A 72,089-nucleotide genomic window follows, 5' to 3' on the forward strand; every position below is an offset into this window, starting at 1 on the left:
TGGAAAAATTTTAAATTCCAGAATTTTTTCTGAACTGCTTCAATAGCTTTATCACAATCCCATATGTTCCCACTTCACCAGTTTCACTGCAGGCAATCCAACCTAGTCAAAATGTTGAGAGCAAGAGCATTAACCCTTTTTATGAGAAATATATGCTATTTCACTTTGAACATTACCACGGCAACTTTCTCAACTTCCTCATGCTTGCTTCTTTTTAAACAAAAAAAAAAGATAAATCACTAATTACCAACTTAATAGGTATACACCTACAATATGCCATTGTACAAAATAATGACACCTATTTTTTTTTTTTTAGCAAGCAGAAGAAACCAGAAATGACTTCAAATAATGAAAAACTAGGGCATTCTTCCTGTTGTACTATTGTTTCTGGAACAATTACTGGCAATCATCATCACTTTAGAAATCAAATAAAGCTAAATACCTATATTTTACAGAATACAGATAATGGGAAGAATCAGTTAACTAATGGGAACAAAACAAGGAAAAAAAGAATTGTACTTTTGCCATGTATCTGCAATGTAAACACACAGGTTCTCCTAATTTTGTACATTAGCATGTTTGGTAAACTATTTTATTTAAAACAAAAAAAAATTCAGAATATTTAGTATACTCTCATTTATGTCTACATAGACATAAAATGCTGATAAACAGAGCACACAAGATTTACCACTCTGCATCTCCAATAGCTTTGGCAAACACATAGTCTTTCCCTCCAAAGCACATGACACCATCTTTCAAGTAAAATTTCCATTTGTTTTTGCTTCGATGAATCTGAAAGTGAAAAAGAAACCGTGTTAAAATTACACAAAATTATCTATGAAACAGAAAAATTTTACAAGTTAAATAAATTTTTTAAAAGTGTTCCTTTGCTACATAAAGTGCTCATTACAAATAATCATTAATAAAAAGGAATGTGTGTCACACAGGAAGAATCTACCCCCACACCTTATATAATATTTCAACTCAAAATGAATTTATTTAGCATTTAACACATACTAGACACTGTGCCTAAAAAACAATACACCAGGAAAAACACACTAACCCCTACTGAAAAGGTTAGTAGCCTAGCCCCTTTAGCAAAGCAATAGTTAGGTCTCACTTTCAAAGACAAAGACTACACCCCAGAGGAGAGAGTCAGCAAAGAAGACTGGGAAGGAGCAGTCAGACAGATATGAGAACCAGGACAGAGTGATATCACGAAAATCTAAAGAGAAGAGGATATCAAGAAGAAGGTAATCGGTAGTGTCAAAGGTTGCAGAGAGGTCAAGGATGAGGACTGAGACAAGGCCACTGAATTTGGCAGTAAAGAGATCACTGATAACTCTAGAGAGAGCAACTTCAGTGGAATGATGAGGCCAGAAGCCAAAATGCAGAGTTTAAAAGAACAAGTGAAAGAAGAGGAAGTAGAAACACCAATTGTAGATGGCCTTCTGAAGGAGTTTAGCCACCAAAAGAGAGATGAGATATAGGGTAATCGCTAGCAGAGATGGATGGATAAAAGTTTTTGCGAACGGAGGAAACATGGGCATGTTTCTAGACAGTAAGGAAATAGCCAGGAGACAGGAAGAGACTGAAAATAAAAGAATGGGGATAATAGAGGGGGCAATCTGTTGGGAAAGACAGGATTGAAGGGAATCATTTGTGCATATAGAAACGCTGACCTTGGCAAGAAGGGCCACCTCTTCATGAGAGACAAGAGTGAAGGAAAAGAGTGGCAGGAGGCATCTGGGCAATGTGAAATGAGGAGGGGAGCCAAGGGAGCTCTTGGTGAATGGCCTCGATCTTTCTTGTAATATGAGGCAAAGTTCTCATTTGAGGGAGAACAGGAAGAGGAAGCCATGGAAGGTTTGGGGTGAGATGAAAAGGTATGGAAGATCTGCTGTGATGAGTGGAAGAATGAGTTCAATAGGGAGGTATAAAAGGCTCACCTGGCAGCAGTGAGGCCCCAGGTGAAGTTATAGAACATAAAACTACAGCAGACCCAGTCAGCACAGTTTCATGATTTTCCCCAGCTTCATTTAGCAGTATACGTATAGGAGCAAAGGCAGCTGATGGTGAGACTGAATCAAGTCCAAGTCTTGGCAGGGCAAGATTGGAGATATAATAAATGGGCAAGGGACTCGAGAAGGGGACAGTGTTGAGTTGGAGTCCCAACCATAATACAGACAAAGTACAAAAAGTACAAAAGTCCTGTGGTATGAAAGCACAACAGGTATTTAAAAAAAAAAACACTTCCCTATTTACCAATACAATACAATACAATACCAATACAATAACCATTCTCCCAAGTTGCCAAGTGTGAACTCTAGTAGTAATCTATAGACTTCTTTCTCTACTCCAGGACCTCACCACCTCATGCCTGGATTATCCATCTTTCTCCTTACTTCAAGGCTATTCCTTGAAATTTAACCTACATACCACTATTCTTTCTGAAACATACCTTCATAATATCACTTTGCTGCTCAAGAACATAGATATTAATTCCCTACTGCCTATTAGATCAAGTTCATTAGCCTGATGTTCCAGGTCCTAACCATTCAAGTATTTCCTAGTATATTCAGAAGCATACTCTTTCAGAAAGGTCTGTCCTAACCATCCTGGAATACGTTCTCACCTCGATACCTCTGTTTATGCCATTACTGTGCCCTAACTCTCCTTCCCCAATCCCATAACCTCCTTTTCTTTCTCTTTTTCTTTTTGGGAGGAGGGATAATCGGGGTTAAGTGACTTACCAAGGTTCACACAGCTAGTGAGTATCTGAGGACAGATTTGAACTAAGGTCCTCCTGACTTCAGGGCTGGTGCTCTAACCACTGCACCACCTAACTGCCCTTCCATAACCTCCCTTTTTATTCAGATTCTTTTAAGTCCAACTCAAGTTCCATTTGCTCCATTAAGGACTCCCTAGTAAGTACAGGCAATGAAGATCTAAGACAATGTGAAAGTCTATAGTGAAATACACAATCAGTTCTGCTATAAGGAGATGTGTTCCCAAAAATTACCCTGCTATACAAAACCATTCAATAAAAACCACAGAGTTTATGGGGAAAGTTAGGGGCATAAGGCTCAAAAACTTCATTGGTAATACATTTTTTAAAAATAGGAACTTCATTTTAAAAAATAGCAATTTCACACATTAAGAAATACTTAAACACTACAATAAATAGTGGTCCCATGAGCAGCCTCGGGTTGCTGCTGAGCCTGAGGCCATGGAGGCAGGGGATGGGGTGGGGTTGGTGCGCACCAGTCCTCTTCTGCCCACATCTCCTACTACACCAAAAGATATACAATTAATATGCCACTTTACCTTGAAAATGATCTAAAGTTTGCTTGTGGAAATGGGTGTCAGAAGGTTGCAGCCTGTGAGTGATTGTGAAGGGGCGCAGTTTTCTGCATTCTTGCTGTTTCTCACAGAAGAAATTGGAAAGAAGCAAACTGGAGAATCATTTATGCTCAGATGTTCCCTAATATATCAATCAATTTGAACAAAACTGAATTTTCCAAACATGCATTATAGTAGAACTGCCTGGACTAGATTCCTGTCACAATACTACATATGACTGAGTAAAACCCGGTATGACCTAAGTTCCCCTATTCTAGGGGATTTATTAGGACAGACCAGAAGGATCTCATACTACCATTCTACTTATCACATTGTCCTGGGGCCTGGACTCAGGACCATTTATGAATGAAAGAAAATGCTGATCAGATTAGGTCCAACTGTGGGTGAAGAACAGTCTCTTCCTTTGTGGAAGATTTCTTAAAGAAACATTTTCCTCCTTGAGTCAGCTCAAGAGGGCTCCAGAGGGACAAGGGTAAGCCCAGATGCAGCAGAGAGAGATAGAAGATAGCCCATTAACAAGAAGAGAGCACCTTCTCCCAGGCACGGGTTTGCTGACCATTACTCTGACCTTCTTCTGCATCTTGGATACAATCCTTTGGTTTTCATGGGCCCTAGCATCTTAAAATTAACTAAACCCAAACAAGAATGTAAATATCATTTTAATACAAATTTCAGAAGATTTACAGTCTTATTTTATAAGAGACTTCAAGTCAGTGATTCTCTCCTCCCTCCAAACCCTGCCACTACTAGTCAAGAGCTAATGACAGTGAGCATCAACTATCCAGTACTAAATTTTCTGATATTGCTAAGTGTTAGTTATCTTGGCTGTCAAGAGGGAAGACAGCACTCTGACGTGGATGGGAGGGGAGATCTCCCATCTAAACACTCTGTTTTAAATGAATATATCACTTTGTTTATTTAAGGGGCTACTGTGATGGCAATGTATGCTAATAGTTCACACAACATGTGAGGCCCTCAAGGCCTGAGATTACATCTATTCCTCTCCATGAAGTCTACCAAGCCACTCTAGAATCTTTGCCACCTGCATCTAGCCTGCCCTTTCCCACACCTGTTCTCCAGACCTAAGATGTCCTCCCTCTGCTCTCTTCACCCAATGAGTTCTTATCCAGCATCCTTTAAACTCTGACTCAAATGACAATTCTCCTCATGAAACTTTCCTGAGCTCTCTTCCCTCTTCTGGTCCTCCAGGCTCAGCGGAGCACATTGCTTCGCGACCCTTCTTCAGTCAGGTAACAGGGAGTCTCACAATTAACGTTTTGTTCCCCTACAGCATCACAAGCACCATGAAAGGAGGGACAAGAACCCTTTGGAACCTACAGTCAAGATCAATGTTTTATGTATCTCACAACATTAAGGCATAGTTTGTTCATGAAGGACCTTTACGCTTTCAAATGCTTGTTGAATTGAATTTTATGGCTCTCAGTTAACTTCAGAGAAATGAGGGACAATCACACGTCCTGAGATTCTGAAAAGGAAGGCAATTCAAAAGGGACAGGAAACTCTCAAAAAAGAACCTAGGAGTTGTTTTTAACTATAATGAGGAAAAGAAGAGAACTGACAAAAGAAGATTTCTATTCTAATTAGCTCAGACAATGATGACTGACAGCAGAGAGGAAGCTGAGCTGTTCAATTATAATTGTCTTATCCAAGCTTTTTATCTCCCCCTGTGCCACACATTCCACTGTATACAGTGTAGATGCTTAATAAACATCTGCTCCATTGAATTGTTCTTCCTGACCACCCACAGCATTGGTCTGTATGAGGCATTTTTAGCACTTAATTCTTTTTAAATTGAGTAATTTGTCACGTACTGTTTGGGATTTTTCTCTAATTGCTGTATGTCTTTCAGTCTCAACTCTTTTATCTCCCAAAACTTAAAGGCTCAGAGGAAGCCTTCAACATATACTTATTCTAATAGCCTCTTTCAAGGATAACCTAAGTTAAATGCTAAGCAGACACAAATACTAGTTTTTCCATCACAGAGAGCATGACTTTTGCATACATCAAATTTCATTAATAAACCCAAGGGTGGAGAGATGCATACCGTACCTTGTCATACTGACAGACTATTACATTATCCGTGTCAAACAGGTCTGGCACATCCTGCTCACTAACATCATCCCCAGAATTTAAAGGGTCCTAAAGATTAAAAGTGACCATAGTAAATAATTTCTACTACATACAACATTTTGTTAAGAGAGAGAGAAACCTACTTGCTGCTTTAAAATGCTTGCCAACTTTACAATCCCCATCCCTGTCTTCCTTAACCTACTCCTGACACCCTCTATATCTAAGCAAGAAGATAAGTATTTTTTTAATGTTGTTGTAACATTGTTTTCAATTGTACTTTAGAAATTTTAAAAAAAAATCGACCACTCCACCATGTAAAACAAAAAAAAAATATTCTCTTCCCCACTCCTCACCTCAAAAAAAGAGAAAGAGAGAGAGGTTACTCTTCCTAATAACTTATTAACCATAGGGGATTAAATGGCTAAGGCACTACTGTTTTACATGTAATAAAACTAGTCATATCACTGAAGGAATCATCACCTCCTCTACAACGTCTATTTGAGGCTCTTCATTATCACTGCTATTGGTAGTTGAATCTTCATTTGAGATACTATCACCTTCTTCTTCAAGAACTTTCAGGTCTTCTGCATCAATAATACCTAGAAATTCATTCTCATCCACATCTCTCGTACTCCCTATTTCTTCATTTGAAGATGTATCTCCAGTTCCATCTATTTGGATAATTTTTTTAATGTCATCAATTGTTTGTATACTCAAATCCATTTGTGCACTGGATTCCTATAAACAAAACCATATGCAGGATGTGAAATACAGTTATTTGTCCAAAAGATTAATGGTCAGAAGATATGAACAAAAAGCTTTCAAGGCCAACTATAATAAACTCAATAATCACATGAAAAAATCTTCTAATAGTAAGAGAAATTAATGTTGAAACTGACGTTTCACCTCACATCCAGCAAAATGACATAGGTGATGTAACAAAAGATGAGATCAGGGTTGGAAGAACTGTGGTAAGGCAGGCATACTAACAAAGTTGGTGAGCAATAAATTGGCTCAACGATCCTGGAAAACAACTTGAAATTATTTGAGAAACATAACAAAACGACTCATACCCCTTAACCCAAAGCAGAAGGGGTAAAAGACAGCAAGAATGGTTTTGTATACGCCAAAACATTCATAGCAATATTTTTTGTGTAAGCACAGAATTGAAAAAAAGAATATCTATTTTGGGGGGAAGCACGAACCAAGATGGATACATCAATGTGATGAAATATCACTGTCCCATATGAAATAACAAATATGAAGAATTCAAAGTTCATATGAACTAAAGCCATAAGGAATAAACAGAAAGAAAAAATATATATACAGACAACAGCTACATCAAATTTAATGGAAAAGGACTCTAGAAGAAGGTGGAGTGAGTAGTAAGTTGCTCTCACCCTCCCTTATTTACCTCTAAGAGCCCAGAAAATATCACCCCAGGAAAAACCCTGGAACAGCTGAGCCTGCAGAAAGATGGGGTACAGCAGTCCTGTTAACCCAGGATGCTTGGTGATTAATGGGAAAGGCCCCTCTTGCTTTGGGGGAAGGGGAGCAGTACAGGAAAAGAGATGTCCCAGCAAGCCAGGGGCAAGCCCCATCTCAGCATACCAGGGGGGGATCCTGAGCCCCAGGGTGGTGGAGCATGCAAGCGCCGACACCAGGACCCCTCAAGTACCTCAGTACAGGCAGGGGAAGCAGTAGACACCAGCTTGGAAAACCGTTACATACACTGGCATTCTCTAGTGGCCAAATCTCTTGGTGCCTCAGCACAACTTTGTGAAACACAACTCCAGGAGGCAAAGCTCAGGCTGATAGACATTCTCTAGCAGCCAAACATTTGAGTGCAAGGCCTGGGTGAGTAGGTGTTCCCCCAGGGACCAGACTCCCTACCACTACCCTGAGAGCTCCAGTGTTGCTGATCCTAACCCAGTACCAGCCTCAGACTGCCAGCACTTGAAGCCCCAGCACACAAAGTCAGTGACCAGGTCCCAGGCTCCCAGCACAAGAAGCTTGGATCAGTGGCCCCTGTGCTCCAGCAGGAGAGCTCAACTTTTTTTCTTTAAGTCAGGAAATAGGTAAACACCATAGGCAAAAAGCAGAAACTGGCAATGATCATAGATTCTTATCAGGGGGACAGGGAAGATCAAGGCACAAATTCAGAAGAGGACAACATTGTCAATATACCCACATCTGAAACCTCAAAGGGAATATAAACTGGTCTCAAGCCCAAAAAGCCTTCTTGGAAGAGCTCAAGAAGAATTTTAAAAGTCAAATAAGAGAGGCAGAAGAAAAGTTGGGGAAAAAAATGAGGTGCATATAACATCACTAGCTGTGTGACTCTGGGCAAGTCACTTAACCCCAACTGCCTCACCAAAAAATTTTTTTAAAAAATGAGGTATGCAAGAGAGTCAATAGCTTGGAAAAGGAAGCACAAAAATTGACTGTAGAAAACAAGTCCTTAAAAAATACAATTGGTCAAATGGAAAAAGTACCCTGAAGAAAACAAGTCCTTAAAAAGTAAAATTGGCCAAATGTAAAAGGAGGTACAAAATCTAACAGAAGAAAACAATTCATTAAAAATTAGACTTGGGCAAGTGGAAGCTAATGACTCTATGAAAGATCAAGAATCAGTCAAACAGAAACAAAAGAATGAAAAAATAGAAGAAAACATAAAATACCTCACTGGTAAAACAATTATACTGGGAGAAGAGGAAAGGAGGAGGCAGATAAGGGTAAACTGCATCACATGAAAAGGCACAAAAATCTATTACAGTAGAGGGAAAGAAGGGAGGGAGATGAGTATTGTTTAAACCTTACTCTCATCAGATTTGGTTCAAAGAGGGAATAACATAATCAGGTATAGAAATTTAACTTACCCTATAGGAAGTAGGAGGGGAAAAGGAAAAGAAGAAGGAGGGGTGAATAGAAAAAAGAGAAGAAGCAGTAAGGGTAAAGGGGAAGAAAAGAGAGTGGGCTAATAGAAGGGAGGGCAGACTGAGGGAGACAGTGGTCTGAAGCAAAACTCTAGTGAGGTGGAAAAGTGAGAAAGGAGAGAGAAAAGTATAAATGGGGAGAAATAGGATGGAGAGAAAGACACGGATAATAATCATAATTGTGAATGTGAATGGGATCAACTCTCCCATAAAATAGAAGCAGATAGCAGTGGATTAAGAACCCATAATCCTACAATATGTTGTTTACAAGAAACACATTTGAAGCAGAGGGACACACATAGAGTAAAGGTAAAAGACTAGAGCAGAATATATTATGCTTCAGCTGAAGTTAAAAAAAGAAAAAAGCAAGGGTAGCAATCCTAATCTCAGACAAAGCAAAAGCAAAAATATATCTAATTAAAAGAGATAAAGAAGGAAACTACATCCTGCTTAAAGGTGCCATAGACAATGAAGTAATATCATTACTAAACATATGTGCACCAAGTGGTATGGCATCCAAATTCTTAGAGGAGAAGTTAAGGGAGTTAAGGGAAAAATAGATAACAAAACTATACTAGTGGGGGACCTCAATAGATGCAGAAAAAGCTTTTGACAAAATACAACACCCATTCCTATTAAAAACACTAGAGAGCATAGGAATAAATAGAGCCTTCCTTAAAATGATAGGTAGCATCTATCTAAAACCATCAGCAAGCATTATGTATAATGGGGATAAGCTAGAAGCCTTTTCAATAAGATCGGGAGTGAAACAAGAAGGTCCATTATCACCACTCTTATGTGGTGATAACTTAGTTAACTACAAATGTTAGCTTTAGCAATAAGAGAAAATAAAGAAATGGAAGGAATTAGAATAGGCAAAGAAGAAACAAGGCTATCATCCTTTGTAGATGATATAATGATATACTTAGACAATCAAGTAAAAAATTACTTGAGATAAATTTAGCAAAGTTGCAGGATATAAAATAAACCCACATAAATCATCGGGATTTCTATATATTACTAACAAAACTTAACAAGAGATAGAAAGAGAAATTTCATTTAAAGTTACTGTAGACATTATAAAATATTTGGAGTCTATCTGCTGAAATGAACTCAAGAACTGCATGAACATAATTATAAAACACCTCTTATGCAAATAAAGTCAGATCTAAATAAATGGAAAAATATCAGTTGCTCACGGGTAGGCTGAGCTAATATAATAAAAATTACAATTCTACCTAAATTAATTTACTTATTCAGTGCCATACCAATCAAACTACCAAAAAAATTATCTTATAGAGCTAGGAAAAACAATAACAAAATTCATCTGGAATAACAAAAGGTCCAGAATACCAAGGGAACTAATGAAAAGAAATGCAAAGGAAGGTAGACTAGCTGTACCAGGTCTTAAATTGTATTATAGAGCAGCAATCATCAAAACTATTTGGTACTGGCTAAGAAACAGAGTGGTAGATCAGTGGAACAGGTTAGGTATGCAAGACACAACAATCATTGACTATACTAAATCTACTATTTGATAAATCCAAAGCTTCTGGGATAAGAACTCACTATTTAACAAAAATTGCTGGGAAAACTATGGCAGAAACTAGGCATAGACCAACATCTTACACCCTTTACCAAGATAAAGTCAAAATGGGTACGTGATTTAGATATAAAGGCTGAGACTACAAACAAACTAGAAGAGCAAGGAATAGTTTACCTATCAGATCTATGGGGAAGGGAAGAATTTATACCCAAAGAAGAGATAGAGAATATTATTAAATGCAAAATGGATGACTGATTACATTAAATTGAAAAATTTTTGCACAAACAAAGCCAATGCAACCAATGTCTCTGATAAAGGTCTCATTTCTAGAATATATAGAAAACTGAGTCGAACTTATAAGAATACAAGTCATTCCCCAATTGGTAAATGGTCAAAGGATATGAATGGTCAGTTTTCAAAGGAAGACATTAAAGCTATCTAGTCATATGAAAAAATGCTCTAAATCACTATTGATTAGAGAAATGCAAATTAAAACGACTCTGAGGTACCACATCACACTATCAGATTGGCTAATAGAACAAAACAGGAGAAGATATGGGAAAACTGGAACACTAATGCATTGTTGGTGGAGTTGTGAACTCATCCAACCATTCTGGAGAGCAATTTGGACCTATGCCCAAAGATCTATAAAAATGTGCATACCCTATGACCCAGCAATACCACGTCTGGGTCTATATACCACAGAGAGCATACAAATGGGAAAAGGACCCACATGCACAAAAATATTTATAGCAGCTCTTTTCTGGTGGCAAAGAATTAGAAATTGAGAGGATACCCATCAATTGGGGAATGGCTGAACAAGTTATGGTATGTGAATGTAATGGAATACTATTGTGACATAAGAAACGACGAGCAGGTGGACTTCAGAAAAGCCTGGAAAGACTTTTATGAATTGATGCTGAGTGAAATGGACAGAACCAGGAGAACATTGTACAGTAACAGCCACATTGTGCAATGACTGACTTTGAGAGACTTAGCTCTTCTCAGCAATGCAAGGATCTAAGATAACTCCAAAAGACTCAAGATGGAAAATGCTATCCATATCCAGAGAAAGAACTATGGTGTCTGAATGAAGATGGAAGCATACTGTTTGTTCTTTTCTTTTATTGTTTTGTTTCTTCTCATGGTTCCTCCCATTAGTTCTATTTCTTCTTTGTAGCATGACTAATGTGAAAATATGCTTAATATGAATGTGTATGTAGAGCCTATATCAGATTGTATGCCATCTTGGGGAGAGGGGAATAGAGAGAAGGAGAGAAAATTTAAAACTCAAAATCTTATGGAAGTGAATGTTGAAAACTAAAAATAAATTAATTAATTAAAAGAACTCTAAAATGAAACTGTTCATCTCAGAACTGTAATTACAAATCTATCCTTCTCCACAAGAAGAGGAAAGGTAACTGCCTCATTTCATAAAAGGCATTGGTCTAAGATTGTACAATAAAGCATATATGTTCTCAGGTGTGGTCCGTGAATTATTTGGTTTCTTATTGTTTCTCATGTGGAAAGGCTGGGGAGAATATATCCATAAATGGCTGACCTAAAAACAAAAAGACATCTTATAAAACAAACACATCCACATACATCTATGTTTTATTGGTATTGTATATAATGCTTTCCCTCTCAAATTACCTTATATTTATTCTTCTACTTAGATCAACCCACCCCATTCCAATACAGTAAGTGCCAGTGGTTCCCTACTGCCTCCAGGATCAAAGATATGCTTTGTTTGGATTTTAAAGTCTCTCATAACTGGGTCCCTTCCTACCCTTCCAGTCTTCTTAAGCCCCACTCCCTTCCACATACTCTCTCATCTAGTGACACTGGTCTCCTTGACATACCACAAACACAACATTCTACCTTCTGACTCCAAGTATCTATTTGTAGTTCCTTCAAAGTCTCAGTTGAAGTCTCACCTTCTGCAAGAAGCCCTTCCTAGTCCTCCTTAATTTGTGTATTCCTTCTGAGACCACCCCCCAATTCATCCAGTAAGTATCTTATTTGAACATGGTTGGCTGTATGTTGTTTCCCCCATTAGACTGTGAGCTCCATGAGAGCAGAGATTATCTTTTATGTTTCTTTGCATCCCCAGCATTAGGACAGTACCTGGCACATGGCAGGTACTCAATAAATGCTAGCTGACTCCTTGATATATGCTTTTATATGTACTTGGGATGTAGGGGAATATACAGTGTTCAGGGAGGACTAGTGCCTTTGGTAAGAGGGCTGCTTTGGTGTTCACTTTCACCTGTGGCTCCAAGAAGTGCTTCAAGCAGCTCTAAGCATGCACAATGGCCATACTCTAGTAAAACCATCTTGGCAGACAGGCTAAACCAGATAGACATAACCAGTGGGCCTCAAGCCTGTCTACCTCAAGCAGGTGATGACCTTCCCCAGTGGAATGGGAAGATAAAGACAATCTGTTCCAATGGCCTTCATATCTGAAGCAGGTACTATGAAGAGCTTAGAGTTTGGTCAGACATTGAAGATGCCATGGTCATCCACTGCCCCCAGAGCCATGGCCAGTCATCTTGACTTTCTGTCTTGCCACTGGACTCCGATGACTCTGGAAGAGAGAGTGAGGCCAACAACTTCGCCTCACTTAAATCCAATTTATGCATGAGTCAAAAGGTATCATCAATACCATTTTACTATTTTACTACTGCATTATTTTATCATTTTACTATTCAATTATTTTACTATTTTATTAGTTTACTATTTTATTATTTTACTATCTTACTATTTTACCTACCTTGAAATGACAGGCTAGTAATAAAGCAGCAGGTACGAATACACTGGGACCTGTAGTCACAACACAGCACCCAGGTGGCCCATGGCATAGAGTCATCTTCTGACTGGACTGAAGTGGCAGTAAGATTCGGCAGCCCCTCGAGTGTCTCAGCAGCCTTCTTAAGACCACATTGTTCACCTCCTGGCACGAGGAAGGGGCTAGAAAAGGTACCCTAAAAACTGTCTGCTTCACCTAACCCTGGCCTGCTTAACACAGCAGGTGGGGGATCCCACCCTGCAGTCAAAATACAAAAACATACAAAAACTTTTACAAAGATGATTTTACTCATCATTGGTACATGGAATGTGAACACACTTATTGAAAACACGAAAGCCAGCAGACAAAAGAACTCCACAGGTATCACATCCAAAGAGAAGCCCTGAGTGAAACAAGGCTAGCAAATGAAGGCCAGCTTACCAAAGTTGGAATTGGATACTTATTTTTCTGGAGTAGCCACAGTGATAGGGAGCACTGTGAAGCTAGCATAGGTTTCACAATCAAATGTAATCTAGTCAACAAGTTGGTATGCCTCCCAAAAGGAGTGAATAATAGGTTAATGACAATGTGATTGCCACTTGCAGGAACATGCCATGCCAATATCATCAGTAAATATACTCCCAACCATGATGAACCCTGATGGAGGTCAAAGAAAAATTTTATGAAGATTTTATGAAGACCTGGAGACTCTCATCATCAATGTGCTGAAAGACAAGCTTGTAATTCTGTGTGACTATAACGCCAGAATAGGCACAAACTATCAGAAATGGCAGGGAGTCCTTAGGAGGAATGGAGTCAGGAAAAGCAACAATAATGGTCACTTACTACTGAACACTTGTGCATCTCATAATCTTATCACCAACACTGTATTCCATTTACCTAAATACAATAACTCTTCATGGATGCACCCTCGCAGCAAACATTGGCATTTAATAGACTATGTCATTGTAAGAAGAGACAGACAAGATGTGGGTAGTGCAGAGTGCTAGAAAAATCATCAACTTCTCTCCAAGGTAAACACTGAAATTCAACAAAAGCTGTGGCCCTAATGCAAGACAACTACCAGAAGACTTAATGTCAACAGATTAGATTCACCCTACATGGGAGAACAGTTTGTTACTAACTTGGAGGGAAAGCTGAGCCTGGTGCTAATTTCATTCCAGCAGAGATCTACAAGATAGGGGGTTCACTGCTCATACAAAAGCTGACTAAAATTTTCCAGGTTATATGGCAAGAGGAGGTTATCCCCCAGGAGATCAAGGATGCCTCACTATCCAACTATATAAAGGAAATAGGTTGTCCTGGGACAACCACAGGGTGTCTCTGTTAGTCACTGGCAATAAGATCCTTGCCTGAGTTCTCCTTAATCAGCTGATCCTTCACCTGGAAGATGGCCATCTACCTGAGCCAGCGTGGCTTCAGAAAGGGCTGAGTAACAGTCGAGTTGGTGTTTACTACCCAACAACTCCAGGAGAGATGCCAGGAGAAGAACACAGGTCTATATACAATGTTCATTAATCTAACCAAGTTATGAGGGCCTATGGAAAATCATGGCAAAATTTGGTTGCCCAGAGAAGTTCATCAGTACTGTATGCCAGTTTCATAATGGCATGTTTGCACAGGTTCTGGATAATGGACGACAGTCTCATACTTTCCCAGTCACCAATGCAGTGAAGCAGGGCTGTGTGCTTGCTCCTATACCTTTTAGCATGATGGTTTTAGTTATGTTGTCAGATGACTTCAAGGACAAAAATGGCATCAAGGTCAACTACCATACTGATGATAAATCATTTAACTTGAAAAGGCTACAAGCCACAACTAAAATAGAGGGAGAGTTGGTGCATGACCTTTTGTTCACAGATGATTGTTCACTCAATGCAACCCTAGAGGTTAAGATGCAACAAAGCATGGATTGATTCTCTGCTGCTAATTTTGGTCTAACAATTAACACCAAGAAAATAAAAAAAAAAAAGATTCTCCATCAGCCAGCACCACATCATCAATACCTGGAAACATTGCTTATAGCAAATGGAGAAATTTTGAATGCTGTGGATAAGTTCACTTACCTTGGCAATGTACTTTCCAGGGATGTCCACATAGATAATGAGGTTGATATGCATTGCCAGAGCTAGCACACCACTCAGGAGGCTCCACAAGAAAGTGTGGGAGAAAAGAGATGTTAGGCAGCCTACCAAATGGAAAGTCTACAGAACCATTGTTACTGACCTCATTATTCTATGCTTGTGAAACCTGGACAGGCTATTAGCACCATGCCAGAACACTGAACCACTTTCATCTGAACTGTCTTGGGATGACTCTGAGGATCACCTGGCAAGATAAGGTACCTGACACTGAGGTCCTTTCTCAAGCTGAACTACTAAACATTCAAACTCTACTGTAGAGAGTACAACTCCAGTGCACTTCCCACACTGTTCGAATGCCAAACGTACATTTGCCTAAAAGACTATTTTACAGAGAACTCACACAAGGCAAGCACTCACATAGTGGTCAGAAGAAGTCTTACAAGGACACTCTCAAGGTTTCTCTGAAGAACGTTGGTATCAATTGTGAGATTCGGGAGACACTGGCACAGGACTGTCCAGCATGGCATGGCCACAACAAAGTAGGCACTATGCTCTATGAGCAAAGCAGAATTGTGGTAGCTCAAAAGAAACACGAGACGCACAAATTCAGAGACAACTTCCTCTCAAATAGTCACACAGACTATTCATGCCCAATCTGTGGCAGAGCCTTCAAAGCTCACATTGGTATGAACAGCCACAACCAGACACATTGTGCATTGACCCTGATATCATGAGGTCAATTTGGTCCTCTTCAAGCACAAAGGACAAACAACAACTTGGGATGTAAACTCTTTGCAAATAAGGATTGTGTCATCATATTTTATATTTGTATTCCCAGTGGCTGGCACATAATAAGTGTTTAAAATGTGCATCTTAAATGATTAAATACATATATTTATGTGTGTGTATGTAATGTTCAAGTTACTTGAAAGAGATCACAGAATTTATGAGTAGCAACCAAAAGTGGTTAAAGCCTTCCTGCCCTAAAAGAAGATACTATCTCCTAGTTAATTCAAACCACTCCTAGTGTTATAAGGAACACACAAAAAGCACATACTTTGATAACTTGAGAGACAGGGAGGTGTAAGGACAAAAGTACTGGACTTAATTAGTAGAGATGTAACACTTACATCTCTTTGACCCTGGACAAGTGAACTGATTTCTTTGAGCCTCAGTTTCCTCATTTATAAAACAGAGAAAAAAAATCATTATCTCCCAATTTTCTCTGTTATGAAGAAAAAGCTTTATCAACCTTCATGGCACTATATAAATGAATTATTTTTATTATTAATTCTATATTCAATAAGATCATCGCTTTAATGCAATGACCGTCAGCTTTATATACTTATCCTACATAATGCATTAATATAGAAATCAGTCATTTTCAAATTCAAATATATCATCTTATTTCATCTTCATAACAATGATGTGAGGTCGGTAGGGAAGAAATCATTATATATCACCATTTTACAAATGAAGACATAGTGACTACAGGGTGACACAAATAGTGATAAATCAAAGATGAGAGCCCATTGAGACTCCAAGGCAAAGCCAATTTCTTATGTTTTACATACGCCATAGCATAACACATAATGCATAACATATAGGTGCTCAAATACTTGTTTAATTGATTAAGGAAAGATAACAGAAAGCTCCCAAAGGGGGAAAAAACCCAGGACCAGATGATTTACAACAAAATGATATCGGACATTCAAAGAACAATTAATACCAATATTACATAAGCCATTTGGGGGAAAAAAATAGGGGAAGTGTCCTACAAAATTCTTTCTATGATACAAATGTGATCATGCTACCTAAAACATGAAAGTCAAAACAGAGAAAGAAAACTATGGACTAATATCCTTAATAAACACTGATGTGAAATTTTTAAATAAAATATTAGCAAGAGTATAACAACATATCACAAAGATTATATACCATGACCAGGTTAGAATTATAACAAGAATGCAGGGTTAGTTTTCTATATTAGAAAAATTATCAACATCACAGACTATATTAATAACAACAATTATATGGTTATATCAATGGATTCAGAAAAAGTTTTTAAAAGATACAGCAACCCTTCCTATTAAAAAAAATCAAGAAAGCATAGAAATGAATGGATCTAATCTGATTAAGTAGTATCTCCCTAAAACCAAAATACAGCATTATACGTAATGGGGATGTAATACGGATGGAAAAAAAAGGATGTCCATTTTCACCACTACTATTGAACATGGTCTTACAAATGTTAGCTATAGCAATAAGACAGGAAAAAGAAACAAAGCATAGAAAAAGAAAAATGTATTGTTTTTTGCAGAGAACATGATAATTTGCTTGGAGAACACTAGAGTATTAGCTAAAAAGATTGATTTAAACAATGACCAGCAAAGTTGCAAGGCATCAAGTAAAACCACAAAAATCAATCATCGCTCTCGTGTGTTGCCAACAAAATCTGCCAGAAAGATATAGAAAAACATCTGATTCAAAATAATTACAGAATGTATAAACTACTTGGAAGTTGACCTGCTAAGACCAACACAGGAACTATATGAATACAAGCAAAAAAATTCTATTTTAAAATAAAGATAGACCTAAATAAACTAGAGAAATGTTAATTGATCAAGACCTGACCTGTGGCAATATAACAAAAATTATGCTACCTAAATTAATTTCTTTATTAAATGCTATACCAATCTAATTAAACAAAGAACTGCATTATAGTTCAGTGAAACAGATTAGGTACACAACATACAGAAGTAAAGTAGCATAGTACCTGATAAGCCTGAAGACCTTTGCTACTGAAGTAAGGACTCACCAATGAAAACTTCTGGGGAAACTGGAAAGTAGTCTGGCAGAAAGTAATACAGATCAGCATCTCATACCATACAATAAAATAAGCTCCAAATGGTCATATGACTTAGATATGAAGAGGGACATTGTGGAACAAATTAGAAAAGCACGGAAGAATTATCTTTCAGAATGATAGGGGAGATTGATGACCAGCTAAAGCATGAACAAAGATAAAATGAACAATTTTGATTATATAAAATTAAAAAGGTTTTGCTCAAATAAAACCAATTCCCTTAAAATTAGAAAGGAAACAGGCAAGTGGGGAGAAAAATCTTTGCCACAAATTTATCTAATAAAGGTCTCTAAGATACATAAGGAAATTATTCAAATTTTAAAAAACAAGAGCCATTCCCTAATAGTTAAATGGTCAAAGTGTATAAATAGGCAGTTTTCCAAGAAAATAAAACCAAGCTATCAATTAAAAAAATGCTCCAAATTACTAATAATTAGAGGAATAAAAACTAAAGCAACTCTGAGATTCCACCTCATACTCTTCAGATTTGACAGAATCGGTTAAAAAAAAAAAAGGAAAATTATAAATGTTGGAGGGGCTATGGGAAAATAGGTATGTTAATGTACTACTGGTGAAGCTGTGTTGGTCCTGTCATTCTGGAAAGTAATTTGTAATTCTGTCCCAAAAAAATTACTAATCTGAGCATACCTTTTGTCCCAGTAATATTCCTACTAGGTCTATACCTCAAAGAGGTCAAAGGAAGAGGAAAAGGACTTATATATACAAAAATATTTATAGCGGCAAAGAACTGGAAACTAAGGAGGGGCCCATCAATTGGGGAATAGTTGAACAAATTATGTTACATAAATGTAATGGAATATTATTGTACATTAAGAAATGATGAAGAGGATGGTTTCAAAGAAACCTAGACAGACTTTTACATAGTGACACAGAATTAAATGAGCACGAGTAGAACAATTTATATGATACACTGTAAACAAAAACAAGTTAGAAAGACATAAGGACTCTGATCGATGCAATAATCAATCACAATTCCAGAGGACTCTTGAAACAGGCTACCCATCTCCCAGAGGTAATGACATTTTGACATACATTTGTTAGACATGGCCAATACAGGAATCTGTTTTGCTTAAACATGTAAGGAGTTTTGTTTAGTTTCCAATGGGGTAGAAGGAAGAAAAAAATTTTACTGAAAATAAATTCTTTTTTTTTTTAAAGAAAAATAATGAAGAATAGGAAATGTCCCCCCAGGGGAATTCCTGGCACAGAAATATTGGTGCTTGAGCTACAATTCAAACGAAGTGAGAGATTTTGAGGCAGAGGGAAGGAGGGAGTTGATTTCAAGCACAAAGGAGAGCCAGGGTGATGGCACAGAACTAGGAATTACTACTCACCTCCCTCTCCTGGATATTCTAACTTCTAGGTTTCTGTGACACTGAAGAGTAGCCAGAAAGGCAGGGAGAACATCAGTAGTAGTCTTCCACTATTAGATCATTATCCACACCCTGTACTTTGTGGATGTTCTCCAGTCTTTGTTCCAGGCCCCCTTTTTCCTCTCTACTGTCTGTGTGATCTTATCAGTTCCCATGAGTTCAATTATCTCTGTGCAAATGACTCCCAGATCTACATATCCAGCCTGTATCTCTCTCCTGAGTTCCAGTCCAACATCAGTAACTACCTATTAGATATTTCCCACTAAATACCCCACAGGCATTTCAAGCACATCTAAAACAAAACTCATTTTTCTCTCTCAAATCAACCCAACTCTCATCCTCCCTATTTCTGTTGAAGGCATCATCATTCTTTCTATTATTAAGGTATGCAACCTCAGCATTATGCTTAACCTTGTGCTCTCCCTCAGGTCCACATGGAATCAGTTACCAAGTCTTCTTGATTCTACTTCCACATCTTTTACATCTGTCCCCTCTCCAACTTGCAAGGCCACTATTCCAGGCCTTCATCAGCTATCACCAGGACTGCAGTAATAGCCTTCTAATTCGTTGTTCCTCAAATCTTTCTCTTCTCCATCCTCCACATAGTTTCAAAAGTGTTTTGCTTCAGGTCATGGAGCTGCCAAAATGATTTTCCTAAGGCACAAGTCTGACCAGATCATTCCCCTACTTATTTAACTCCAATGGCTCCCTATTGTCCCTATGACAGGGGTTCTTAAAGTTGTTGTTGTTTTTTTTTAATATGAACCCACTTGGCAATCTGGTGAAGCCCTTCTCTCAGAATATATGAACCCCTTCTCAGAATGTTTGAAGTATATAAAATAAAATACAATACAAAAATCACAAAGGAAACATAACATAAACCAATAAAATACAAAGGAAACCAATTACCCTAAAAGTTATCATAGTATTTTTAAAACACGTTAATGGGCCAGATTGAGAACTCTTGCTCCAGGATAAAATATAAACTTCTGCTGGATTTAAAGCCCTTGGCAACCTGGCTCCAATCCATTTTTCTAATCTACATTTTTCTACATTATTCCCCCTCCCACATGCTTCAACCCAGTCAACCTGGCTTTGTCGCTGTTCCTCACAAATGAAATTGCCATCTTCTGTCTCTATGCCTTTGCACTGGCCATGCTCCATTCCTGAATATATTCCTTCCTTGCCTGTACCCCTCAGAATCCATTTCTTCCTTCAAAAAGCAGTTCAAGCCCCACATTGTCCATGAAACGCTTTCCAAATCCCCAATGCTACTGCTTTTCCTCCCCAAATACTTCCTATAACTACTTTGTATTCGTTTATAATTATTCCCTATAAATTGTGTGAGACCGTCATAAGACCACAGGACCAAAAATCTGGAGCCAAAAGGGACCTAAGACGCCATCTAGTCCAATCCCATGACTTCACATCTGAGGAAACTGAGGCCCAAGGGTCTGGGCAAGTTTGAATCCAGATCCTGTCTTTCACTGTCCCTCCCCTTCTCTCCCCTACTAAAACGTAAACTCCTTGACATAAGATTGTTTCATACTAAGTGCTTAATAAATGTTTGTTAATTGAACGAATCTGAATTTTCCCCACCACTGGGAACTGGTTGCTCAGATATAAAAAAGATGAAAACCTTGGAAGAAAATGACTACTCCACCTTAAAGTTTATTATTGAAAAGGCCAACTGAGCACACTCTAATATGGATCCTAAATCAAGGGAGAAGAGATTTCAAAGGGTACAGAGGTGAAGAGGAAGGACCCCATGGACTAAAGCTCTATAGGAAAAGTCAGCCCAGGAGGGATGGGAAGCTCTCAGGAACAAAATTCTGAGGGCACAGGGGACAACAACTCTGATGAGAAGGAAAAAGAAGAGTCATCCAAAAAGACAGATGTGGATGTACAGAGAACTCCATAACCAACTCAGATGTTTAAAAGGTATGTACAGGAGGTAGAATCAGGGGCAATAAACAGGAGATGAATACAAGAGCAACACCCTGTCACATAAGAAAGTGTCAGGAGAGAGAAATTTCAGAATGTATTGATACTGGCAAGCAAAGCTACAAACAATAAATATGAATTTTTAGCTAAGAGGAAGAGGGAAAGAAGAAGAACAAAAAACAAGATAAATCCATAGCTCAGACGGGAAGGAACAATGGTAAATATTAACAAAGGCAATGAAAAGCTGCTCAATTCTTATCTTGCTTCTGTTTCCTTGACCAACAAGAATGATTTTCAGACTAGAATGGACAAACTAAAAAGGGTTACTATGGAGCTGAGGCCCATGATAAGTAGTAGGGAATGAGAGCGCCTGTCTGATGAGTTCAAATAATCTGTCCCAGATGAATTACATCCCTGGGTACAAAGAGAATTGATAAATAAGCCACTGTCAGTGATATAGGAAAGATCATGAAGAGGTACCACAGGATGGAGAAGGAAGAATATCTTCCTGCTTTTCAAAATAAAAAGGGAAAAAATAGAATCTGCAGACTAGAGAACACCAAGCTCAACTTTAATCCCTGGGAAAATTCTAGCATATATTATTGAAGGGATAACTAATAAATATCTAGAAAAAGAAACAGTAATCACAGAAAAACAGCATGACTTCACTTCATCAAGGAGAGGTCATGCCAGACTAAACCTTGTTTCCTTTTCTGAAAGGGTTACTAGTCTGTTACATCAAGAGAATATCATCAAACAGTTTACCATGATTGAGTAAAACATTTAAGAAAGACCTTAAGATTTCTTCTTGTGAAAGATGGAGAGAAGTGAGCCAGATAAGATGATTAGATAGATTTGGAACTGGTAGAACCCATAGCATCATTAATGATTTGCTATGAGTTTAGAAAGAACAATGTGATGGAGTATCTCAGGGATCTGTTCTTGGCCTCTATGGGTTGAGATTTTCATCAGTGGCATGAAAAATGGCATAAATGGTGTGTTCATCAAATCTATATACATCACAAAGCTGGAAAGCATAGCCAACACACAAAATGGCAGAGTCTGCATTCAAAAGATTTTAACAGACTAGAATATATTGTGCCAAATGTAATAGGATTAAATTTAAAGTCTTACACTGGTATGAAAAACAAAAAATCACCTTCAAAAGTATAAGATTTTAAGATTGGGGGCAAGGCTAGTTAGACAGTGGCTGCTGTGAAAAAGATCTATAGTGGTATATAAGAACCACAGAAATCAGCACTGTGACACGGCAGCCAGAAAAGTTAATGGGCTACATTAAAATAAGACCTAGGGAGACACACTGCTCACTCTGCCTTGGGCACACCACATCTGTAGTATTCAATCCAGTTCTAGAAACACTTTAAAAAAGGCATTAAGTTAGAAAGTCTGTAGAAGAGGGCAACCAAGCTCACAAGACCACAGACGCAGAGCTGGGAGGGACCATAGAAGCCTTCAAGAGGTGGTGATTTGTCCAGAGTCCATCATCAGAGGCAGGTGCTCTGACACTAAAGCCAAGGCTTTTTTTCCCACAATTCTCTGAGAAGCCATGTGAATACTGGTTGAAAGGCCTGGTGATGTTTTGCCTGCAGAAGAAGGAATTAGTGAAGCTGTCTTCAAGCACGTGAAGTGCTGTCACTTGAAAGAAGGATGAGACTTGTTCCATAGAGTCCCAGAGGGATAGAAGGGTCAAATTTCATTTTAATGTGAAGGAAAATTTCATAAACAATTAAAGCTGCCCCAAAGTGAAGCGGGCTGCCCCAAAGTGAAGCGGGCTGCCCTAGGAAGCAGTGGGCTCTCCCTTGCTTGAGGGAGCAAAGGCTGGATGACTACTCGTCAAATATACTGTAAGGAAACTGTTTTTCAGATCTAGGCTAAACTGGATGGCCTCTGAGATCCCTTTCAGATCTGAAAATCTATGATTCTAAAGACATACTTCAAATTTAAAGAACGATTTTAAATTTTGCCAATACTAGGGAATCAAAGTCATCTGATTGCAAGTGCCCTTTCCAATGCATTATACTTTCTCAATATAAATTCAAAGGATATTTATTTTATAAGGAAAACCACATGTATTCATTTAAAAGTACTATTCTAAATTACACCATTCTCTATTCCCATTTCTACCACTATATACGATCTCCAGTTCCTATTTCTCCTTCTACTCCTAATTAATTTCTTTCCTATCAAGAACAGAGCTTCAAATTTCTCACAGAATTATATGAATTCCAAGTGTAAAAAAAATTATTTTTTCCAAGTCAGAAGTTCGCTTTACATAGAGATAGGGCCTTTAAAATTTGGAGATGTCATATTAGGGGAGAAAAATAATCTTAATTTTACAAAAATATACATTTGCTATCTCAGTACTAAATTTACAATGCCACACCAAAAAGACACATAAATTAATCTATGTTGGGCACACATAAAGTAACACTGCAATAAAAATAGCTAGCATTTATATAGCACTTTAAAGTTTACAAAATGCTGTACATTTCTCATTTGATCCTTATAACAATCCTGGGAAGTAGGTGCTCTTTACCTATTTTACAGATGAGGAAATTGAGGGTAACAGGTTAAGTGACTTGCCCACAGTCACACTAAGTATCTGAGACAGTATTTGAACTCGTCTTCCTGAGTCCAAGTCCAGCATTCTATCCAATGACCACTTCTTTAAGCAACAGAAGCACTCTTAAAGCTATATTTAAACTTATTTTTCTGCAAATCAAATTATAAGTCATTCTGAAGAGCTGATGATTTAGTGGAAGGTTACAGTGAAATCTCTGCCAGGGATCCTTCACTCTACAAAGTGATCATATTTCCCCATAATGCAAGTTCAGATTTATTGATATCAGGTTTTCTTAAAGTGAAGGAAAGAGATTTTTTTTTAATCTTTGCAACTCCAGCACCTTGCACAGTGCTTTGCACATAGTAGGTACTTAAGTGCTTACTGGATTGGACCTATATTTTTTAAAAAGTCCTGAACCTTCAGAAACAAGCTTTAATAGAATTTTTTTAATTACCTGGTATAGCTTTTCTAGATAGCTTTGCATGTGCTATGTAGAAAATGCACTAACACATTGAATACAGTGAAGTTATTAAATAAAGATTTCTTCCAACAGCAATAAAAGTGATTAAAAGAATACAAAATAAATATACAACACCTTTTTTTTTCTTTTGCCCAAATGTTTTCTAAGGAGTTCTCATTTAATTTTTAAAAGCATATATGCACATAAGAAATCCAGTTATTCTCAAAAATACTCGAGAGCGATGGCAGATAGACCACAGATGTGGAATGAAGCCTATGTTGAGAGACATGGCCAATGTGTTAGATTGTTTTGCTTAACTCTACAGTCTGGCAAGTTGGAGTTCCATTGAGACAAGAGTGAAATCCATGTTAAGAAAAAAAAAAGGCACTCAAACAATGAAAAGTGGAAACATCAGAAACAGAAACATTCTCATGTTTAAGACTTAGTACGTTTCAAACACTAAAAGCTGAGTTACCAAAAGATCCAGGAAAAAATCTAAAGCATTTTAGAAATGATCAAAGTTTTTTGGTCCCTGATAGCCTGCTATTTATTTTCTTTGCTCAGTGTCCTTCATCTTTCCCCATTCTATATAGGGGATTCAAAGGGTCCTATAAATAAAATATTAGATTGTCACCTACTACTGGTGACCATAATTTCACTCAAGTGTTCCATAGATATAATAAACTGTGAAACCAAAGTTATGGAGTCAAATCTTCCATAGCTAATCAAGTGTGGAATCTCTGAAATGGAATTAAACTACATCATATAAAAAGAGAATATACGACTATTTTTCAAAATAATTTGAATCCTTCACATATCTCTATGGTGCTTTTCCTTTGTTAGACAACTCAATTATTTCTGGGGGGAAATAATTCAAAAGCTATTTCTTAAACCGAGCTAATAATCATCTGGTTTGAATTCTGGTAAATTAAACCAAGTTAGAAAGGTGGTAATACAGATTTGGATGTGTTTTTATTTTTAATCCTTCTTTTAAATTGAGTAATTCTCCAGACAATAGAGCACTTTCACCTGGGATCTGGGAAAGAATAGTTACAGTGAGAAGGAAAAGAATTATGGATTTATTCCACAAAATCTTGATATGTTCATCATCATGATCTAAAATACCAGTTTGGAATAGTAGTTTCATTACCTTTTGTGACCTTGCCAATTTCTAAAGCAGAAAATCATGGAAGGAAGGGTAATAGATTCAAGCCTCATTCAAGACACAGTCATGAGGCTTAAATCTATCTCCCTAGCAAAAATACATTTTCTTCAACCAAGGTTGTATCATAATCAGTCAAGTTTTTAGCGTGACATAAGGTATCAGGCAATGTGGTATCATGGATAGATAAGACTTTACATCAGATAGACCTGGATTCATCTCCTACCTTGGAGAGACAAACTTTTTTTTAAGCACCTACTATGTGCCGGGCACTACGCAAAGCACTTCTATCACTCACCAGCTATGGGACCATTAATAAGTCACTTAACTTCTCTAAATCTATCAAACAAGGATAATACCAGTGGTATCTACTTCACTCAATGTGAGGTTCAAATTAGATAGTCTATATAAAGCATATAGCAAACCCTGAAGTACTGTAATAAATGTTAGTTATTACACAGATAGGAAATTCTGAATATCAAACATAAAAAATGAAAGTGATCCTAAGTACAACTTCAAGGAAGTGATCTCACCTAAACACTCAATTTGAGTTGACCTTGTGACTTCAAAAACATAAGAATCTCAACTTCTAGGATCACAGATTTAGGGCCAGAAGAACCTTAGAAATTATCAAGTCCCACCCCTTCATTTGCTAGATGAGGAAATGAAGCCCAGAACATCAAAGGTATTATTACCTCTTCTAAGGCAGGAAGGCTGCAAGGCTCTTCTAGGCTTCGAGGCTGCTTTAGGGCACCATTTTCACCCATCCTGTTCTTGAGAACAAGCGCCTCCACATCAGACTGCTGGTGAAAAGAGTCCTGAGGGCCCGAGGAAAGTTGTTCGCTGTACCGAGTCTGAATCATACTACCTGAAACACTGACCACTGGCTCCCCATTAGAACCTGTTTGAGAGGCCTGTGGAGTAAATACAGCACCTGGGAGATTCATATACTGGGGGCATTCCAAGGAATTAGGCTGCTGACTTAACAGAAGCTCAGGTGTGGTTTTGTGTTCATTTCCCACAGGTGGCTGTGCAAGAGTCTCATTGGTGGCGAAGTTCTCTAAATGCTTTCTTTCCACTGGCCCAAGATGAAGGGCTGTGGGCTGTGGGAGCACAGTTTCCAGTCTCTGTGATTTTTCGGTAGCTGACTGAACAGAGGATGGGTTCAGCTGTGTAAGACTGGCCTGTATTAGGGAAGGTTGCCCGAGCTGCTGAAATATCTGCTGAATTGGATGCTGAAGGATACTTGCTCCTCCAGGGCTCTGTGTTACCATAACAGGCACATTCACTTTATAAAGATGTCCTGACAAACAAAATAAAAAGATATAATTAAACCCTAATACTCTTTTTTAAAATTCAATTTTATTTCAGATCTGTATTTTCTATCTCTTCCTCTCCACTGAAAAAACAAAAACAAGACCCATCACAAATAGGTATTAATCGAGCAAAACAAATCCCTACATTGGCATAGTAGATACAGTCGGTCTTAGAGTAAATACAACCTGAGTTCAAGTCCGACTTGTGTGACCCTGGTGGAAAAGTCACTTAACCTCTCAATGCCCCAGGCAATTCTCAAACTATAACATTACAGAACAATTGCTGGTGTGCATTGGTAGAATAAGTTGGGGGGGTGGAGCTCCTATCAAAGGAATCTCATCTCTAGACCAAAAGAAAAAAAAATGTTCTTAGCTTATGAAGCATATTTTATATTGTGATATTTGAAAGCTGACAATGCTACATCCTTCCCAATCAGTACTTAAGGCAGGTGGACACAATGTTACAACGTACCTGTACAAATCTGGGTTTCAATTAACCTAATTGTATAAAATAACTGCTTTTTTCACATTTTCCATTATTCAAGATACCATGTAGATCTTAGTTCTAAGGTAATTAAAAGGACAGGTCATATAGTCAATAAGAGTTTTAAAACTTTTGGAGCATATCAAATTCTCTGTCTCCCCCAAAGATTATCAATAGAATCACAGGCTTTTAGAGGTAGAAAAGGGCAGTAGGAGATGTCGTCCAACCTTGAACTTTGGAGATGAGGAAAATAAGGCCAAGAAAGGTTAAACAATTTGCCCAAGGTCACACAACAAGTAAGTGTGATAGCCAGGACTCAAATGCAGGTCCCCTGATTCCATTTCAATGTTTCCTCTACCACACTATTTACCATTTATTAAGCATCTATATTCATGGCACTGGGGTAAAGATTGGAGATTAAAAGAAAAAGTGACAGTACCTACCCTCTGGGAGCTCGAATTCTACTACATTCTAGCTTATACCATGCTGTATTCTTCCTTGAATCACCAAGAATGGTAGAATTCAAAACATCTGCTCCAGTAGAGCTAGTCTCATGCAATGGAAGGAATCCTGGATTTGGAGTCAAGAGACCAAGGTTCTAATCATGGCCCTTAGACTTAGACTTGCTGGACAATTAAGCAAAATGAGCTCACCTCTCTTGACCTGTTTCCATATCTGTTAAGTGGGAAAATTGGACTAGATAACCTCAAAGACAACTTGCAGCTTTAAATCTATGATAATCATAATAATCTCTTATTGAGGAAAGGAACTAATACATACTTTTTAGGCTAATTTCTTTTTCATGTATATAGTTAGCTACAGGAAAATAATTTCACTTTGGCAATGAGGAGTTACAACCTCCATCAGCAAAAGAAACACCTATCCTTAAAATCAGGGATCTTTTGAAACACAGATGCCCAAACCCGTGGAACACTGTAATTATACTGTAAAAAGGTATCTAGCTTTTGTTTTAAGGTTAATTTAAGATGCAATAGATGGTAGAGTTCCTATATACCAAAATAAATAAACTCACATAGAAGCACAACCAATCTTTAAGTCAATAGTTTAAGCCCATAAACAAAAGTGGGTTATATGGATAAGACAAAAGTGAGCTAGCACCTCACTTTCTGGAGGTCCCAAGACTGAAAGCAAAGACTATGCTGTGCTATATGAGAATTTCACTAAAATTCTAGCAATCCTGATGTGTGGGCTGAAATACCTTGATGACTGGTCCCAGCACCAGGAAAGATGCCTTTTTTTTTTTAATAAGCCAAACCTAGGGAAGCATATTGGTAGAACTGAAGAGAAGTTGAGGGGTCAACCATATTTTCTTTCTGTCTTGCTGAAAGCCTTTTCTAGAAAACCAAATTGTGTTAATGAGTGAGGATACATCCACTTCATATAGGGAATAAAACTAGAGGGACACCAAGTTGTTTGTTTGTTTTTTTTAATAGTTTATAACTTTTGTTACACATTTTATAGATGTATTTGACCTAATTACCTAACAGCTACATGGATACAGTGTTTGACTTATGAGTCAGACACATAATAGTTGTGGGACTCTGAACAAATCACTTAACCTCTATCTGCTTCAGTTTTCTCATCTGTAAAATGGAGATAATAATGGTACCCACAACACAGGGTTTGTGTAAGGACCAAATACCATGGCTTATGTAAAGCACTTTGCAAACCTTAAAGCACTTACACTAGTTGCTATTATTATACATAATTGATCAGCTAAAACCACTGTTCCAAACAAAAACATTCTTAAAAGTTTGCTCTCACCAGATGCTGTTTGCAGAGTCACTCCTGCTGGTACATGAATGGGATAACCAATACCAGAAGGAAGGCTATAATTTGCACTGGAATTTGAGGTGCCCTAGATGTGAAAATTTCATCACATGAAGTTAAGCAAAAGTACATTTTATCCCCACCTTTGTCCCTCTCCCCTGATAAAAGTTCAGATACCATGGAACTTCATTAGGAATGAGTCCTCTGAATGAAGCTGCTTTCAAATAGGAGACCATAAAGCTAACCTAGGTACAGATCTTGCCGCTTTGATCTACTCATGTTACTGGTATCCTGGCAAAGTCAAAAAATGCCAAGCCTTATTTTTAAAACTCAGTCTTTTTTGCCCGATAATTCTTAAAGCAAATCCTAGGACCACCAAGGGTTATAAGCAAGCTCTACAGGTCCATCTTTGGGTAGTACTGAAATAAGTGGGAATTAAGTGGCTACTCTATAGAGCTTTTGCCCTTCAAAAGCTAGCCCACAAATCAAAAGAGTATGAAAACACAAATTTGTGTTATGCAAGGTAGACCTATAAAAATAAGCCCAAGAAGAACTGGTTCTAGTATCTCCAACCTCATGACAAAGCATTCGATTTTCTTCATGGACTGTGATTTTCTTATAATCTGTTTCAAATTCTTATTTTATAAGGAAAAAATGGAGGTGTTTTAAGCTGTTTGATTAAGCTACAAAAGTATAGCCAGGATATTCCATTTAAATGCAAGAGAAAAGGAAATTGTTATATATAAGCATAGTTGTAAAAAAAAAAAACCCACAGGAAGTCTCAGCTTCAAAATTTTTATTTAGGCCTTATCAATTGCAATCTCAACAGAACCAGACATTTATGCTATTATAATTCCAGTTTTTCAACTAACATATAATAGCTCTAAGACATCCTAACCCTGTGCCCTGGTAGTTTCAAGCTTGGCAGATGCTAAGTACCTTGGGGGGGAACATTGGAAAAGTCAGCAAAAATGCCAACAAAAGTTACCAAATATTCCCAGTGTAGTTTAGCACCTACATCATGGCACTCACATTCCTTTCTACCCAATCTCAGTATTACCATATCCCTAACTTGAAAAAAGAGAGAATAAACAAAATAAAAACTATTTTAAATGCTGACAGGAACACAGAAATAGTCAAAGACATGGATAAATTCTTCACCAATATTCAAGAAGTGTTCAGGGAATATACACTTACATACCAGTTCTGTAGTAGTGAAATTTGGAATAGTTCTCCCAGCAGGAATAACTAAAGATGCTGCATGAAAACAAAATAAATGTTACAAAATGTTAGCATTAACTGAAATATTTAACAAAATTACTAATTATAGTTTCCTATTATGGGATTACTACATCATTATTCACCTCCTCAAGCAACATAAACAAAAAACTGCCTGCCACCAAAAGGAATTTTGATCTTAAGCTATATTTCCTTTTTCAAAACAACTTCAGATAAAAGCTTTGCAATGAAACTTTTTTGTAACATCCAGAAAGAAAAGAATTGTTCCAATTTTTCAGAAAATGCTGTCCTTTAGAAATACACAAGCTGTGCGTATGCCTGTAGTCCCTGCTCCTGGGGAGGTTGAGGTTGGTTGGACTGCTTGAGTTCAGGAGTTCTGAGCAGCAATAGAGAGGGTCCAATTAAACAAGCTCTGGAACCCATTCTTGATGATCTTAAGAAAACAATGGAAAGAGAGGGGAATAAGAATACCCTGGGGGTGGGGAAGGCAAGTCATCTCAAATCAGGGTGCTAACGTAGACATCTATACAAGCAAGGAGGGAGAGAGAACATATCCCATCTCTGCTTTCATATCCTATGTGAGTCCTCCATGATCTCGCCAAATGCTTCTCAGAGGATCTACCCAAATGCCTTCAGGCCTACTTCTAGCTTTTGTAATATTTCAATAACAGTATGGACAACACTTGCACTGTTCTGTTGTCCCTTGTTCTCATTATATGTAACCCATCTCTCTTTCTAGTGATTAACAATAACCACAACAGCAGCTAACATTTATATAGGTCCTACTATGTGCCAGGCTCTGTGCTAAGCACTTGACATATATTATCTCACTTGATTCTCACAACAACCCGGGGGGGGGGGGGAGGTGCTATTATTATCCTCACTTTACAGATGAAGAAACTGAAGTAAACAGTGGTAAAGTGACTTGCCCAGGGTCACACAGCTATTACATTTCTAAGGCCAAATTTGAACTCAAGACTTCCTGAGGAAGAGGCCCAGTGCTCTATTTATTGCACCTCCTAGCTATCTGTATGTATATACATCAGAGCTATAGTTAGAAGAAATGTTTAACCAAACAAGGAATTGAGGTAATGAGAGAAAATAAAGATAAAACAGGTAACTTTAATTACATGAAACAGAAAAACTTCTGCAAAAACAAAATTAATGCACGGAGAATTAAAAGGGAAGCAGTCTAATGGGAATAAATTTTTGTATCAAATTTCTCTGATAAGGGTTTGGTATCTATAAATAATTAACACATTCATAACCAAAAACCATTTCCTAATAGATAAGTTGTCAAAGAACATGAACAAACAGTTCTCAAAAGAATTGCAACCTATTAACAATCATACAAAAAGAAGCACCAAATCACAAATAAAAGAAATGAGAAACAACCCTGACATTTCTCCTCACACCCAACAAATTGGCAAATATGACAAAATACAGGACTAGTCAATGTCGGAAGGGTTTGTGGGAAGATAGGTACACTAATGCCTTATTAAGTGAGCTATGGAACTGGACAAACCATTTCGGAAAGCTAACTTGAATTATGCAAACAGAGTGACTAAAATGTCCTTACCCTTTGACCCAGAGATTCGATTTCTTAGACTTATTCCCCAAGGAGGCCATTAATAAGAAAATCCCCACGTACACCAAAATATTTATGGTAGCACTTTTTGTGATAGCAAAGAAATGGAAACAAAGTCAACGTTCAACAACTAGTAAATAACTAAATTAGTGTTTATAAATGTAATGTAATATTACTGTGTTGTAAAAAATGACAAATGTGATGAATACAGAGTATGGAAAAGTCTACATATTGAAGTAAGTGAAGCCAAGAAAAAAAATGTGTGTGTGTGTGTGTGTGTGTGTGTGTATACAGAATGATAACAATGTAAATGGTTAAAATGCCAAAAAAAAAAGGGAAATGTAAAATTATAAAGTACAACGAAAGAAGAGATAAGATGGGAGGTCAACAAGTGTTGTACATTGCACATTAAGACTTTGATAAATTCATCACACTGATTTTTTTCTCCTTTTTTGTCTTTAAAATAGGATTTTTAGTACGGGATGACAGTTTTCTGATAGGGAGAAGAAAGTTAGAGGAAACTATGATGATTTTTTTTAAAGGCATCAATATAAACTTTTTTTTTTTTAAAAAAGACCTGGATTTTAATTTTACCTCCAAAACTTAGTACCAATATGACCATAAGGAGCAAGTCACCTAATCTCAGTTTCTCATCTACAAAATGGAGGTAATATCTACAGTACCTACCTCACAAGGTTCAGTGAAAATATACCTAAAGCACTTTGCACATGTTACACTCTTGAAAGCGCTCTACATACGTGGATTTGTCTTTCATCTCAAACAACTATTCAAAGAAAACACCTGAAAGACCCGTTTTTGAATAAATTATCTACAAAAGACATTACTTAACACATGAAATCTCTCTCAAGAGATTAACAGACTCCGTTGCCATTATTTAAAAAAAAAAAAAAACCACAGAAGTGAAACAGCAAAGACTGGTGGTTAATGAAGCACAAAATTATTTTTACTCTCAGTTCATCTCCAGTTTCGCCATTAACACTCCATTAGAAACATTCAAGTGTCAGAACTGGAGTGAAGGATCACAATGACATCATATTAATTACTTGAAGTGGCCCCAACTTGAGCAGTATAGCTAAAGTCGTTGCTTGACAGGAAAGCAAAATCTGATTATACCAGTTCCAATAACTGATATAGTCAAGTTTCCTCAGGGAAAAAAATCTTTCCATCTTAGATATCATCCAAGGAATCCTGAAGGACATGTATTTAAAGGAGCCAAGATAACTATGTTAATAAAAGTTTACATCCCACGAAATAAGACCATTTAATTAATTGTTTGATTTTACAATGCAATTTCTCAAAGCCTAGAGAACTAGCTATTTAATTCTGACACCAAATTTATCCCAGAAGTTAGTGAAATGAGTTCTGTGGAACATATTAAAGATAAGTGTTAGAACACAATAGGCCTGACCTCCACTTATAATTATGTGTGCTTCTACAGAAATTTTTTTTTTAATTTTACTTAAAATTTGGATCAATTTCATATTGTAGAAGTATAGCTTCTTTATTTTGTAAAATAACATAAGGGTCATAGCACGTTTTCTTTCAGAACACAGTGTGTTAGAAAGCATATTACACTTGAAGTCTGAAAATCTGAGTCCCCCGGACTCCTTAGGTGACGTGGGAGGAGTCACGTAGCCTTCTCTGGGCCTCCACTTTCTTACCTGTAACATACAGGGGTTACATCAGATGAGCTAACATGCTGTGACCCTGTGGGTCACTGGGTTTTGAACATCTCATGCTAATAAGAAACCACTTATCAAAAGAAGCTATTCCCAAAAGGTCAAAAACTAGAGGAGCAATCACATATGGAGGTCAAGAAGAAATGGGATGTCCAATAATCTGGGGGGCTAGTTGTTCTTGGTAGTATTTTTATCATTTGTGCTATTTTCACATTTTTCAATTTTCCCTTTTCTCACATAAAGGCACATTTGGGCATGTTGGCAGAAGAAAAGAGGGACAAAGAATTGAACAGGTGTTTGGAGCTACAGGTATCTCAGGATGGCAGTAAAGATCTGGGATTCAAGACCACTGAATCAGAAAATGACAGAACCCACTAAGTGGTTCTGATGGTCTAATCAGGGTCATCTATCTTGTCAAGACGTTCAGCCAAAATTCAAAAACTTTTGAAAGAAGGAGAAAAGGTAGCTCCATGATAGCTCCACCAATCTAATCATTAATCTGTGTTAGAAGAATGGTGAACTATTTTTTAAGGGAGGGGTTGGAAGAGGACCCACACCTCTCATACAAAAGCGATTTTTTTTTTCTTCTGTAAATTCCATTTGAGCTTGACACCCAAGGTAGTGAGGAGCCACTGGGAGAACATGATTTCATCTGAAGGAATTCTATACAAATCCTAATTAATCAAGGCTTTGAAAAGAAGACCAAAAAAAAAAAAATCAGACCCCTCAGAAAGATGGGGTACTGTAATTAAGAGGCATCTCAAATTTATAAGACTATTTATTTAGGAGTCTCACTTGTAAGAGGGCTGAAGATAAAAAGGTATAAAAACAAGACTAAATTTGCACTCTACAAATACAGTCTAAATTGTTTCTTTGCCTTGAACTACTTCATTAAAAATGGAGAAGAGGAAGAAAATCTCCTTGTCTTATATGTAATTATTTCTATTATTCTAACATCTGGAGTTTAGAATCCAAATAGAGAATTGAATGAGGACTAGTAATACTTGTGCTAGTTGCAGGACTCTTTTTTTTTCCCCAGATCTTAATCACTGGTAATATTACCATCTTGTGGCAAAATTGGAGTACTGCAATCTCTACTCACAAGAACAGAGAATTGTAGAATTGTTCCAGAATGTGACTTTGAGATAAAATAGGGTTACGGTAATGATAAATGTACTTTCCCTTTCCTTCGGGGTCAAAAATCTTCAAAAGGTAAATAAAAACTAAAATCTGTTTCACAAGCTAATGCTTTAAATTAAAAAGGGAAATAGGGTAGGATGATAAAACAGATAAAGTTCAAATAGAAATACCGTCAGTTTACAAGAGAACAAAAATGACTCCATTTCACAAACCTAGTGACTTGGATAGTAAAAGACACAACTAGTTAATAAGAATGGTACCGGCTTCTAAGCTCCAAGTTTATACAGACTAAGTCTGGCTCACTTTGTTCCCATCTAAACCTGCCCAAGGATGCTCAGAATATAGTTCGTTTCTCAGTGACTACAAATGTAGGGGAAAGTGCCCTCAGTCAGCTCCTATACATAGCACCCAGCTAATAACATTTCAGATAATAGGCCAGCATTTATTTCATCCCACAGAAAGAATGTAAAACAAAGGCTCTACAGTAACCCTATCTAACACAGAACAATTGAAGACATTTCTTCTTTCCCTTCTTATAAGTCCCATCTTTCTCGAAGCACCCAACAGTCCTCAAGTCTAATAGCTTCATCCTATTCTGTAAGGGAAAAGCATTTGTGCGCAAGTGGAAGTCAAGTCCTCACCCACTGAGCCAACACAGGCCAAAAGCTCATGGTGGGAATAGAAATCATGTGGTTCTACCTCTTCTCCCCAGGAAGACAAGTTCAAGAACTCAGCTCCATTCAAAATCCCCCCTCCTCTCTAGGAGGTTGAGCACAAACTCCAACCCTTCCCCAACATATCATAGGCTGGCATGCCCAGCTCATGGAGTTCTCTTCTAGATGGCTGCCACCTCTGGGGCCCATGTCCCACTAATATCTGTCCATTTCTAGGTCCAGCAGTTCTTGCCACTACACTACTGCCCTCAGTTGCTGCCATCTCTCAAGATGGGAGGCTCTGCCATCTCCATGGCTGCCCACTCTGGGCATGGAAGAAGAGGGGAGGAGAAATAGGTAGACCCCTCCAAAACCATACCAAGGCAAAGCTTGTAACTTCCCAGGTTCAAAGTCTACTTTCCAGTCTGTCTCCATTTTCCTTAAATCTAACTGACTGCAACAAGTCTGCCTGATTCTCTTTAGAGACCTAGGTAGCTCAGATATACAACAGGGCCTGATGAAAGCAAATCATCCCCTAAATGCCAGAATTCAGTCAATGAAAATGTTCACACCTATCAAGGAGACAAATTTATAGCTGGAAAAAAAAATCCTTAAGGACCATGCATTTAGTCCAACCATTTCATTTTACAGGAGGAAAATGACTCAGAGAAACCAAGTGACCAGATCAAAACTACACAAGGAAAATGGCAGAGTCCGCATTCAAATACAGGTCCTCTGACTCCAAATTCAGCACTATTAGCACCTACTGCCCCATGATGCCCCCATAATCAAAGTCCCAAACAAAGGCCTCATCCTTTAACCTTGCCAAGGTGCCCAGACTTAGTCCTGGTCACAGCTTCTACATTTATAACCCCTATCACTCAAAACACGGAGAAGCAGCGTAGCATAGATAGAGTGCTAGGTTTTGAAGTCAGAAGGACATGAGTTGAAGACCCATCTTTGACATATACTTTCTGTGTGGCCCTGAGCAAGTCCCTTATCCTCTCAGGGCTCTGGACAACATCCAAAGACAGAAAACAATCTAAGCAACATAAGTCACAGAGAAAGTGCAGGGAATTCTCTCATCTAAGCATTCCCTAAACCAAAGACTCAGTTGTGGGTATATTTACACACAATCCTTTTAAAATCCTTTCATTCTATGGCAGGAAACAGTGCTAACACACTATGAAAAAAAAATGTCTACTTTCTATTTTTTTTTCCATTTTGACCCAAGCCAGTCTATAGGTTATGTATTCATTTACAATAATACAATGACAATGATAGGAAAACAGACCAAAAAAAATTAGAACATGAGTGTTTCAAGCATGGCAGATCAGGAAGCAGAAATGGCACAAAATACAAAGAACTGCTTGACTAGGCCAAGTCTCTGAAGAAGCAGCTGGGGGGGGGAGGTTGTTGGGGTTGGGGGGGTGGTACGTGGAACCACAATTTTGAAGCCCCAGAGGGATTGGTTCTCAAGGCATCTGGAAGAGGGGAGGAAACCAAAGGTTTTGGTAAAAATTCAAGATTTTATCAACACCCAAAAATGTATATCAAGAGAATTTTAATAACTACCAGCCCAGAGGTTTAAAAGCCTACATATACATCAATGGCATCCTTGATGAAGGTATAAGAAGAGAACACAGACTTTCAAGACAATATTAAAAAAAAAATCTTTTCAGGCACACAATTGATAGAAAGGAGTAGAAAATACAAGGTCTTTCTGTTCATCATTTGACTATGAAAAAGCATTTTATTTGGTAGCACAAAATATCACCTTTAAGGTTGTCTTCCAACCAGATGTCTCCCACACGTATATCAAAATCATACAAGCTTCAAAATTCTTTTATAGGGAATGGCTCTCTGGGAGAGGGGAGAAGGGAAAAGACAGGTATACAGGAAAAATTCAGACAACGTAAAAATAAAAGATCAATAAATTTTTTTAAATCATGCAAGAAGCCTTGAAATCTGAAAGAATGGAAATAACTTTGTTCAAAAACCCTCTGATTACAAATATTAAGTAGACCAAAAAACTGGGAGACCAATGCTCATCAGCAAGGGTTTGCCATCATGGGACACGTCTATTACAGAGTCCAAATCACAAGATTCTCTATACTGAGGCAATGTCATCCAGATGCTCTTGTTTGCAGAGGACACTTATTTCAAGGCTCAGAATGTAAAAAATCATTCTGGGCCAAGCATACCTCAGGAGAGGGCAATGATTCAGATGCAAGTTTAAAATGCAACAAGACAATCCTGTACAATAAAGTGTAATAAAAGTGATTTTACTATTAAAAAGATAAAAAGGATGCAATTTAAGTTTAAAAAAAAAAAGGACAGTAATCCAAATAAAATGGATACTCTCTTCTACCTCCATATTCACCACAGCAAATAGTCATGCTAGATCTAATAAGACATAGCCATGAAGCAATGGAATTTCCACTAAAACCTTAAATAAATTATTCCCTATAGGTTGGGCCTTTTATGCCTCAAAGGCAAGGAAGTCAAAGCAATGATGCTAATAATGGCCTCCCCACTGCCTTATGATGCAACCATTCCTACCTATATAAAACAGATGGTATTCCTACTACAAGGTTCACAATTACCCAAAAGTTTTTAAAAGCCTATTATCCACCCAACTGTATACCATAATTTGGACAATCTATAGAATTGGTCCATCAGTTCATATATTTTTAATAGACACTGCAAATGGACAATTTGCTGGGCCCAAAGATAAGCAGGTGGGGAAGAGCAGGTCTGAGGAACTTTGAGACATTTTCCAGTGCTTTTAACACAGAAAATTGGAGATTAGGTGGTCAATGATCCCACAACATCATAATTACTCTGATACTTTAGTGCAGCTGTGATTTTCTTGATATAAGTATTCCTTGCAATGAGGACGACTGTGGTTTCCCATCCTGTTTGACTCCTGTCCCTACTCTCCTGTAAATGCTTTGGAGGATCCAGTAAAGATGCCAGGGACCTACCTCTATACCCAAGTTTCTCATCTTTTTAACAATACCATTCTTCTGGTGATACTACAAGGCTGAGAGCCAAGGAATATGATAGCTTTGTTGAATGTCAACCAAAAGGTAACAGAAAGGCATGTGGTAGGCATGAACAGGCTGTAACATATCACCAATGAAGAAATATATGACTGAAAAAACAAAAAAAAGCTGGGCCCCACAAAAGCAAGAGGTAGACACATGGGCTGTGTGTTCTTCTGGTATCAACATCAAGAAATAGACCATTGTTGAGAGCAGGCAATGTCTTATGACTTTCTTTGTATCTCCAGTGCTGAGCAGAGTGCCTGGCACATGGTAACTACTTAATAAATGTTTATTGACTATGACTTTGAGAGATAGGTTCCTAACACATTTAGCAGACTCTTTGAAGGATTTACAAAAGAACATGGACAAGAGTCAACCAGGATAAGAAGACATGAACGAGCTGCTACTTCATTACTGGAAGAAATTTCCATATCAAGGAAATCACAGATCCACTAAAGCTGGGGGGTGGGGGAATTGTATGTGGTGGACCCCTTTTGTCAGTGCAGTGAAACCTGAAGACTCCTTAGAAAAATGCTTCATTGCCTGCATTCAAAATCACAAACAACAAGCATTTATTAAAGCACATACTACATGCCAGGCACTGTAGGATACAAAGAAAGACAAAAGATAGTCCATGTTCTCATGGAGTTCATAGATGAGTAGGAGAGGCAACATGCAAAAAACTATGTAGAAACAAGCTGTATACAATATAAATTAGAGATGATCAACATTGGGATAGTTCTAGCAGGCAGGGAAACCAACCCTCTTGCAGGAGGTGGGATTTAAGGTAAGTCTTGAAGGAAGCCAGAAGGGAGATTGTTCATCCGAGACAGTCAATGAAAAGCACAAAATTGGAAGACAGAGTGCCATGTGTGAGAAACAGCAAGAAAAGCAGTATCGCTAGACTGCAGAGTATGAAGAAGAGAATGAAATGTAAGAGGACTGGAAAGACAGAGAAGAACGAGGTTGTGAACAGCTTTAAAAGCCAATGAAAGGATTTTATATTTGTTCTTGGGGATAATGCAGAACCGAGTAAGGTGGAAGAGGGTAATATAGGCAGACCAGCACATTAGGAACATTCATTTGACTGAATGTAAGGTGACCTGGCATGGAGAGAGACTTGAGGCAAGCAGACCCATCAGCAGGCTCCTGCAGTGGTTCAGGTGCGAGGTGGTGAGGCCCTACACCAGAGTGGTAGCTGTATGCATGGAGAGAAGCAGACACATATGAAAGATGTTAGGAAGGCAGAAACAACCAGGTGAGGTAATGAATTAGACAGGCAAGATGAATGAGAAGTTAAGGATAATGCTAAGGTTGCAAGTCTGGTGATAGAGACAGGAGCGATGACTGTAACAGTAATAGATGTGTTTGGAAGAGAGGAATGGAGATAAGTTCCATTTTAGACATGTTGGGTTTGAGATGTCTACTGTATATCTAGTTCAAAATGTCAAATGGGCAACTGGTCTGTGATTTCTGTGAAATCTGTGATTTCCTTGATTCCCTAAATCTGTGAATACCTTGGAAGGGTACTCCTTCCAACATGTGAGACTAGAGCCGAGGAGAAAGCTTGGAGCTGGATACATAGACCTGACGATCATCTCCATAGAGATAATTAAACCCACAGAAGTTGATGAGATTCCACAAGAGAAAGGAAGAAGAATCCTAGGACGATATCTTGGGAGGGGGGGATACCAAGGGTTAGTGGGCAAGACCTGGATGAAGTCCAGCAAAATAGACTAAAATTAGATGAGATAAGTAGGAAGAGAACTAGGAGACAATGTCATGACAACTCAGAGAGAAGAGAGAATAACCAGAAGAAGAGTGTGATCAAGAGTGTCAAAGGTTGCAGATGGTTTAGAAGGATGAGGATTGAAGAAGTCATTGAATTTGACAATTATGAGCTCATTGGTAACTTTGGAAAAAGCACTTTCGGTTGAATGATGATGTCAGAAGCCTGAGTGCAGAGGAAATTGAGGCACTAATTGTAAATGGCTTTCTCAAAGAGTTAAGCCATGAAAGGAAGGAGAGATATAAGATGACAATCAGTGGGAATGGTTGGATCAAATGAGAGTTTTTTTATGGATGGCGAGACATTGTAGAAGCAAAGGTGAAACCAATAGATAGGGAATGACTGAAGATTAATGAGAGTGAGGATGATTGTTGTTGGGGGGGGGAGCAATCTTCTGAAGATGACCAGATACAGGATTAAAAGTGAATGTAGAAGTAAGAAGGAGGGTCACCTCATATGATACAAGATGAAGGAAGAGACAGTGGGGAAAGACATCTACATGATGTGAGATGAGAAGCAATTGCTATGGCAATTGACAAAAATGTATAATTTCAATTAAAAGTTAGTGAAAATATGGGGCAGTTAGGTAGCACAGTGGATACAGCACCAGTCCTGGAATTAGGAGGACACAAGTTCAAATCTGGCCTCAGACACTTGACACTTACTAGCTATGTGACCCTGGGCAAATCATTTAACCCCACTGCCTAGCAAAAAAAAAAAAAACAAAAACAAAAAAAGAAGTTAATGAAAATAAAGATGAAATTATTTTTCCTATCCAAGTTCACAGACCCCCCCCCCCAAATCTATTCATAAATGGGATCTGTGGACTGCAGGTTATAAACTCTTGCACTAACATATCTGAGTAATAAGGATACTATAGGATCTTTTGACCACCTAATTCCTAATTCTCTGTGTATTTCTTGCAAATACTCATCTACTCTAGCTTTCTTCCTTTGAAGTGATTTTGTTTATGTATTTGCTGAGAGAAACAAAAAGGTTCTATGAAGAAAAGAAAAAAACAATAAAGCCAAGAAGACTAAATAAAACCTTTCAGTCAGATGCAACAATATCAATTTTTATCTTTTAGCAGCTAGTCAACATTATTTAAATAGATACACTATAATTATGGAGAAACATTTCCTCAGCAGCAGAGGAACAGATTCAAAAGGTCCAGAATAAAGATAAAATTCATGTGGTCAACTTCTAGTAATTATTTTATGAATTCAAAACAAAACAAAATAGCCTGACTTTTCTCTGTATTTTCATTAACTCCCTATTTTGCTTCCAGTCTATGTATATAAATAGTGATACTCCAAGTAAATAGAATGAGCATTTATTCTTTCTTTTTTGCTTGTATTCATATTCCGGCACTTATCACAGGACTTCACATAGTAAGACCTTAATAAATGTTTTATCTATCTATAACTATATGTGTGTGTACATACATGTACATAAGTACCTACATATACACATACATAGGTACATGCATCATGCATCACACACACACACACACACCCCTTTCTTTAAGCAGCTTGACAGCAATGGTTTCCTAGGATAGATTACTCTTTGACCAAACCCCAAGTCAGCCTCCATGATTTGGGACATAGGTGCTATTCCCCACAGGCTCCAGCCCGTACAATCTACCCTTTTGGAGTATACATGTAATAGTTTTGTTATCCTGGTCCATTCGAAGATGAGTTTTATCTTGAATGTACAAATATCCCCCAATGACAGGTAGTACTTATCTAAATTGAGAAAAAAATGTAACCCAGTAACCCTGAATTACAATGCTCCTTCACAAACTATATCCAACCTGTTGACGTCTGCATTGTTTGGTGCAAATTATGTGGCAACTGAAGAGTGAAGAGGGGGCCCGGGTGGCTATTTCTGAAGAAACCTTCTGTTGCCTTAGACTGCATCACCTTTGTCTCCCACAGCTATGAGAGGGGGAAAAATTTTCTTTTAAAAAATAAAAAGAGTTGTGATATCTGTTTCAACTGAAAATTAGCTTTTTAAATATATTTTGTCAAGTGTTAGCAAAATGAATAGCTATATCTAAGTGGTAATTTTAAATAATAAATAATAATTACAATGCAGAGCACTGAGTTGGTTATCAGTTTTCTAGACTAAGAAACTCTAGGTGGGAAAAATCCTTTTTTTTTTACTGCTACAAACCTGCTTTAAGTCTTTTAGAACTTGTTCTTCTATCCCTTCTTCTGTAAATAGCTCACGGACCCCTTCAATCACATCTTCAATGACAGATCTGTAGAGCTTGGGCTGAATAAAAACAATTGTTAGGATTTTTAATTCTCAGGTTTGAATTTATTTAGCTTTAATAAAGTACACACAACTTCAGCCTGTCTCATAGCTTAAACATGAGATAAAGAAGCCCACAAAATGATTTTTACTAAGCTCTCTCCTCACCCTAAACAATACCATGAGCCTGACACAAATTGCCCCTGCCTCAAGAGAGACATACAGTCATTCGGCTATCTGCAAGGCCTAGTTGGAAGACTTCACTGAAGCATGGTGCAATAATCCCGTGGAGTTGTACTGGTATTGTTGCCATCAGCATGCACGAAATATTTAACCTCCCTATTCCTACAGAGTGAGGAATGAATTTTAGGTGATCTAGAAATAAACCTATTTAATGGCTCACTTCTCAAAAAGGCAAATAGAATTTTCTTAAATTTTATAAGACATTAACTATACTGTTCCCACCATTGGATTTTTATCACACACAAGCTAGAAAGGCAAAACAAACATCTATTACAGGTTAATGCCAGGGTCAGTATCCTATACCAAAGCACACATAAGACCCAAAATTCTGAACCACTACAAATTAGACTAAAGTGGCAATGACAACAAACATTTATATGGTACTTTAAGGTTTTCAAAGCATCTTCCTCATAAACAACTCCCTGATGGTAAGGAGGAAACAGTCCCAGTGATCAATTTTATCATCAAGGGGAAACTCCTTGGTGTAGAAACTGGAAAACTCTCTTCAACACAGATTAGAAATTTCTCTGAAATGTCTGGTCCTTTGGAGTTACTTGTTGTACAGGTCAAATGACTTGCCCATGTTCACACAACCAGTATGAGTCAGAAACAGGCCTTAAACACAGGTCTTGTAAACTCCAAAGCTGGAGTTTTTCCTCCATGTTCCTCATTCTATGGATGAGAAAACTAAGGCTCTAGAGGGTATCTAAGATCACACAACTGGTTTCTGATTTCAACCCAGGTCTGCTGACTCCATCACTCAACTTATCAAAACTTCTTTCTTGATAAATAAAGCTAAGAAACCTAACAAACCCATTCTAAAAAATTTGATAGTTTTTTTTAAAGTCATAATATGAATTTTATGTGAACCACTAAGGACAGATTAAACCATGTTGCTCAATGGGCAAAAATAAACACTAAATCCAGTATTTTAAAAGTCTGGCTTTCAGAACAATAGAAGTTGCACTCCTCACCTATAACCAGAAGGTGCTAATTACTGGCCAACTCTGGGTGCCACTAATCACTCACTGACAAGATGGGAAGTATCATTTTAAGTTACTTAACAATCCAACCAAAATATAAAACTCTCTAACAGCCTTTACCCTACTCCAGAAACACCCTCATATACTCCTACAGAATTTTCAATCCTAAATACTATAGTACCTAGGATGTTTAAAAAGTAATACTTATACAGTACGTACAAGACTATGAACAACAACAACCAAACTTCCCCTCCAGAAAGATTTACTAAGAAATAAAACAGATAAAGACTTCCTAGTTAGACCCATCTAAATTGACTACATTTAAGACCAGGAAGGCCCTTAGAACCAAAATACCTTCAAACTTTCCCCTAAGGTTCTGAGGCAATAGTGGCTAGAAAAAAAATCAGTTAGAATATAATTCTGACCTAATTCAGAATATTTACTGAGCAGAGCCCTTCCTTCTAGGACTCTTAAGAAAAAACTTACATTGACTTCACTATCCAATACCTTTATTAGAACCAGACGTGGAGAGAGAGCATAATCAGCTGATGACTATTTCCCTCCCAGAAACAATAACCTATTAGAATTAATCACTTTAAAAAAGCAGAATAGATGGTATACTTATATTTTCATCCATAAACACTTAACACAAATTACAATAAATACATGAGCCATACTTGAAATACGCACTGAAATATGTATTTAACAACTCATTACTCTTTAAACCTTTAAAATTTAAACTGCCTTAACAACCTATTTCTCTTTAAATTAACTCATTATTTGTAAACCAAGGGGTACTGTGGAAAGAGTTCTTGAGTTCTGGACCTGGGTTTAAATCCTATCTCTGACAATTACCAATTTGTGTGACCACCAACAAGTCACTCAACCTGCCTGGATATATTTCCTCATCTGTAAAATGAAGGAGTTGGGCTAAATGGCACTGGGCAAGTCACTTAACTGTCTGCCTCAGTTTCTTCATCTGTAAAACAGGGGTAATAATACCACCTACCCCTCAGGGTTATTGTGAGGATCCAATGACATTCTTTATAAAATGCTTTGCAAACCTTAAAGATCTTTATAAATTCTACTATTACACCCCCTTATCCATTATTTACTCAAATTCCCCCATGCTCAGAAATTAAAGATACCAACCAACCACACTTTTGGGGTTGGGAGGCGGGGGTATAAGAAAGCAATCTGTAACCAAATAGCCACATTCCAACAAAAACGAGCAGAGAACATCAAGATCCCAGATGTGCAAACTAAGAATGGAAAAATTACAGCACGACTATCCAAGCTATAAGTAGAGATGAAAGGGCTTACATTTTGATTCTACAGAACATTCTTCCCAATCCTGCAAGTTAATACCTTAACAACAGCTCAATCACCTGCACTCCCTAAAGAGTAATTACTCTCTCCAGTATCCCAATGTTCATAGACCCTCAGAGGTGGAAGGGGGTTCAAAGATCGCCCGGTCTGACAAATGCCTCGACAGGAATCCCTCCTGCTTCGTGATGGGAACAGAAACACGAATGGATTTGTAACCCGAGAACCTAAATTCAAATCCCAGCTGCGCCACTAGCAGCTGGTGGGACCCCGGCCGGCTCACTTAATTTCTCTCTTTCCTGTCCAAAATAAGAGGCTGGACCAGGTGGCCCGGGGGGGTGGGGGGGATCAGCCCACCTGCGCTCGATGGCTCCAGTGGTGGGGGAGCCCATTACCTCTATTCCGCTTTTCCGAGGCAGTGCGTCCAAATGTTATTTGACATCAAGCTAAAATCTGACTTGCAACAAAATTCGCCCAGAGGACCGCCCCCCTCATCCTTTGGAGCCAAGCAGAACAAGGGCCACAGCTAACTGTGTGACCTTGGACAAGTCACGGGAAGTGGGGGGCTCAGTTTCCTCCACTGTAAAATGTAGGGGTTGGAATAAGAGGCCCACTTCCAGCTCTACAGCCCGTCTCCACCGGAGGTTATGTGTCTTGGAGTTAGGGCAAGGCCACCTCAGGAGGGCCCGGGGCCAGCCCAGCCCCCGGGCAAGGCCCGCCAGGCCGGGGCGGGGTCCCCGGCTCAGGAGACGCGGGGCAGCCCCGGTGCCTGGGCCCTGGAGGAGGCGGCGATGCCCCTGCCCCCGCCTCCCGTCGGGCCCCAAAGAGGGGGCGGCTGGGGGTGGGGCGGACCCCGCCGTTGGTTTTGAACGTGGAGGGGGCGGATGGGGGCCGGCGGGGGCGTCGAGGGTACCGAGGAGGAGGAGGAGGAAGGCCAGGGCGGTCCGGGCCGCAGCGGCCTCGGACCCAACCTTACCACGGGGTTGGCGTAGGCCATGACAGCGGCTCCTCTCGCAGCCCAGCCCCGCCCCGCGGGCCTCTCCGGCTTATAACGCCCGCCGCCCGCCCCCTCCCCCTCCCCCCGCGCAGCCGCCGCCGCCCTAACCGTGACCCAGCCGGGCCGGGTTACCTAAGGGGGGAGGGGAGGTAGAGGAGCACGGGGGGGGGGAGGGGGCACCCCGCGGGAGGTGTGGGGGGAGGGGGGCTAAAAGGATGGAGGACGTTAACCAGGGGAGGCCTGGAGGAGACCGGGAGGGGCAGCTTCCGGAGACCCGAGGCAGGGACGAGGCCGGAGGAGCCAGGAACCGCTTTTCTGTCGTCCAGCTGAAAAGGATTTCGAGGCCTATCCGGTCCTGACGCCCTTTTTTTTTTTTTTAAATTGATGAGGAAACTGAGGTCAAGGGGGTAATATCTATTAATGTAGATAGAAGGTGTCATAGTCATCATTTGTACCCAGGTCCCCCGAGTGCAAAGCCCAACTGTTCGGTTTCCCTTGTGCTCTAGGGCCTTACTGCTCGATTTCAAATCCGGAGTTTTCCTGCTTTGCCCGGGATGGATGGAGGGCTTGATTACTAGCCTCGCAAAAGCCCCACCCCCAGCCCCATGTGCGGAGGGTCGTGGTCCGGGTCAAGGTCGCTGGAACAGCGAGCTTTAAGTAAGCATTAAGAGCCTACTGTGTGGCAGGCAGCGTGCTCAGTGATGAGTCAACAAGGAAAGGCAAAACACTGTCCCGATCTCAAGGAGTTTACACTCTAATGAGGGAGCCAACCTTTAAACAGCTATGTATAAACGTGATGGCGTGTATGTGTGTGTGTATACATATACGTACCTATACATGCACACATACACACATACACACATATGGTAAATTGGACATACTCTCAGAGGATTCTAAAATCAAGGAGCATAGAGTAAAGGCTTCCTGCAGAAAGTAGGACTTTAGCTGATACATAAAGGAAGCCAGGGGGAGGAGGTGAGATGAAGTTCCAGGTATAGGGGACAACCAAGAAAATCCACGCATGCAGTCAACAAGTATTTATTAAGCACCTACTGTATTCCAGGCATTGTGCTAAGTTTGGGGGATACAAAGAAATGCAGAAGTCACTCCCTGCTCTCAAGTAGCTGACAATCCAATGGTGGAGACAACATGCAAATAAATATATACAAATAAGATAAACACGGGATATATTGGAGATAATCAACAGCAAAAAAGCCCTAGTCTTCAGGGGAATCTGAAGAGGCTTTGCCTAGGAGGTAGGATTCAAGAGGAGTTTTGAAGGAAGCCAGGAGGCTGGATTTCAACTCAAGTCTTCCAGACTCAAGGCCCAGTTCTCTATCTACTGCCCCACCCAGTTGCCCATAGGCTCAGAACTGAGCCAAGTAGACACAAAATCCTAATAAACTATGTGCCTTTAATCATTTCAAGAAAGTCACCATCAACATTCTGGTAACCCAAGTAGAATGTATTTACCATACATGGTTCCAGAGTATTAGCCTTCAGGAAACATTCAGATATATAAGAGGAGGCATTCATTTGTGATTTACCATCCCCAAAAAATCACCAAAGAAGCAAATAACCAGTATTTGTTGAGTGTAGACTATGGGCTAGTACTTCCTTCTTACATTACTTTACGCTATTGGCAAAGCTGACTAATCTCATAGTTGGTCCCAGGCACCAGAAGCATGTGTTAGAAAATGAGACCAAAATAGTCACTACTCATGAAATAGCCTCTATGGCATAGTTGAGGTACCTCTAAGCAACCATGAACCAAGAGAAATTCAATTATCCTTTCCCTTAGCTCAGATTAGAAGCAGGTATATGCTTAATTTACAAACTATGAAATGGATACTTGACTTGCAATGATGTGATGACTTGCATAATATGCTAGTCATTATATATTGCTTGCTAATTCCTTATGCAAAAGGCCAATAAGATATGGTCCTGACTCTCAAGGATCTGACAATCTAGTTTGAGAGATAAGATTGACACACTTGAAACAACTGGCAATAAATCAAAGCATTTGGTATAGACTCTTAAGAAGAGCTTAAAGTAAGTGGGGTTGATCCTTGGAAGAATGAGCTGTGGAGGGGAGGGGGGCGGAGCCAAGATGGCAGAATAAAAGCAATGACTTGCTTGAGTTCTTCCCCAAACCCCTCCAAATACTTGTAAACAAATTCTAAAGCAGCAGAACCCACAAAAAAGACAGAGTGAAACAAATTTCCAGGCTGAGACAACCTGGATGGTTGATCAGAAAGGTATATCGAGCTGGGCTGGGAGAGGAACGCAGTTCAGCGTGGGCATGCAGGCCTCAGAGGACTGAATCACGAGGAGCTGTGGTGGTTTCCAGACTTCTCAACCCATGAACACCAAAGACAACTTAGAAGGTCTGTAGGAAAAGTCTGTGTCTGCAGTGAGAGACAACCTTGGTGTGGTCCCAGTTCCAGTCCCAGAGCGTGGCCCTGGGGCAGCAGCTGCTTCAGGAGCTTCCCACCCACAGACTAAGGGGGAATCGAGTGATTGATCAGAGGGGGATTGCAGGGATCTCTTTGCTGGTGCAGGATTTTCTTGTTTTGCCCGTGCTTGGATCTGGGTCACAGTTCTGGGTGGCAGTCCTGGGGCAATGAGGAGAGCTGGCATGGTGGAGCTTGAACTGGCGGTGGAGAGGAAATCCTCCTCACAGTTCCAAGACAGAAAAGAGTGCTTGTGGTCACTCATAGACCAGAGCACAGGCCAGGAAAGGAGTAAATACATCGTCCTTGATCATAGCACCTTGGAAGAACTGAAAATTTACAGGTCCCTAGAACTATCTCTGAAAACAGCTGCACAAAACCCCTGAAGCTTGGGACAGTACATTCTCCACACCGGAAGCAGACTCCTACCTTAACAGAGTTTATAACTCAAGTAATTGGCTGGGATCGTGAGCAAACTTCACAAAAAAAGTCAGATCATAAAATCTTTTTTTGGTGACAGAGAAGATCAAAACATACAACCAGAAGAAGACAACAAAGTCAAAGCTCCTACATCCAAAGCCTCCAAGAAAAATATGAATCAGTCCCGGGTCATGGAAGAGCTCAAAAAGGATTTTGAGAAGCAAGTAAGAGAAGTAGAGGAAAAACTGAGAGTGATGCAAGAAAATTATGAAAAACAAGTCAACAGCTTCCTAAAGGAGACCCAAAAAAATACTGAAGAAAATAACACCTTAAAAAATAACCTAACTCAAATGGCAGAAGAGGTCCAAAAAGCCAATGAGGAGAAAAATGCCTTAAACAGCAAAATTGACCAAATGGAAAAGGAAGTCCAAAAGCTTACTGAAGAAAACACTTCCTTAAAAATTAGAATGGAGCAATTGGAAGCTAGTGACTTTATGAGAAATCAAGACACTGTAAAACATCCAAAAGAATGAAAAAATAGAAAACAATGTGAAATATCTTATTGGAAAAACAACTGACTGGGGCAGCTAGGTGGCGCGGTGGATAGAACACCAGCCCTTAAGTCAGGAAGACCTGAGTTCAAATCTGGCCTCAGACCAAACACTTGTTACTTACTAGCTGTGTGACCATAGGCAAGTCACTTAACCCCAATTGCCTAAAAAAAAGAAAAAAGAAAAACAACTGACCTGGAAAATAGATCCAGGAGAGAGAATTTAAAAATTATTGGACTATCTGAAAGCCATGATCAAAAAAAGAGCCTGGACATCATCTTTCAAGAAATTATCAGGGAAAACTGCCCTGATATTTTAGAACCAGAGGGCAAAATAGAAATGGAAAGAATCCACCAATCACTTCCTGAAAGAGATCCCCAAAGGAAAACTCCTAGGAATATTGTAGCCAAATTCCAAACTTCCCAGGTCAAAGAGAAAATATTGCAAGCAGCCAGAAAGAAACAATTCAAGTATTGTGGAAACACAATCAGAATAACACAAGATTTAGCAGCTTCTACATTAAGGGACCATGGGGACTGGAATATAGTATTCTGGAGGGCAAAGGAGATAGGATTACAACCAAGTATCACCTACCCAGCAAAACTGAGCATAATCCTTCAGGAGAAAAAAAATGGACATTCAGTGAAATAGAGGACTTTCAAGTATTCTTGATGAAAAGACCAGAGCTGAATAGAAAATTTGACTTCCAGATGCAAGATTCAAGAGAAACATGAAGAGGTAAACAGGAAAGAGAAATCATAAGAGACTTACTAAGATTGAACTGTTTACATTCTGCATGGAAAGATGATATTTGTAATTCATGAGTCCTTTGTCAGTATTAGAGTAGTTTGGGGGAAAAGTTATATGTATGTAGATAGAGAGAGAGAGAGAGATGGCACAGGGTGAGTTGAAGATGAAGGGATGATATCTGGAGAATAAAATTAAGGGGTGAAAGAGGATTATACAGAGAGAAGGAGAAAGGGAGAGGTAGAATGGGGTAAATTATCTCACATAAAACAGACAAGAAAAGGCTTTTACAGTGGAGGGGAAATGTGGGAAGGTGAGAGGGAATGAGTGAATCTTATTCTTATAGGATTTGGCTTAAGGAGGGAATGACATACACACTCAATTGAGTATGGAAAGCTATCTTACCCTACAGGAAAATAGGGGGGGAGGGGGACAAGAGAGCAGATGGATTATAGAGGGGAGGGCAGATTGGGGAAGGGGATAATCAGAAGCAAACACTTCTAAGGAGGGACAGGGTCAAAAGAGAGAATAGAATAAATGGGGGGGTGGCATAGGATTAAGGGAAATATACTTAGTTTTTCACAACATGACTACTGTGGAAGTGTTTTGCATGACTACACATGTATAACCTGTATCGAGTTGCTTGCCTTCTCAATGAGGGTGAGTGGGGAGGGAGGAAGGGACAAAACTTGGAACCCAAAGTTTTAAATACAAAAATATTTTTTAAAAAATTGTTTTCACATGCAACTGGAAAATAAGACATACAGGAAATGGGGTATAGAAATCTATCCTGCCCTACAGGAAAATTGAAGGGGAATGGGATAAGAGAAGGGGGGGAGAGATAGAAGGGAGGGCAGATTAGGAGAAGGGATATTCAGAATGCATGCCGTCTTGGGGTAGAGGCAAGAAAATAACACCTTAGAAAGAAATTAAGAAAACTAAGAAAATAACACCTTAAAAAAACATAATTGGCCTAATGGTAAAAGAGGCACAAAAATTCACTGAAGAAAACTTAAAAAGCAGAATTGGCCACATGGAAAAAGAGATACAAAAACTCCCTGAAGAAAATAATTCCTTAAAAATTAGAATTGGGCAAGTGGAAGCTAAAGCCTCCATGAGACATAAAAAAACAATAAAACAAAGTCAAAAAATGAAAAAAATAGAAGAAAATGTGAAAGATCTCATTGGAAAAACAACTGATGTGGAAAGTATATCAAGGAGAGATAATTTAAGAATTATTGGACAACTTGAAACAAAAAAGAGCCTATACATCATATTTCAAGACATTATAATGGAAACTGCCCTGATATCTTAGATTCAGGGGATAAAATAGAAATTGAAAGAATTCACCAATCACCTCCTGAAGGAGATCCCAAAATGAAAACTCCCAGAAATATTATAACCAAATTCCAGAGCTCCTAGGTCAAGGAGAAAATATTACAAACAACCAGAAAGAAAAAATTCAAATATCATGAAGCCATGGTCAGGATCAACACAAGATTTAGCAGCTTCCATGTTAAAGAATCAAAGGGCTTGGAATGTGATATTCCAGAAGGCAAAGGAACTAGGATTGCAACCAAGAATAACCTATCTAATAAAACAAAACTATTTTTCAGGGGAAAAATAGATGTTTAATGAAATAGGATTTTCAAGCATTCCTTATGAAAAGACAAGAGATAAATAAAAAAAAATTGACATTTAAACACAAGATTCAAAAGAATCATAAAAAGGTAAACATGAAAGAATAATCATAAGGAACTCAATAAAGTTAAACTGTCTCCATTCCTCTATGGGAAGATAATACTTGTAACTCCTAAGAACTTTGCCATTATCAAGTCAGTTAGAAGAAGTCTACACATCCAGAGGTATGAGTGTGAGTCAACTATGTTGGGATGATCTCAAAAAAAAAAAAAAAGATGAGAAAGAGGGAAACACTGGTGAGTGGAAGAGAGAGGTAGATTGGAAAATTTTTTCTTACATAGAAGAGGCACACAAGGAAGAGCTATTATACTAGAGGGGGAAATCAGGGAGTGGCACAATGCTTGAACCTCACTCTTGTTGACTTGGTTCAAAGAGGGAAGAATTTATATACACACTCAGTTGGGTATAAAAATTGCCCACAGGAAATTAGGAGGAGAAGGAGATAAAAGAGATGGGGGTGAGGGGCAGGAAAAAATAATAAAAGGGAGGGAGGATTAAGGGAGGCAGTGGTCAGAAGGAAAACAGACTTTTAAGGAGGGACAAGACAAAAAGAGAGAGAAGGATAAACAGAAGAAAATAGGATGGAGGGAAATACACAGTTAACAATCATAACTGTGAATGTGAATATTATAAGGTCACCCATAAAACAGAAGCAGATAACAGAATGGATTAGAAACCAGAATTCAACAATGTGTTGAATGTGTTGAACAAGAGACACACATGAAGCAGAAAGATATATACAGAGTTAAAATAAAGAGCTGGAGCAGGATCTATTGTGCTTCAGCTGAAGTGAAAAAGGCAAGGGGAGCAATCATGATCTCAGACAAAGCAACAGCAAAAATAGGCCTAATTAAAAGAGATAATCAGGAAAACTACATTTTGCTAGAAGGTACCATAGACAATGAAGTAACATCAAAAATTTTTACATTATTTCTCTGACTTTTCTCTGACAAAAGCCTCATATCTCAAATATATAGGGAACTGAGTCAAATTTATAAAAAATAAGAGCCATTTCCCAATTGATAAATGGTCAAAAGATATTAACAGTTTTCAGAAGAAATCAAAGCTATCTATATTCATGTAAAAATGCTCTAAATCACTATTGATTAGATAAATGCCAATTAAAACTCTGAGGTACCACCTCACACCTATCAGAAATGACAAATGCTGGAGGGGATAAGGGAAAATAGATACCCTAATAAACTGTTGGTATAGCTGTGAACTGATCTAACCATTCTGGAAAACAATTTGGAACTATTCCCAAAGCTCTATAAAGCTATGCATACCCTTTGGCTCAGCAATACCACTACTAGGTCTGTGTTTCAAAGAGATCAAGGAAAAAGGAAAAAGACCTATATGTACAAAAATATTTATAGTCACTCTTTATGGCAGCAAACAATAGAGAATTGAGGGGATGTTCATCATTTGGGGAATAGCTGAACAAGTTGTATTCTGTGAATGCGATGGAGTACTATTGTTCTATGAAGAATGACAAGGGATGTGGTTTCAGAGAAAACATGGCAAGAACTATGTGAACTGATACAAAGTAAAGTGAAAAGAACCAAGATTATTGTGACAGTAACAACAATGTTGTTTGTAATGATGATCGACTGTGAAAGGCTAGGCTACTCTGATGCATACAATAATCCAAAACAATTCTAAACGACTAATGATGAAAAATGCTATCTACTTCCAGAGAGAGAACTGATGAACTCTGATTGATGAACTGATGATGAGTGCAAATTGAAGTATAATTTTCTTGCTTTATCTCTTTATTTTTTTGTGATATGGCTAATATGGAAATATGGTTTATGTGATTTCATATGTATAATTCATACCATTTTGCTTGCCTTCTCAGTGAGTGGGGGAAGGGTGAGAGAGAGAGAATTTGAAACTCAAAATTTAAAAGGAAAAGAATGTTTAAGATAAATAATAATTTTTTTAAAATAAAAGATAAGACATGTACCATTCCTAATAGATTGCTAAACAGACATATTTCCGTTGAAAAATAAAATCTTGCTTAGCATCTTGGCAATTTACAAAAGAGTGGGGTTCCAAGAATCAATATATCTACATGTGTATATAAATATATCGTACGTATGAGCCTTCATACTTACACTCATGGTTCTGAGCAAAAAAAGGAGAAAATCTCATTTTTGTGGACTAAGCCAACTACAAATCTGTTACACAGTCTCAACTAGGCCCTCAATGCTGCTATGAAATCCTTCCATACCCGCCTTATCAACTCACTATCCCACCATCCACATCAATTTTTCCAAACCTTTTCATCTTTCTTCAAACCTCCCATGATTTCCTCTCCCCTCACTCTGTTAACTGATAACCTTGCCTCACATTTTACAGAAAAAAATTGACATCATTCACCCTGAGCTCCTCCTCCTCCCCTCTTCCTTGTCTTCTATCACTCAGATGCTTTCTTCCACTATCTCCTCCTTCACCCCATCTCACATGATAAAATGGCCTTATTCCTCACCAAAGCTAACCTCCTCTCTCTACTACAACAATCCCATTCCTTCCCATCTCCTCCAACAGACTGCCCCCTCTGCCAATTCTACTCTATCACTTATTTTCAAACTCTTCCTGTCTACTGGCTCATTCTCTACTGCCTACAAACATTCCTATTTCTCTCCTATCCCGAAAAAACAGCTCATTTGATCCTTCTATCCCTGCGAACTGTTGTCCTGTGTCTTTTCTGCCCTTTGTAGCTAAACTCCTTGAAAAAGCCGTCTAGAAGAGGTGCCTCCACTTTCTTTCTTCTCACTCTCTTCTTAACCCTTTGCGATCCTGTTGCTGACATCATCATTCCACCAGAACTGCTCTCTCCAAAGTTACCAGTGATCTCTTAATGCAATGGCCTTTTCTCAGTCCTCATTCTCCTTGACCTCTCTGCAGACTTTGACACTGTTGATCACTCTCTCCTCCTTGATACTGTCTTCTCTCTAGGTTTTCAGGACACTATTCTTCCCTAGTTCTCCTCCCACCTATCTGACTGCTCCTTCTTTGTCTCCTTTGCTGGATCCTTTTCCAGATCACATCCTCTAATCATAGGTGTCCCGCAGGGTTCTGTCTTGTGCCCTTTTCTCTCCTTCCTCTATACAAGTTCATTTGGTGATCTCATTAGCTCCCACAGATTTAATTACCAACTCTATCATGACAACTCTCAAATCTACCTATCCTGCCCCAAACTCTCTGCTGACCTCTAATCTTACATTTCCAACTGCCTTTCAGACATCTTAAACTGGATGTCCAATAGACACAAGTGGCTACATTGACTAGAATGTGAGACCTGGAGTCATGAAGACCTGAGTTCAAATCCAGACTCACATACTTAATAGTATGTGACCCTGAGTAAATCACTTAATCTCTGTTGGCCTCAGTTTCCTCACTTGTAAAATGGAGATCAAAAATAGCACCAACCAATACCTCCCAGGTGTGTTGTGAGGATCAAATGAGATAATAATTGTAAGGTGGCTAACATATATTAAGAACAATATAAATGTGGTTGTTGTTCAGAAGTTACTGACTCTTCAGTAGTGTCTGACTCTTCATGACCCCATATGGGGTTTTCTTTGCATACATACTGGAGTGGTTTGCCATTTCCTTCTCCAGTGAATTAGACAAACAGAAGTTAAGTGACTTGTCCAGGGTCATACAGCTAATGAGTGTCTGAAGCTGAATTTGAACTCAGGTCTTCCTAATTCCAGGCCCAGAGCTCTATCCACTGATCTATCAAGCTGCCTTCTGAACTACCTAGCTGTCTCATATAAATGTTACCACTACTAGATCTATTTCCAAAGATTATTAGGGAAAAAGGATAAGGACCTATATGTGCAAAATATTTATAGCAGCTCTCTTTGTGGTGGCAAAGAACTAGAAAATGTAGTGATGCCCATCAATTGGAGAATGGCTGAACAAGTTGTGGTATATGATCATGATGGAATACTACTGTATTGTAAGAAACAAGGAGCTTACTGAGTTTAGAACACATGAATAGACATACAAAATAACGAAGAACCAAATGAGCAGAAGCAAGGGAAAGTTATACATTGTAACAGCAATATTATTTTAAGAACAACTTTGAGCAACTAAGTCATTTGAGCAACTATTATAAATACCCAAATTAAGTACAAAGGACATATGAAGAAAGATGCTATCTGCACCTAGAGAAAGAACTGATAAATGGATATATGGAATGATTTTACATATAAATACATATTTGTGTCTAGTGATAGCCATCTCTAGGGCAGGGAGGAGGGAAAGAAAGAAAAAAAGGGGAAAAAATAAAAGTTACGTGATAACTTTATTGTGTATTTAAAAGGAATAACAAGTTGTACATAACAGATTTGCAGTTTCATGTGCAATCCTTTTTTTATTCTACTGTAATTGTATTTCATAAATTAAAAATAAATAAAAAAATTTTTAAAGGTTAGTTATTATTATTACCTGAAACCAAACATATCCAAAATAGAACTCATTATCTTTCCTGTAAATCCTCCCCCCATCTACCTTTCCTATTAGTGTAGAAGGCAACACCATCCTCCAGACCTGAAGTGTTCTTCCTCCTCAACTCTGCCTACCTGACTTAACATTTAAGTCCCAAATGAAGTCTCATTTTTTACAGCAAGCCTTTCCCAGCCATTCTTAATTCCAGTGCCTTTCCTCTGTTAATTATTTCTTATTTATCCTGTATGTAACTTGTTTTGTACATATTTATTTGCATGTTGTCTCCTTGATTAGATTATGAGCTCCTTAAGGGCAGGGAACATCATTTGTCTTTCTTTGTATCCCCAGAACTCAGCACAGTGCCTGGCACATAGTAGGCACCTAAATGTTTATTGATTGATTATATGTGTGTTTGTATATTGATTGTGTATATATATGTAATATGTATTATATTACATACACATTAATTATACTATATTACATATGTCCATACACATACATATATACATGCACACGTACATATATACACACATGTACACATACACACATTTTACATAGAATCATAGTTCCAGAAAGTTTTTCGGCAAAAATATTGTCTTAAATAAGATATTGGTTGTTAAGGAATTTTGCAAGCCTTAAAGTACTATGTAAGTTTCATTTATTTTCATTATCATTATTATTAACTTATGGTCACCAGGCCTCCAGTCTGGTGATGACATCATTCTCTGAGCCTTCTATTGCACTCCCACTGAGCTCAAGGCATATTTATAGAACGATACAGGGATGCACTGGTAAATATTTAACAAGGAAGAGTAAGAAAGAGGGAACTGAATGTATGCACCTATAAACTTAATCTGCATTATTAATATTTTCTTAAATCTAGACAATCAATAAAACAATAAATCAAGATCTAATTTACAGAGTTACCCTCTCTGAAGTTAGTGCTCAGAGTGAAAATATAACAATCAGCTTGCGATTAGAGATGGCTTTAGCACACCCCTGGCCCTCAGAGACTCCCTAATCCAACCCCCTTATTTTACAGATGGAAAACTGAGGCCCAGGGAGGTTGTGGCTTGCCCACAGTCACACAATGACTATGAAAATGTTCAACTTGAAGAGACTTTAAGGCTCAACTACCAACCCCATCACTTTTATAAATGAGCAAAATGAGGTCCAAAATGTAATTATCCAAAATGGCACAGCTTGTCAATAGCCATGGTTAGAACTAGAAACCAGGTCCCCTGGCATCTAGTCCAGTGCTTTCTCTATTATAAATTGATAGTTTGGGACTCCGATCTGTAAGGTGCGTGAACCTATTCAAAATGAACATAATATTTCTGGCAAGAAATATCAGTAATTTAGCTGCATTTCATTTAGGAAAAAAGGTCAATTCAGATTTGTAATCATCAAATCACTTAACACTCTTTTCCTGGTCACGATCTGATGCTGTTCCACATCTGCAGGATAGAGCTGCAAGTATAAAGCAAGCAGAGTGGTCCCCTCCTTTCTTGTCTCTCCCACCCTCCACCTTCACTTGACCTGGCACAGATTAGAGTCCTTCTGCCTTGGCATTCTCTAAGGGTGGCCTAGTGTGAATAAAAGGGCTGATGACCACTGTCTTTGGAGAAAAGGAGAGTGGAAATCTTTCTCATAGTATAGAAGCCCATAGCAAGAATGCCTCAGTAGTGTTATAGAAATTAAGACATCATATTGAGACAGTCTTCTAGTTCAAAGTCTTTGGACTCATTTGAATCAAAGACATGAGTCTCCCTTGCAAAGACTTACTCAATTTCAATTCAATCTTGATTCCCTGAAACTAAGAGACAATGTTGTTTACGTTGGCCATAGTGAGGGTGGGAATGACATCTTGTTTAATTCAATTGAGAGATTTTTTTTTTATTTGTCTTTGCACAATTTGAATGGGGACTCCTTAGAGCAATGGTCCTTATCCTGGGGTCCATGAACTTACTTTTTAATGTATATTTTAATAACTGCATTTCAATATAATTGGTTTCCTTTGTAATCCTATGTATTTTATTTTTTGTATTTAAAGTCTGAGAAAGGGTCCTTAGGATTCATAACACACAAAAAGCCTGGAGTCTAGAAGATCTCAATGCAAATCCAGCCTCAGATACCTAATAGCTCTAAGACTTTGGGGAAGTCATTTAATCTCTGTCTCAATTTCCTCAACTATAAAATGGGGATAGTAACAGCATCCCAGGGTTATTGTGAGAATCAAATGAGATGATATTTTTAAAGCACTTGGCATAGTGCCTCACATTGTGCTAAGAATATAGTAGGTACTTAATAAGTGCTTCTTCCCTTCCCTTTCCCTTGAACCTCAGTCCTTGGACTCCAAATCTAGGGTGCTGTCAGCTATGTAATTATGTCTCAGTAACTCAAAGAAGTCCATGACTTAAATACAGCAGCCCCTTGATTTCAGCTTATTGGAGAACAGTGGGTGTGCCTAATTCATGACAACGTCACTTTCATTTAAGAAAAGGAGAGGAAGTGATCATTTTATAGGAGTGCTATCCATGGACCAAAATGATAATGATATGAACGCACCACATTTATTTCAAATAATCATATTTTTATGGTATGTTTTCAAGTACAGAGATGAAGTGTATGACATTCACAAGGCATTTCCTTTGTGAAAATTTAAATTTTTCAATCAAATAGTCCAAATAAGGCCATTCATTATACAGTGGCTATCATTATGAGATAAATAGAGTTTTATGGAAGTTAATTATGGGAATAAATAGGGAATGAAAAGGAGTGCTGAGCCCTGGTTCTTCTTTGAGCAAAATACTAAGCAATATTGATGGAAATTAATATTTATAATTTTATCAAGCCCATGGGGGGGGTGAGGCAATTGGGGTTAAGTGACTTGCCCAGGGTCACACAGCCTAGTGAGTGTTATGTGTCTGAGGCCAGATTTAAATTCTGGACCTCCTGACTCCAGGGCTGGTACTCTGTCCACGGTGCCACCTAGCTGCCCCCTCATTTTATTTTTTTAAAGTGCTTTGAAAAATTTATTTTTTATATTCTTATTTTCTTTAACATTTTCATTTAAAGTTTTGAGTTCCAAATTCTATCACTCCTTCCTCTCTCCTCTCTTCCCTCCCTGAGACTATAAGCAATCAGCTAGGTTATACATGTGCAATTATGTAAAACATTTCCATATTAGTCCTTTTGTACAAACAGACTCAGATAAAAGGAAGAAAGGGAAGTGAAAAATAGCTCACTTCGGTCTGTATTCAATCAATATCAGTTCTTTCTCAGGAGGCAGATGGTATGCTTTATCATTAGTCCCTTGAGATTGTCTTGGATCATTGTATTGCTGAGAATAGCTAAGTCATTCACAATTCTTCACTGAACAATATTGCTGTTACTGTGTGCAACGTTCTCCTACTTCTGTTCAGTTCACTATGCATCGGTTCACGTAACTCTTTCCAGGTTTTTCTGAAATCATCCTGTCAAGCCCCATTTTAAGCAAAGAGAACCTATGTATTTTGTTCTTGTTGATGTTAATCAATACTAATTTCTATAAAATATAGTAATTATTAAATTGGACTCATTTCTTCACATTTTTTATTATCTCATTTCTCCTTCTTGGAGAAATCAGCAATTCAGTGCAGAAACAATGTCAGTAGCTTCATCATGGCAGAAATCCATATGAGTGGATGCTCCACAAGGCTGTCTCCTAGGCCTTCCTCTCTACAATTCAAATACTCTCCTTGACTCCAGTGGGTCCGGTTATCTATGCAGGTGACTCCCAGATCTATTTATCCAGCCCTAAACTCCCTCATGAGTTCCAATCCTGTGTCACAGATTACCTGCTAGACATTTCAAGCTGGATATTATTACCTAAGGGTCTCAAATTCAGCATATCCAAAACAGAACTGATTATGTTCTCCCCAAAGCCCTTCCCTCTTCTAAATTTCCCTATTACTGTGAGGTTACCACCATCCTTCCAATCATATATATATTTGACCTCTGTATCATCCTTAACTCCTCTCTTGATCTCTTCACATATCCAGTCCATTCCCAGACGTTATCATTTCCACCTTCATTGCTTCTCTCATATATGTCCCCTTCCCTCCACTCACATGGCTACCACATTAGTTTAGACCCTCATTACCTGTTGCCTATACTATTGAAAGAATCTTCTTATTGCTCTCCCCTCACTCAAATCTCTCTTCACTCCAATCCATCCTCCACCTGGTAGCCACCGTGATTTTCCAGTGACTCCCTCCTTACTCCAAAATCAAACATAAAGTCTTTTTTTTTTTACATTTAAAGCTCTTCACAACCTGACCCATCCCACCTCTCCAATCTTCTTACAATCTACTACCCTCCAAGCCCTGTACAATCTGTCCATACTGACCTCTTGCTGTTCCTGACACAGGATACTCCATTTCCCATCTCTATGACTTTGCACTGGCTGTTTCCCAGGTCCAAAATGCTCTCCCGCCCAATATCCAATTCTTAAAATCACCAGCTTCCTTTAAGACTCAACCTAAGCACCATCTCTTCTGGCAGTGGTCTCCCCACCACCCTCCACCCAATAGCTAGTGCCATCCTCTCTAAGGTTATCCTCCATTTACTCTACACTTATCTTACATGTTCTGGTTTACATATACATTTCCAAAAGAAGGTAAGCTCCATAAGAGAAGGAACCGTTTTTGCTTTTTCTTTATATTTCTCATACTTGGCACAATGCTTGGCACAAAGTGCTTAATAAATACTTGTTGATTGATTATAATGAAAATTATGATGTGACTATTACAGCCTGTAACTTATGGAAGCGAATGATCAAAAATGTTCATCACCAGCTTCTGTGCATTGTTGATATCACATTACAGATTGCCACATTTTTTATACTTCTTTATCCTACTGAAATACAATTCCCTTGCAAGTGAAGACATCACCCGCATGATGTCATCAGTCCTCTTCAAGAGTGAAGGGGGGGGGGCCGCAGCTTGGTGGCACAATGGATACAGCTCTGGCCTTAGAGTCAGGGGGACCTGAGCTCAAATCCAACCTTAGACACTTGACACTTACTAGCTGTGTGACTCTGGGCAAGTCACTTAACCCCAATTGCATCAAGGGGGGGGGGACAAAAACAAACAAACAAAAACCCCAAAACAAACAAACAAACAACAAAAAAAAAGAATGAAGGATGAACAATAATCTGTGAGTTGTGGTAGCTGCCCTCTGGGAACCCAACCTACTAGTTGAAGTTGGGGAGTGCTGCTAATTCTTCTTCCCCTTCTCCCTTCTCCCTTCTTCTTCCCCTTTTCCTCCTCTCCCTTCCCCTTATTGTTCCTCCTCTTCTCCTCCTCCTCCTCTTTTCTTCTTCTCTTCCTCCTCCTCTCTTCCCACATGTGGTCCCTCTCTCCATTTGGGGCATCAGACCTTTACATATGGGTTCTCTGTCCAAAGGAATATAATTTTGGTTGCTTATACTTTGTAAAATATCTTGGGTTTCAATTTTTTTATTTTTCTTTTGTTTGTTTGTTTTTTGTTTTTTTTTAGGCGGTTGGGGTTAAGTGACTTGCCCAGGGTCACATAGCTAGTGTCAAGTGTTTGGTCTGAGACTGGATTTGAACTCAGGCCCTTCTAACTTCAGGGCTGGTGCTCTATCTGCTGCGCCACCTAGCTGCCCCTATTTTTCTATCTATCTATCTATCTCTCTGTTTGTTTTCGATAAGATGGGACATTTTACTCTTTGTCATGTGTAATTTTATATTTCTTGAAATATAGCTCTGGAAAAGCTGTCTTTTAAAAAGCCCATTGTGATTCAAATAAAACTACCTAACTTCCTTTAAACCCTAATCACTCTGGCTTTCCTTGAATAGCCCCAGTCCAAGCCTCTGTTGCTAATTGTTTGGGTTTTGACTTTTGACTTTTGGGTTTTTTGGCTTAAAGTGAGTGTAAATAGCAATTGTTTTCTGTTTTGGCCAGAAACTCAGAGGGTCTTCTCCTCCCAGATTCTTATTTTTGTGATGGTAAACTAGGCCATCTTTTGTCTCACTTCTTCATAGCCCTTAGTCATTGAATGGGTGTTGCTTCAGACAAACTGAGACCTGGGAACAACCTTAATTTTAAAAGGCCAAGGTCACCCACTGCATCCTGGGCCTTTACTAGACATTTTGACTCTTGTCTTTCACTGAACTCCCATGACTCTGGAGGAGAGAGTGAAGCTGATAACCTTGTGCATCTCTGCCTCACTAAAATCCAGTTCCCTCACAAGTCAAGACATCACGAGGTAATGTCATCAGTCTGCTTCGAAAATGAAGGATGAATCCTACCAGTCTTTCCTTTGAACTGATTTTAAATATCTTCATACTTCAGTAACATTTTTTTTCTAAAATCTCCCTATTCTATAAGTCTCTTTTCTAAAGTCCACTTACAATTATTCTTTTTTTTGGGGGGGGGGTCTAGGCAATGGGGTTAAGCGACTTGCCCAGGGTCACACAGCTAGTAAGTATCAAGTGTCTGAGGCCAGATTTAAACTTAGCTCCTCCTGACTCCAGGGCTGGTGCTCTATCCAGTGTGCCACCTAGCTGCCCCCTACAATTATTCTTAATGTCAGTTTTCAGTCCCCTCTAAGTGACTTCAGTATGTACCTGTCAATTTATATGGTCTCTCCTCTATTAGGATACTGAGCACAGGGACTGTTTTTTGTGTTTTTACCTTTCTTTGCATCCTAAGCACTTGGCACTGCACCTGGCACATAGTAGGAACTTAATAGAAATTCCTGCTTTAAGAAAAAATAAACAATATTTCAACTAGCTTAAGCATGTGACACATCCCTACCACCAACTAATGTTCTTGTCCTGCATTAGTACAATATAAATGATCACATGTCTATCACCATGTGTAAATGCCCTATTAATTGTCAAACTGCATAGCTTTTATTGTAATACCCTGCATATCTAAAGGTACTATTTGTAGCTATCAATTTAATGCCATACTCAAGGCAAGACCTATAAGATGTGTTTCATTGTTGGGCTTTTCCCCCAACAACTTTTTAAAGATGTTTCATAAATTTCATCAATAAAGTCGCTTTTATTTCTCATCCAACGAATTATTCAATTTTTGCTTCCTGAGCTGTAATCGTTCATGAATAGAAATCACTTGCAAGTACAAATTCATTGTCTTTTTTTTTAAATCCCCAACCTAAACCACACCTGAAAAAGATCAAGCACAAGACCAGTCTACTGAATTTACGGTTGTGATCCAGAGGACCAAACAGCTGTTTCAGAAAGAACTCCTTTTTCTTCCTTCTTCATTGGTCTCTTATTGCAGAAAGCAAATAATGGGGCTGAGTTGTCTTTGAGTGAAGAAGGCTCCCCCAAAGCTGTCATCTACTGAGTCTCTGTAGCCAAGTAGTCTTTAGGGCATAGGAAGTAGCAGATTTCTTTGTCCTGTAAAACCTTTAAGTGCGCAGTAATGGGAACAGTCTCATTTGTTCCCTCCATCCGAGTGAGGTTCTGGGCACATTGCAGGTAGGTGTTTAATAAATACTTGTTGACTTGAATTAAAAAAAAATCTTCAGGAGGGTGAGCTAGGTGAGTAAATTCTATGTGTTCAAATGTCTTTTCTTTGAGATTCCCAATGTGACTTCTGCAAGGCTAAGTAAGAAGGCTGTAACTATCCGGTCTTTCTTTAGAGACAAGTGGACAACCCTCCGAACCTACCAAAATACTGTAAACAAACTACCCACTCACTTGATAATGTCTAAAGTTCCTTTAAGGGGGACAAAGCCTTCCATTCCACTGTGAGCATGAGGATTGAAAATGCTAATGTTTCTGGGGGAGGCAGCATATGACTGAAATGCACACTAAGATGTAAATTACTGATGTCAGCTCCTTTATTTGGAGCAATTTTAATAGAGGAAATGGAGAATAGAGCAGTAGGGCACCAGATACCTGAAGGAGAGCTGGGAAACTGGCATTAGCAAAGGGAGAGAGGAAGAAGGAAGGAGGGAGGACTGGATTCCCCCCACACACAAATCAACTTTGTCTAATGCACAATTTTGCCTAGGGCTAGCCCTCATCCTCAGCCTCTGTTTAATTTAGATGTTTGTCCTTTTCCAGGGACTACATATGGAGGCCTTTAAAAAAATGTTTTAGAATATCTCAAAATAATTTGTTAGAGAGTCAGGCTACTGGCATTTAACAATAGGACTGGTTGAAGATGCTCTTTCAGTACCTTTTGAATGGCAGCTGGGGACATTTTGATGGAATTCTCTCTGAATGGTGTGAAAAATCCCAAATAAAACCCACCTTTAAGGGGGTAAATTCGAAATTGAACTTTTCCTTTTCCCCCACACATATGAATAAAGACTTCCTTGGTGACGTGAGGCAAGACAAGGATTTAAATGCTAGCATACTCAAAGATATTTTTTCCCCCAACGCACAGAAATTCCAAACATTTACTCTCTATTTTAGAGGCGGGTAAATGAACATCTCAGCTCCGAATTTATAACAGTATCCCTTGTAAGTTAATATGGCCTCCAAATTAAGAGGTACCCAAATCAAATGTGTTAAACAATATATATTGAAAGTACTGACTAAAAAACTCAGGAAAATAAAAATAAAGTCAGATCTGACATCAGTGGTCTTAATGGGATCCAGAGCCCCAAAGCGACCCAGAGCCCCAACGAGACCCAATTTCTTCTCCCACCTTCTCTTGCTCCTTCTCCTCTCCACAGCATAATGAAAAGGTTCTGAATCCAATTCTTTTTCTAGCAAAGAAATTCTATAAAAAATAATGCCTTATGGGGCAGCTCTGGTACAGTAGGATAGTAAGACCACTGAATTTGACATCGGAGAATCTGGGGTCAAATTCTACCTCCACCACTTATTATTTGTGTAAGTTGGACAAGTAAATTAAACTCTACTGGACCTTAATTTCCACATCTGTAAATGAGGAGAGTTGGATTATATCAGAAATGTTTACCCTTGGATCCACTTGATAGATTGGGTGAGGAGGATGCTGTGAACTTGAGGGAAAAAATTACATTTTTATTTTCACTGACCCTTGGTTTCCTTTATAATCCTAGTATCTTAAGCATTTAAAAACGTTTTTCTGAGAAAAAGTCCTTAGGCTTCACAGCACAATCAAAAGGGTCCCAGACACAAATGAAACTTAATGATTTCCAAAGTCTTTTCTGCTTTAAATCCTATGATCCTTTATAAAGATCAAAAATTTGGGAACAGTTTCAGGTGCTTGGGCAGAGTAGTTGCCACAGTTCTCTTCTTTTATTATCCTCTTTACCTTTTTCCATGAGGATAAAAAGCTCAGGGATCCTTTGGGGAATATTCTTCTGCTTTTAGCTCAGGGGAATATTCTCTGCTTTTAGCTCAGAAGGCTTTCCTAGGCTCCTGGGGGAATGTGAAGGGCCATCTAACTTTGACCTTGCAAACTCACTGGCCACAATATAAGAGAAGCAGTTAGGTGTATTATAAATAACACAAAAAACACAAATAGCTTGCTGTAACCCCCACCCCCCAAGTCCATGGTGCCCTCAAATGAGTGCCTCTTACACCACACAGAACTGAAACTCATCCAGTCCGGGGGTCAAAATATTCAAAAATTTAGTGGAGGAGGGGGAAAACAAGCAGAATTCACAGACATCGGGAGACCCCAGGGCCTGTGTATGCCACCATCACTGCTGATCCCAGGTATTACACTTGATGCTGGTCTCCAGGTCAAGTGGAATGTGAATATTCCACATCAGTTGGATGCTGCCACAGCAACAAAATAAGTTATATCCCTGGAAGGGGTTTGATATCTTGATGTTTGTCAGCCCAAGGTCAGGCAAGATTGTAGGGGTTGGGTGGGTGCTTCCTTCCCTGGGACAACGACATCCAGGAAAAGTACCCTTCCTCCTCACCTCCCAGTCCTTGACTGTCCCTGTGCCATCTCAGAGAAGAAACAAGTATTCCAGTCATCAGCACCCTGCAGAAAAGCCTTTGTGGCCCCTACTAGTTATAGCTCTCCTAGTGCACATCTTTTTCTACCTGAAGACTTCCCATTAAATGCGTTCCTCTGGGTCTGTTGGGTTGACCCAGGCTCCCTATTGGCTACTACTCTCTAAATGCTATCCTCACTTATTACTGTTCTCTTGTCTGGTGGAAGTTCTCACTCTCCTCTGGTCTCTCTTCCTCAAGACAATATCCCTTTAAGTCGTAGCTCAGTTCAGTGTTGATCTCCTCCAGTCTCTAGAGAACTCCCCTGCTTTTTCCCAGGTCCTCTCCCTCAGCAGTACCTCTTTTCTTTTGTTGCCCACTCTGAGCACTAGCCTTTCATATCAGCCTGGCCTAGTCTCTGCTGATTGATACCTTATAAATTTTTCATAACCTGCTATTATCTTATTAGTCTAGGTTGAGCACAGAGCATCTGAGCCTCAGACTCAGTGTTACGCATAGAAGAATGTGCAAAAGACAGTACTGTAGTGCCATGGATTAGCATTTTCCGAGACACTCAGCAAAGTATTCAGCACAATATACTCTAGCATAAATGCACTTGAAATATATTGAGAAACTTTACACCAAGAAATCCATGTGATTATATGGGAAACGACCATGTGAAAAAGAGCTGGGGGTCTTGGACCACAAGCTCAATATGAATTTTCAGCATGACCTGGCAACTGAAACAAGTCAATGGAATCTTGGACTGCATTAAGAAAGGCCATTAAAAAGCTGGTCAGATCTGTTCATCTCAAGGGCTTGACTCTGGACACCATATTTTAGGAAGGATATTGACAAACTGGGGAATATCCAGAGGAGAGTGACCAGGATAGTAAAGAAGCACAAGATCATGTCATACTAGGGTCAGGTGAAGGAACTAGAGATATTTAACTGAAGAAAGGGAGGGGAGGGGGCAGGAATAAGCATTTATATAGTTGCTACTATGTTCCAGGCACTGTGCTAAGTGCTTTACAAATATCTCATTTGATCCTCATTGAGGTAGATGCTCTTCTTATCCCTATTTTAGAGTTGAGGAAACTGAGGCAAACAGAGATTAAGTGACTTGCCCAGGGTTGCATAGCTTTAAAATGGGGACAATAATAGCACCTACCTTGCAGAGTTGCTGTGGGGAGCAAATGAGATAATATTGTTTTTAAAATGTAGTATCAGAAATTATCAATGGGTTCTCACTTCAGTTTGGACCAGTGACTTCAGGAGAGGGAGTTCTTGTAGGTTCAACTCCAAGAAATACCTTGCCTAAATGTAACCATTTCTTCCTTTTTCTAAGTTCTGGTGGAAATCAGTAGACTAGCATTATATAATGCCCCACTGAGTGAGCCTCAGGGCAGGTCACCTTCCACTCTTGATAATGCCCCAATACATCAATCATAGGAACAGAGCCCTAAAATCCTATTTCTTTGGCTAATTTTGCCTCTACCTGAGTTTCTTCTGAAAATCTCAAAATATAATTCAAATATAGAGCTCATAAAGCAGTTCATGATTAAATGTAAATTTAAAAAGTCCCTAGCTCCTGTGCAAGTGTTCAAGGTAACAATACATAGTAGGTAAAGGACAGCTTTTATTTCACCACACAGAAAATGAAGAAAATATATAAAGGACTTGGGTAGCCTCCTCCTCCTTCAAAAAAAAAAATGATATAATTCTCCTTCTTTGGTGAGTCCTGTCTTTCTCTCAGGGAATTCACTATGAAATACCTCAGACTCATAGTTCCACCCCATAGTTTGGATTCCTGAGAAGGAAAACAAACTTGAATTTGCTAAAGGTTACCAACCTTATTGTAGTACTCTAAATGCTTGAACTCCCCTCAGCAAAAGACTTGGGATCCTTCAGAAAGGATCTTCTCTTCAAAAGAAAAGATTATTAGAGGGGACATTCCTCTAACATTCCTCTAGATCAGGGACAGACCTGCTCTATCCAAATAACTCATGGCAACAGCTGATGGCAAAATCCAGATGCTTTCTTGTCCATATCATGGTCCTCCAGCTATGAAGCCAGATGTACAAGCCTCTTCTTCCCAAGAAGTGGGCATTGCCCCAAGAAAGTCCACTTTCTGTCACCATAAGTCTGGGTCCTGGAACTCTCAACTATAAAGATGCTAGAGACAAACCAGAGATCAGTGCTACCCAGACACTTCTTTATCCAGGAGGCTTTCTCCAAATTCTCTGAGAACTTCCCATTGTCCACAAAATCCCACATTCTCTCTCTCTCTCTCTCTCTCTCTCTCTCTCTCTCTCTCTCTCTCTCTCGAAGTCTGGCTCTTCAAACTCTCAAATGTGAGGTTGCTAGGGAGGCTGACACTTTTTGGTAAATACCATCCTATCATTACAAGACTGGAGTTTAATCATTTGTACTACTTGACCTAGTGACTTCCATTTCCTGGGGTCATGTAGTTGACAGTATGTGAAACTAGAACAAGCCTCTTCCACAGCCTCTCCAGGGTCGGGTTCAGGTACTCAGGGTCCAAGAACTTGGAGCACTCTTGGGAGATTCTCAGTACTCTATCACTGCCCAAACTGTTTCCATTTCTTGGTCAAAGGCAGAGTTGATGAACTGGTTTTACCTTGCTTTGTAACCCCAGAATATAGTATGGCACCTGGAACATCATAACCAATAAATAAATCATTGTTAATTGATGGATTGATCATCAGACCTGCTTTTGAGCTGTGAGTCCCGACATTAGTGCAAAGGGTCCACGGGTTGTCCCACTCTGGAGGTATTGATCCTCACACCTGAGTAAAAGGTCAGAGGGCAGTGTGCTGCCCCAGTACCCTCCCCACATTGTCCCTGCCACTTGTTCCTTAGCTGTCTCTAGTTCAGAATTCCCTTCATAGCTTTCTTTGTCCACACTGACTAGCTCATCTCATTCTTCTGCAAAACCCTTTTAGTTCCAGCAAGACTTAAAGAAGCCTTCGCTCAAGTTGTAGTGTTGGTGAAGCTCTGAATTACGAGCATCAGTGCCTTCACCAAGCCAAAAACTCCCCGTGTAAAACGTGAGTCACCAAAGAGCTACCATTCCAGTTGGGGAAGTACATACTTGTGAAGAGTGCATGGTTTCACCAAATGCCTTAACCTTAGGTGAAGCACGTTCACGTGGCGTATGTTTGGAACCCATAAATTATTAAGAGGACAGCATATTTCTGTTCAGGGCCTCGATCTTACTTGTTCCAAAACAGAAACAAAGTAACCCTACTCAGGAGTCTCAGGCATTGACTGCCAGATATTAAGGGCTTCACCATGCCCTAAAGCAGCCATTTTAAGCCCTTGTCAGGTTCCAGCACAGTCCATCATATTCAATCACTTAATGGACTTCTTAGAGCCCCCCTCCCCCCCAGAGGCTTCCACTGAGCAGCTCCTGAGAGCAGCTGCTCCATCTGTGAGGGCTTCCACACTTCTACTTGGGGCTGCTGGAGCCAGAACATTGAAAGGAAAAAGGAAGAAGGAATGGGGCTGCTATCTTCTTTGAAGAAGCGGTCAGGACATACTGCAAGGTGCAGAGAGCTTATGTAGGGCAGAGGCGAGGAGTGGGAGATAGAGGAGGCTTTAGAATGTGGCTAGGGCGCACAGCCCAGGAGCAAGACCCCCGCATTATGTTGCCCTGATGTTTGTTCACCCTCCCTGTGACAGGAGCATCAGGGGCTTGGTTAGCATCTGTGTCGTGTCCAGGTGTGCCCATGTATTCTGATGACCAGGAGGCAGTACATCTGCACGAAGGAGGAGGGGGAGGAGGAGGAGGAGGAGGGGGAGGGCGGGGGAGGGGGGAGAGGGAGAAGTACAGTACCTGTACTCAAGGTCAGTGGCAGCTACGTGCCTGAGAATCTTCCTTCCCCCCTAAAGGCGTGGGACCCTGGAATGTCAGAGATTATAAGAACCCAGACGCTTGTCCTTGTTGTGGGAAGATGGGTTGTCTTAAGCCAGGGTCGAACAGGCCTTGCATATGACTGTACTTTATTGCTGCAGAAAATAAACCTAGAAATCACTGCAGCAGACAAATACAGGACCTCCAAAGGGACAAAACTAACAAGAATTTATATGGAATGTGAGCAATAAATCATTCCACAACACACCCTCTCACCCCCAGCATACATACATATCAAATTCCACATTGAAAATCTGATATAATGAAAAGTAATATTCTTTAGCGTCCCATAAATATAAATATTTAGAGAGAAGTTTGCTGTTTAAATCCTTGCAACTTTTTCAAATTGTTATTGAGCTGCACTCTCACTCTTAAGAATTAGGAATACTTTAAGTCTTTGTTCATTGCATTAATTTTAATTATACTCCGCAATGTCTAAATATGATTTGCAAAATGTCCGGGGATCTTCTATTTATCTTAATACAGACTCTGCCACATTCGAATATTGCTGTCTATAAACCTGGGCTATAGGGAAACCGCATGCCTAGTCGTGAATGCCCCCTTCTGTTTCAAGCATGAACTGTCGGTTCTAGCCCGTAAAATTCAAAGCAATTCTGTAGTAAGTTCCAAAAATGCTCCCAAATAAAAATGTTAATCAAGAAAAAAATAATTCGTGGGATCTAAGATAAGGTGCATTGACAATAAGCTACATTCGCCCATGTCCCCAAAGGTGTTGTAAGAACAATTAAATGAGAATTGCAGTAAGAGATAGCTGCCACATCCCTAGGTACAGAAATGATGAGAATGTTTGATCCGGGGAAACAAAACCATGGATATGAGGGGGGAAAAGAGATGCACGATGGCTCCCGCTGTCACAGAAAGCCACGGGAGCAACGGGAAGTCCCACCCCACATGCAATTTCCATAGCAGAACAGGCTGCCAAAATATTAAATTGGGGGGGTGGGGAGGAGATGCCAGTGCTTATCAGGAAAGAGGAGAAAGCTGTAAGGACTCAGTGGGGTCAAATGATCCCTCACAGAAGCAGTTAGGGGGCAAAATGCACAAAACGCTGGACTAGGAGTCAGGAAGACCCGAGTTCAAGTCTGCTTCAGACGCTTAGACTGTACGTGACCTTTGGGCAAGTCAATTAAAGGCTCTAAGCCTCAGTTTCCTTATTTGTGAAACAGCACTTAGCTCACAGGTTGACTAAATGAGATTTATATATATGTATGTATGTATATGTTATATATATGTGTATGTATGTATGTACATGTATACGTCTGTAGCACTTTGTAAAGCTCTTTGCAAACCTTAAAACACAATATCAAAGTTAACTATTATTATCATGTGGTACTTTCCAGAACACAGGGAGTCAACAATGCTCTGAAACATCTAAGGTTGGTAATCTGACCTGGCCAGCTTTCTATTTCTTTTTTTGTTTGTTTGTTTGGTTTTTTGGGGTTTTTTTTTTTGGTTTTGAATTTTTTTTTAAGGCAATTGGGGTTAAGTGACTTGCCCAGGATCACACAGCTAGTAAGTGTCAAGTGTTTGGTCTGAGGTCACATTTGAACTCAGATCCTCCTGACTTCAGGGCTGGTGCTCTATCCACTGTGCCACCTAGCTGCCCCAGGGTTTTCTATTTCAATGGGTAATTGATCAAGGAAACTGGGAAGGGAATAAGCATTTATATAATACCTACTATGTGCTAGACATATTTCATAATCAAGGAAACTGAGGCAACCAGAAGTGAAGGGACCTTCTCAAGGTCACACAGCTAGTAAGTGTCTAAGTTCAGATTTGAATTCAGGTCTTCCTGGCTCCGAAGTCCAGCAATTTATTCACTGTCCACCAGATGCTTCTGTCACCTGCTTCAGAGACTATCACTCTATCACTTATCACCGAAAAACAGGCTGGGCTCCTCTAAAAGAATCCCTGAAGGGTCATATGAATCAAGGACTTTTGTATCTACAGTATTAGGAATTCTTCCCCTCCTGTCCTCTTGTGAAACAGGTCTATTCCCAAGGAACCTGCTCCTGTAGGTCTGAGACAAGGAATAGAGAGAAAAGGGAACTTGCTCATGCAGGTTCTAGAGACAAGGA

At 39.1% G+C, this 72,089-nt stretch overlaps 1 protein-coding gene across 1 annotated transcript; it reads right to left on the reverse strand.

Annotated features, from left to right (window-relative positions):
* Positions 1–600: 600 nt before the first annotated feature.
* Positions 601–45,826, reverse strand: GTF2A1L (general transcription factor IIA subunit 1 like). Its single transcript, XM_027865156.1, has 9 exons — positions 45,774–45,826; positions 42,165–42,266; positions 41,803–41,926; positions 30,032–30,087; positions 28,825–28,918; positions 25,935–26,542; positions 5,935–6,192; positions 5,434–5,523; positions 601–792 (listed from the first exon to the last, which is right to left on the reverse strand). Exons 1-9 carry the CDS (start codon positions 45,792–45,794, stop codon positions 685–687), a joined length of 1,461 nt encoding a protein of 486 aa, XP_027720957.1. The 5' UTR covers positions 45,795–45,826; the 3' UTR covers positions 601–684.
* Between the last annotated feature and the right edge of the window lie 26,263 nt (positions 45,827–72,089).

Source organism: Vombatus ursinus, unplaced genomic scaffold, assembly GCF_900497805.2.
Source record: "Vombatus ursinus unplaced genomic scaffold, bare-nosed wombat genome assembly UNPS02014778.1, whole genome shotgun sequence".
Classification (NCBI taxonomy): domain Eukaryota; kingdom Metazoa; phylum Chordata; class Mammalia; order Diprotodontia; family Vombatidae; genus Vombatus; species Vombatus ursinus.

What these genes read in the sequence shown, in the direction of transcription:
- GTF2A1L (XM_027865156.1), bottom strand. Translation starts at nt 45,794, where the DNA reads ATGGCCTACGCCAACCCCGTG. An exon ending in GACTCTGCAAACAGCATCTG is followed by an intron (nt 26,543 to 28,824) that starts GTGAGAGCAAAC and finishes TTTGTTTGTCAG; the next exon opens with GACATCTTTATAAAGTGAAT. An exon ending in GCCTTCCTGCCTTAGAAGAG is followed by an intron (nt 6,193 to 25,934) that starts GTAATAATACCT and finishes TTTTGTTTATAG; the next exon opens with GAATCCAGTGCACAAATGGA.